At 40.3% G+C, this 70,504-nt stretch overlaps 6 protein-coding genes across 13 annotated transcripts; 3 read left to right on the forward strand and 3 right to left on the reverse strand.

Annotated features, from left to right (window-relative positions):
- Positions 1-1,342: 1,342 nt before the first annotated feature.
- Positions 1,343-5,785, reverse strand: LOC307019633 (zinc finger MYM-type protein 1-like). 4 transcript variants are annotated; one of them, XM_079650631.1, is made up of 5 exons: positions 5,445-5,784; positions 4,819-4,902; positions 4,619-4,720; positions 4,407-4,493; positions 1,343-4,086 (listed from the first exon to the last, which is right to left on the reverse strand). In XM_079650631.1, the coding sequence occupies exon 5, from the start codon at positions 3,481-3,483 to the stop codon at positions 1,879-1,881; it is 1,605 nt and encodes a 534-aa protein (XP_079506757.1). In that variant the 5' UTR covers positions 3,484-4,086; positions 4,407-4,493; positions 4,619-4,720; positions 4,819-4,902; positions 5,445-5,784; the 3' UTR covers positions 1,343-1,878. The 4 variants fall into 4 exon arrangements, with proteins under 4 accessions (XP_079506757.1, XP_079506756.1, XP_079506755.1 ...); XM_079650630.1 differs by having other exon boundaries at positions 1,343-4,132; positions 4,819-5,784; XM_079650629.1 differs by having other exon boundaries at positions 4,819-5,783.
- Positions 5,786-23,072: 17,287 nt separating this feature from the next.
- LOC307018323 (uncharacterized protein) lies at positions 23,073-26,550 on the forward strand. Of its 3 annotated transcripts, none has more exons than XM_079648521.1 (7): positions 23,073-23,196; positions 23,762-23,862; positions 25,157-25,185; positions 25,280-25,355; positions 25,458-25,592; positions 25,671-25,771; positions 25,887-26,550. In XM_079648521.1, the coding sequence occupies exons 2-7, from the start codon at positions 23,769-23,771 to the stop codon at positions 26,253-26,255; spliced, it is 804 nt and encodes a 267-aa protein (XP_079504647.1). In that variant the 5' UTR covers positions 23,073-23,196; positions 23,762-23,768; the 3' UTR covers positions 26,256-26,550. The 3 variants fall into 3 exon arrangements, with proteins under 3 accessions (XP_079504647.1, XP_079504646.1, XP_079504648.1); XM_079648520.1 differs by having other exon boundaries at positions 23,073-23,192; XM_079648522.1 differs by lacking the exon at positions 23,073-23,196 and having other exon boundaries at positions 23,764-23,862; positions 25,111-25,185.
- A 213-nt stretch (positions 26,551-26,763) lies between these two features.
- On the reverse strand, positions 26,764-29,993 carry sf3a2 (splicing factor 3a, subunit 2). The gene is made up of 8 exons (XM_079648519.1): positions 29,851-29,993; positions 28,805-29,094; positions 28,641-28,687; positions 28,409-28,518; positions 28,239-28,288; positions 27,485-27,625; positions 27,338-27,406; positions 26,764-27,242 (listed from the first exon to the last, which is right to left on the reverse strand). Exons 2-8 carry the CDS (start codon positions 29,000-29,002, stop codon positions 26,982-26,984), a joined length of 876 nt encoding a protein of 291 aa, XP_079504645.1. The 5' UTR covers positions 29,003-29,094; positions 29,851-29,993; the 3' UTR covers positions 26,764-26,981.
- An 847-nt stretch (positions 29,994-30,840) lies between these two features.
- Positions 30,841-34,904, forward strand: plekhj1 (pleckstrin homology domain containing, family J member 1). The gene is made up of 6 exons (XM_079648523.1): positions 30,841-31,233; positions 31,413-31,480; positions 31,566-31,632; positions 32,307-32,397; positions 32,894-32,957; positions 33,718-34,904. The coding sequence occupies exons 1-6, from the start codon at positions 31,140-31,142 to the stop codon at positions 33,808-33,810; spliced, it is 477 nt and encodes a 158-aa protein (XP_079504649.1). The 5' UTR covers positions 30,841-31,139; the 3' UTR covers positions 33,811-34,904.
- A 463-nt stretch (positions 34,905-35,367) lies between these two features.
- On the forward strand, positions 35,368-49,213 carry LOC307018956 (fizzy-related protein homolog). The gene is made up of 14 exons (XM_079649509.1): positions 35,368-35,559; positions 36,557-36,630; positions 37,925-38,053; positions 38,241-38,304; positions 40,336-40,466; positions 40,549-40,634; positions 40,725-40,908; positions 41,474-41,539; positions 44,498-44,600; positions 44,718-44,902; positions 45,012-45,245; positions 47,077-47,181; positions 47,565-47,657; positions 47,748-49,213. The coding sequence occupies exons 2-14, from the start codon at positions 36,562-36,564 to the stop codon at positions 47,787-47,789; spliced, it is 1,491 nt and encodes a 496-aa protein (XP_079505635.1). The 5' UTR covers positions 35,368-35,559; positions 36,557-36,561; the 3' UTR covers positions 47,790-49,213.
- Positions 49,214-58,991: 9,778 nt separating this feature from the next.
- Positions 58,992-63,790, reverse strand: LOC307020620 (spindlin-1-like). 3 transcript variants are annotated; one of them, XM_079652111.1, is made up of 5 exons: positions 63,674-63,790; positions 63,019-63,060; positions 61,801-62,060; positions 60,772-61,005; positions 58,992-60,037 (listed from the first exon to the last, which is right to left on the reverse strand). In XM_079652111.1, the coding sequence occupies exons 2-5, from the start codon at positions 63,036-63,038 to the stop codon at positions 59,832-59,834; spliced, it is 720 nt and encodes a 239-aa protein (XP_079508237.1). In that variant the 5' UTR covers positions 63,039-63,060; positions 63,674-63,790; the 3' UTR covers positions 58,992-59,831. The 3 variants fall into 3 exon arrangements, with proteins under 3 accessions (XP_079508237.1, XP_079508238.1, XP_079508239.1); XM_079652112.1 differs by having other exon boundaries at positions 63,335-63,748; XM_079652113.1 differs by having other exon boundaries at positions 63,612-63,734.
- Between the last annotated feature and the right edge of the window lie 6,714 nt (positions 63,791-70,504).

Below are 70,504 nucleotides of genomic sequence, written 5' to 3' on the forward strand. Positions count from 1 at the left end.
GGACTTGTTTTTGGATTACATATATTTCTTGTTTTCTATAAGGTTAATACACAAATAAATATATCACAGTGTCGGTGAAAAATAAATCCTACAATTTCACCTTTTGGGATTTTTGTAAGAATTCCCAAACGCTCATATGTAGTCTCTCCCTCCCTGCTGCAAAGAAACTATGGATGTTTTCAGCCATCGTTTGCAGAGAAGTTGCATTAGTAAGGGATCTCTTCACTGCCAATACACACAGGAGGAATGACTACAGTAATAACTTGTTCAATGCTCAATTGTATGTGAGGATTGCAATACGATATGCTAAGCTCTTTTGTTTATTTTGGGAAGGGTGTACCAATTTTTGTTGATAGTATCTCTTGTGTAAATACTTTAAAGAATTGGAATTGAAATCCTTTTGCTAGAGTCTGTTGTTGCAGTTTGCAGTGTTGACATGCTACTGACAAAAGGTCCATAACAAGTTCTGCAACAACTCTTTTGTTTTTGTAGTTCTTGTAGCCTACATCAGTAATTTGTGTAGCCTACTACAGTAATGTAACCAGGAAGTTGATTGTAATGGGTTTGAAACCACCAATTTAGCCTTTTAAATGTTATTTAAAGGTACAGTGTGTAGTAGTGATGGGAATTACGGCTCTTTTAAGGGAGCCGGATCTTATGGCTCCGTTCCTTTCCGAGAGCCGTTCAAAAGAGCCGGTTCAAAAGGGGGCGGGGTTACTAACTGACACATTTGCATTGAGGAAATCAAGTTTCCTCACTTTTGAGGGCTTAATGCGATTTCTCCTCTCTGAGAAGATTTCTCCAGTCTTGGAGAATATTCTCTCTGACTGACGTTCCCACAATGCAAAGCCTTTCCGCCATGAGCTTGGTGAGCCTGGAGTATAGGCATTGAACCAACGATAAAAACAACGGCTCTCACCAAGAGGACTCGGTTCCCTTCGTTCGTATCAAAGAGCCGTTCAAAAGAATCGGATTGTTCGCGAACGTAACATCACTAGTGTGGAGTTAGTGGCATCTATAGCAGTAAGTCTGCAGATTGAAACCATCCGAATACCCCTCTGCTTGCCCTTCTCTCTCTTAGCGTGTTGGACAATCTACGGTGCAACATGGAGGACACTGTGAAGAGGACCTGCTTTCTGTCGATAAAAATAGTCACATTTTCAGCTAAGGAAAACAAGGATTCTTAGTTTCAGGTGATTAAACACTAATGAAACATTATTTATGAATATTATCTTCAATTTCTGCTAATGAATTCCCCTAAATTCTCCACACGGGGCCTTTAAACTCTGACAAAGGTGTCGGGGGTCCTGTTAGTCGCTCCTTGAGTATCAGCAGCAGGGGCGGACCTAGCACATTTGGTGCCCTAGGCGAGCTTCACCACTGCGCCCCCCCCAAAAAAAATATCAAAACATCTTAACAGTTATACAGTAAAGTACTGCAGCTTTATTTATTACAAGCAAGAACAAGAGCTAAGAATAAATGTAAAGTGCACACTAAAGAATTAAAACAAATAAACAACTTAGCTAACAAACAATAATAATATCAATAACAAACAATAAAAGAATGTGCAAATTTGCTTTCAAAGAAAATTAAGAAGAAATGTAAAGTGCACACTAAAGAATTAAAACAAACAACTTAGCTAACAAACAATAATAATAATAACAATAACAAACAATAAAATAACGTGCACATTTGCTTTAAAAGAAAATTATGTATTGTAAAATATGTTACACATGTCAAATAATCAAAATATAATATGCTAAATAAACAAACAAATACATAAAAATTACAAATTCACTTTGTCTCAAGAACTATTTACATTCCACTCCCTATCATCACACAAGGTTGGCCTACATATTAGCTCCTACTGGTTTCCATTTACAGTGCAATCCTTCTGGCCTTCCTCGCTGCAAAGTCATCAATCACATCATCATATGAAATCTGACCACCAACCTCATGGTTAATACTGATTACAGCCAGACCACTGAGGCGTTCTTGAGCCATGGTGGACCTCAGGTATGTTTTCAAGAGTTTTAATTTGGAAAAACTCCTCTCGGCTGAAGCTACTGTTACTGGTAGCGTTGCACTGATCCGCAGAGCAATACACAATTTGGGATATATTTCGGTGAGCTGCTTTGTATGTATGAATTTCAACAACTCAAGAGTTGTCATGCTCTTTGATGGCAAGTCAGGTACATTTTCCAACTCCTGAGCCAGCTCCTTCCCATCCAAATCAGATTGCCCTCCATGGCTTAAGGTGTGTGCAAGTGCCTCTGCTTGCTTCATCAGCTCTTGGTGTGGCAGGTCTGGGAAGTTGTACAGAATGCCAAACTTGTCTTGCACATGTTCAAGAGTGGTAAACCTCTCCTTTTGTGCTGACACTGCAGCATCTACCACCACGTTAAAGAACGTTACCTCCAGATTTTGCAAGGCATTCCTCAATGGCTCATCAGGAGACTCATATGAGAAGTGCCTCTTTGTTGACTTCAGCCGCTTTTGCACAAGGACTGCATCCACATTCATGTCTTCACACATGTCCTTGGCTGATGTTTGTGAAGCCACAAAGCCTGTGGCTCTGTAGGATTTGAGAGCTTTTTCAGTCTTTTTCAGTAGACTTACTGCTACATCCACTTGCATTGTTTGGGACTGCAGGACTTTGCTCACCTGCTGAATTTGACTTAACATGTCATACCAGACCACTGTGCACAGTGAAAAGCGGAATGACCCCACTTCTTCTGCCAGAGACTGGGCTTCAATCCTGATGATTGGGTCTTTGGCCTGGTTTCTCACCTCAAGCAGTGCCTCTCTCACAGCTGCGGCTTCATATCGCAGAGGCTCCACAGCTTTCACTCTGCTCTCCCATCTGGTTTCTGACCACATTTTGAGTGAAAGGTTGACGTGTTTCTTGAGGATGGCCCATCTCTGTGTAGAGGCAGAAAACAGGCAGTATAGCTTCTGCACAATGCCAAAAAATGATATGGCATCTTTGGAGCTTTTGGCAGCATCAGCAATGACCAAATTGAGTGTATGTGCCCCACAAGGCACAAACAAAGCTCTTGGGTTCAACTGCAGTAGCCTGGCCTGTACTCCCTTGTTCTTCCCTCTCATATTTGCGCCGTTGTCATATGACTGTCCTCTGCAGTCATCAAAGGCAATCTGCAACTCCTCCAGCCTCTTCAAAATCAGGGCGGACAAACTTTCACCAGTGGACTCCTCTGCTACTAGGAATCCCATGAAGTGCTCTTTAATCTGGGGGTCTTCTTCCAGTGTCACAATTCTGATGACTACTGACAGCTGTTCAGTGTGGCTAACATCCGGGGTGCAATCTAAAATGAGGGAAAAGTACTTGCATTTCTTTATTTCTTGCACTATTGTTGATAGAATCTTTCCACTGATGCATTCAATCAACTCATTCTGAATGGTTTTGCCCAAGTAGCTGTGGTGGGATGTTTGACTTTTAATCTTGTGGATGTGGTCTTTCATCACTGGGTCAAACTGCGCCAAAAGCTCAACCTCTTTCAAAAAGTTTCCATTTGAAGGAGAGTATTTCTGTCTTTCCTCTCAATGCCATATTTCGCCCTGCCAGAGACTGTACAATAGCAACCAGTCGTGTCAGCACTGCTCTCCACCGACTCTTCTCTGCCTCAAGGAGGGCCTGCTCTTGTTTGTCTATTGTTGTACCTTGTTTTAATCGAACTGCCAATTCTTTCCATGACGCCAAATTGTTCAGGTGTTCCGGACTATTTTCATGGCTGGTCAAAGCAGCACTTGCATTTTTCCAATCCGACAGTCCTGCATTTGTTAAATTAATTTGTTTTGGAGATAAAAGTTGACAACAAAAACAAAAAAGACTGTTCTTCTTTTTTGAATATGTCACCCAACTTCTTTTGATCCTTTCTCCATTTACTAAGGTCCTGCTGAAGTACTGGTGGTGGCAACTTCTCCCATCATCTCTCCTTGGGAAAATGAAATCAGGTGTTATCTGATATGGTCCTCTCCGAACAAACTCTGTCCTCATTGTGTCTGTGAGATGTGAAGGGCAGTCAGCAGGATCGGTTGGTAGTGGATCGTCTGTCTTTGCTGCATCTGGAGGGCATGTGAAGCACATTTTCTCACCTCATATTCACAATATCTTCACACACACACACACACACACACACACACACACACACACACACACACACACACACACACACACACACACACACACACACACACACACACACACACACACACACACACACACACACACACACACACACACACACACACACACACACACAACCCCAATTCCAAAAAGGTTGGGACAGTGTGTAAAATGTAAATAAAAACAGAAAGCAATTATTTGAAAGCATGAGGACAATTAGGTTTATAGCTAAACATCTTTACATTCATAAGGCACACACCTGAGAAGAGTGTATGGGTGGAATCTGTGGTGCAATCAGGATGAGATGCAGCAGGCTGTTCTGACGTTCCTTGCAGTGGTTCTGGGCCTATACATATATAGAGAACACACAAGAGCAAATATATTGGCTGGATTAGAAATGGCACGACAGTCATTTTTACATTCAATTATTTATCATCACATCAGGAACATCTATTGACATATTGTACTCACCAGAACAAACAGACACAGTGGTCAGTGGCAGGGTGGAATCAGTGGTCATCTCATCAGGATGAGCAGCTTGCTGTTCTGACGTTCCTTCATGTGGTTCTAGGTCTATAAATATAGAAAGAACACACAAGAGCAAATATATTGACTGGATTTCACATTCAATTATTTATCATCAGGAACATCTATTGACACATTGCACTCACCTGAGGAAGCCGGCACAGCTGAGGTGCATGGCGGTTCCTTGTCAACTGATGCAGCAGATGGTCCCAGATATTTTAAAAGTGAATCTAAAATGATATAACAAAATGTGTATTATCAACATTGAATCATTTCCATTTGTTAAATGTAGCTATTATTTAGTTAGTAAGCATTAGGACAGCCTGACAGGTCTGATTCAACTAATCAAGAGCTATGCCTATCTTATTAGAACAGTTGAATCAGGTGTGTTAGTTCTGGGTTGGAACGAAAACATTCAACAGGACTGGAGTTGAGAACCACTGAGCTAGTTAGCTAACGTTAGCGCACATTATGACAGGGTTGAATTTGGCAAATGTTTGACTCGGATAGTCAATGTGCTTTCTAAGGTAAACTTAACGTTAGCTAACGTTACCAACTAACTAACATTCCACCACACTGGCTAGCTCGCTACACCAAAACTAACATTGTTTTTATTACTAATATTTCTATTTCATGACACAAAGAAAATAGCCTTATGACAGTTTCGACTGAATGGCAATAACAAACGCTGGCTAGCTAACGTTGGCTTGGCTAACTAGCAAGATTACATGATCCATTCGCTAATGTTGACAATACAATCAAAATTGCATACCTTTCACCTTGGCACGTTTCTCTTCTTCTTCTTTTCTTCTGTTTTTATACTGCGCCCCAGATGGCTTTTGCCTCTTCATAGTTCTCTAACGTTAGTCTTTCTTTCCTCAACGCTCAATTTGATAAACACTTGACCGATACCCATCAATGCACAGCGCTCTAGCATGTTCTGACTGTGAACACCTAAAGCCGAGGCTCTCCGACCGACCGTTTTAGATTTTTGGCTCATTTTCCCTTATGTTAGAATTTTTTTTTTATGTAAGAATAATGGTTGCAGATATAGAGGGGGGGCGCCAAAACTGCGCCAAGCAAAAAAAAAAAAAAAAAAAAAAAATTTTTTTTTTTGTTGCAATATTTGGCGCCCCCCTCTGGGTGGCGCTCTAGGCAACCGCCTATATTGCCTGTAGGAAGCTCCGCCCCTGATCAGCAGACACATCCTTATCTTCCATTTACTTCCAACTTATGTCATCTCTGCATCCCCTTTAATCATGGGGACAATTTCTGGCAGTCTTAGAAATCTTTCACTGAGTATAGGCCTATCATAAGACATAAAAAACTATGTATTGCTTTGAACTTTTGGGTCCACTTTGAAAATAATGTTCCTCATGTGTCAAGTGAGAGTCAGAGCAAATTAGTGTGTGGGAGAGAGATGCACAAAGATGGAGATAGAGAAAGTGCCTTTGCCAGCATGTTATCTTTTTCTGCTTTGATCTCTCTTGCTATCATCCACATTTGCCTGCGGTCAAGTGTGCAGCTGTCATTGCTCCCCAGAAGGAGACATACAGGGGTTCCTGTTGAGTGAGGGCTGTGATGGGTCCTCAAGTCTCCGCTGTGTCACTGCACACCACACAGCTTATGTAAGAAGAAGGCGACGGAGGAGGAAGCGAGATAGAGCTGCGGAAAACAATGAGCAGAGAAAATAAAAAGAAGGGGAAGGGAAAAAAATGTCAGGCAGGCAGTGAAAGAAATAGAGGGAGATAGAGAAAGAGAGGAGAGCTGTCATCATAAAGAGTCTGACTCATTCCTACTGTTCTGGATATAGCTCTGAGCTGAGAGGCATGTACTACATCTCGAGAACAATTACATTTCTTCAAACCCGGATTAAACTCATAATATGTGAGAAAACGGGTCAGTCTCTACAAAACTACACAGAGAATGAACTCAATTTTCACTTTAACTGCCAAATTATGTTAAGTTGTATAAGTCCTGAGGAAAAAAATTTAAACATACATTCTTGAGTCCAGATATGACATTTTGTAACATTTCTTCATAAAAAGTGCAAGTTATAATGTAAACTAAGGCACGCTACATGTGAAGATTATAAAATAGAAGTGTTATTTTAAACATGTCTCAGTTTAATCCCCTTCATGTATAATGCCTTGTCCTTCTTTGTTGTTAAACTAATGACTGTACGTTTTTGTGGAAACCATAGGTGGAAACAAGTATTAGACCAACTGAAAAAATGGACCACAATATTGTAACTAGCCAAGATTTGGGGGTGAAATGCTGCCCCCTATTGGTTTGGAGAATGCGGTAAGGCATAACTTGCAGAACACATGCAACAGTAAGATATTTAGGTTTTTACAGAATTCAGGGCGGTTTTCTATATGAATACCTCAAAGCTCCAACATTGGTCGGATAAATGATTCCTTTTCACTCTCCCATTGTGTAGTTATCCGCAGAGGCAGTTAAGGGCCTCTACTTGGCAGGTTCTCCCTCTGTAAGTGCCTGCAGAAACGACTGGCTGTGAAAGCTGCAGTCAAATAGCTGTAATTATCTACAATCAGTTGACAACCAGGGGCCGGCTGAAAGGCTGCTCGCACACAAACACGTCGGAGGGAGAGAGGCATTGAGGGGGCGCAGAGGGTAAAATATCTCTTGAAAAGAAAAGAAAATGGTAGCAATGTTGGTTTCAAAATCAGACGACAAGGCTGTGAAAAACAAGTTATAATTGAGATCACAAATGAAGCTCTAGCAGATGTGAATACTAATCAGGGTAGAAGACGACAACAGGACTGAATGTTGTGTCAAAAGCTTTCTGTCTCCTACAAAACCCCATGTTTATATTAGAAAACACCATCTGTATCAGAAGTGGTTGTTGAAAGGAATAACACAACATATTACACAACATACTTTTCACATTGACTTAAATACGTCTTTACCAACAGTAATGCAATCCTCGTTTTGTAAAACATATAATTAAAGGTCCCCTATTATACTGTTTTTCATCAATATATTATAGGTCTCAGATATATACAAAATATGTCTCTGAAGTGTTTGGCTTGAAATACCAAGCAGATCATTGAAGTATCCCATAATCCCCTCTGTTTCAGCCCTGTTTCAGAAGTGCTGATTCTCTGTCTGTTACTTTAGATCAGTGGTTCTCAAACTTTTTCTGTCAGGCCCCCCCTTTGGAGAAAAAAAAGGTCGGGCCCCCCCAACACAAGTCAGGCTCAGTGGCGGCGCCTGAGATTTATTTTGGGGGTGCTTTGGGGTAGCTTGACGTTTCATAGAGGGTGCTCAAACATTTAGGGTTTCCCATTAATGTACCGGTCGCTACAGTGGAATTTTCTACTGCAACAATCCCAACGCATATACACAGTGTACCTGCGACTGTTACAATGAAGGCTCGATAATCAGCTCACGGCATATACCGTAGGTGTAAGCAGGGTTAAAGTGCTATTTTCATAGGTGGCGTGTGGACCTTACATAGGGGGGTCCGGGGGCAAGCTCCCCCGGGAAGATTTTTGAATATTGAAGTTAAAAGCATCAATCTGGTGCACTTTGAGAGCAAAATCAAGAGATCTATGGATACATCTCTCAACACCCATTTGAAACAGAACTGTAAACAGATTTACTTTTTCTTTATGGATATTTTACAAATCACTTTTTTAAACTTTATTCTTTTTTTAATGTCATATTATTTCATACCTATTTTAAATTTATTTTCTTACTTTTTTATAACTAAAATGATCATATAAACGTGTGCCTCGGAAATAATTGTTTACATTAATGGTGACCAAAACGTTTGAGACCCACTGAGATAACACTGAGAGTCCTTTAGCTCACTGAGTCTCTCAGTCTGACAGGAGAGGACTCTCCTCCACCTTGTTGTTGAAAAAACTCCTTATATCCGTTAGCGTAGCTCGCTAGCACCAGAAGCTAACAACAACGATCTCCGGTACCGGTGCGCTCTCTCTCTATCTCGCTCGCGCACGCACACAAAATGGCTCGTTCCACACACACACACACAGAGCCGAGCTTCAATGAAACACAGAGACCCAGACGTAATAGTACTGTACTGTATCATATTATTTTCGAATCAATAATTTTTCAAAATATGATTTTTTTTTAATAACCATTTTTCCTCCTTGTCTCTCGCCCCCCCCCCCCCTGTGATGCCTCTGCGCCCTCCACTTTGAGAACCACTGCTTTAGATGCAGTGTTGGGTGTAACGCATTACAAAACAGAGTTACAGTAATGTATTACTTTTTGCTGTAACAAAGTAATGTAACGCATTACAATTCTCAGTAACGCAGTTACAACACATTTTAACCCGGAATTAAATGGTGTTTTGTTTTGTAAAAATTCACTAACATCGCGAGACATTCCGACACCAGAGAAAAATTGTGCGGGTAGATTAGTAAACCTGGTTTTTAACCTTCAGGCTCATCAAGAACCCTGATCAGCCTGTCGGTGTTCTTTTCCCCATAATGACCGCCTCGCTGCACATTATCCCGCTTATTACACGCCACGGCTACTAAACAAACTACAGAGCCCATTCCGTGTTCCAGAAAAACAGAATCATATAAGTACATCAGGTTTCATAGAGCTAAAAATTTCAAGTGCTACTCAACTGGCTTTAGATAAGCCAGCCCTTTATTAGTTTATAAGTGCTTTGTTAGTAATTATATCGCTCGAAGTGGAGTAGAAAGAGATGAGTTTTCAGTCTGCGCCGGAAGATGTGCAAGCTGCTGTCCGGTTGCAACCCAGTCTCACAAAAAAATGTGTAATAACTACGTTGGTCCACAACTTGGGACGTAGTATTTCTACAAAAACGCCTCTGAAATTGTAAGATCCCTACGTTTTTTTTCACCATTGATTTCCAATGGCTGGCGTCTATAAAGGTTTCTCAATACTCTAATTTCCCCTCCTCGACTCCTATCCTTAACTCCTATCCTCGATACTTAGTCCCGCCCACAGTAGATGCGAGCGGAGGACTGAGGAGGGGAACCGAGGAGAGAGGAGGGGAAGCAGTAGGCGGTTAGAGAAATGAGAACTCCTCTCCTCTGAGCGGTCATTTTAAAGAGACGTCCATTAATGATGACAGGAGGTACAGCAGCCCTCTGTCTAATGGACAGATGTGTTCATGACGACTTTTATATTTACTTTTAATTAATTAACAGTATGATATAATGAGACAATAACAGGCTACAGATGCGGACATATACACACACATATATTTATATAAATATATACAATTTCAGAATCAAACAAGTATGAGAGCACTCTCATAATAACGTAACACAATCAGAGACTGGATATATCCCCCCCCCCCCCCCCTCCCTCCTGGTCGCTGAAATGGGGAATTGAAATTACGGGCCAAAAGTTGTATTTACAAGTATTAAAAGTAAGCATAGGACACAAACCAACTAAGACCCGTCTGTCCGCCGCATCTACGCATTGTACAACACACACACCTACACACTGTACCACACACACCTACAGCTCCTAAAGCATAATCAGGGTACAGCCGTTGTGTATTTTATTATGTGAAGCACTAAATGGTCTTGGAAAAATATCGACTCTTTGTTTGTAGATATCTACTTAACTACAGCATACAAATACAGAGTAATGTGGGCCTGTTATACTGAGTGATATATATTTTACACACTGCTCTGCTTTCTGCACGGACCTCACAGCTGTTCTCACTGTAAACATCGCGTCGCCGTTCAAGCGGTTACTAAAATAATATCCAGGGGATGCATGCAGAACTGTCATTGGCTGAGATAAGTCCGGACGTGCGTAACGCTTCCACCGTTCCCGGAAATGCATCCGTGGAGGAGCCGTGGAGGACCCATCAGTGTCTCCTCGGTTAGAGCTCCTCCAGAGAGCCTCCTCGATGCTCGGTCCTCGATGTGCATTTAGAGAAATGAGATGTCCTTCAACATGGCGCGCTGAAATCCATTTCCGGGTCACAACCGGAGGACCGAGGAGTCGAGGAGGGGAAATTAGAGTATTGAGAAACCTCTTATGTCACGTGATCTTCAAATTTCTCCCTGCAGAAAAAAAAAACATGCCCGACATTCGTTTTATTCTCGGTGGAAAATGCCTATTTTAAAGAGCCTGTGACAGCCTCCCAACAACTGTTGTGCAATGAAATATTGGGCTACTAGTCATCTCGAACCGTCAGTTAACAAGTTAAAAAAAAAAATCAACTTAAAAAAAACGTAGGGATCTTACAATTTCAGAGGCGTTTTTGTAGAAATACAACGTCCCAAGTTGTGGACCAACGTAGTTATTAGACGTTTTTTTGTGAGACTGGGTTGGCTGTCCTGATTTCAATGGGGAGCTCATTCCACCATTTTGGAGCCAGGATAGCAAACCCACGTGTTTTTGCTGATGGGAACTTGGGTCCCCCTCGCAATGTGGGTGCAGCGAGCTGTTTGGCTGATGCAGAGCGGAGTGCACATGCTGGGGTGTACAGTTTAACCATGTCCTGGATGTAGGAAGGGCCAAATCCATTCGCAGCATGGTACGCCAGTACACTGGTCTTGAAGTGGATTCTAGCAGTTACCGGAAGCCAGTGAAGGGAACGGAGGAGCGGGCGAGCTGCTGCATTCTGGATGAGCTGCAGAGGTCGGATGGCACATGCAGGTAGACCAGCCAGGAGGGAGTTGCAGTAGTCTAGGCGTGAGATGACGAGAGCCTGGGCCAGAACCTGCGTCGCTTTCTGCGTCAGGTGGGGACGTATCCTCCTGATGTTGTAAAGCAGGGGTGGGGAACCTCCGGCCCCCGGGCCGTATACGGCCCGCGAGACCATTTGCTACGGCCCTCGAGGTAATTTATAAACACACGCAAAAAAGAAAAAAATTAAAGAAATCTAGACCGCAAAAACATTTAACAGGCGAGTGCCTGTTTTTCCTGGCCAAGGTCAGGGTCCTTGAACACAACACGAGCCTAACGTGTCATCGCGTGGTATATGTCTCGTCTGACAGGGGAGAACGTCACTTCGGCACTTCCAAAAATTGTAGTACCCATAAGGAGCAGTACACATGCCGCAGTTTCTGCGTGGCTGTGTCTTTAGTTGTAAACCCAGTGGCGATCTGTTCATCTGTCATACTGATCATACAGTCAATAACTTTGTTGTTATTAGCATCTGGTTAGCTAGCTATGCTAACGAATATAAGAAGATTTTTCTCCAACCAGTGAGGTAAAGGCACATCTTTATTTGATCATTATAGTTCTAAAAAACAAGAGAATAAAGTAAACAGGTATAAAATACTATATGACAGTAAATAAAAGTTGTTATTAATAAACAAGAATACAGTTTGAAAGGGGAGTGATTTGTAAAATATCCATAAAGAAAAATACATCTGCTTCCAGTTCTGTTTCATATGGATGTTGAGAGATGTATCCATAGATCTCCTAATGTTGCTCTCAAAGTGCACCAGATTGATGCTTTTAACTTCAACATTTAAAAAAAAAACTTCCCGGGGAGGTGAGGACCCCCCTAGAGGAGGTTAGGTCCCCCCCCCCCCCCACTAGTAAATCACGTCAACATGGATAGGAAACGAAATACATTTGCACATATCTTGTGTCCAATATACTTTCTGTTTTGGTGGTCATGCCACAACCGTGCACGGGAATTCATGCACGAGTCATGGTAAAATATCTGGATTAAGAGTTTGCTTTTTCTTTGCACGGCATGAAAGAAAGGCGAAATGAATGGGCTGTGATTTTAGTATTTTTAAGCAGAGGTCAATAATTTGTACGGCCCTCGGAGGATGTTTAAAAAATTGAAATGGCCCTTGAGAGGACTTGGGTTGTAGCAGCGGGTTGTAGCAGCGATGTTTGCAGTGAAGGACAGTTTGTTATCTAGGATCACACCCAGATTCCTTGCAGTCTGAGTGGGGGAAACAACAGAGGTGCCGATGTTGATTGTTAGGTCAAGAGTGGGACAATCTTTTCCCGGAAGGAAAAGCAGTTCAGTCTTGTCAAGGTTGAGCTTGAGGTGGTGAGCAGACATCCACTGAGAGATGTCCGCTAGACAAGCAGGGATGCGTGCGACGACCTGGGTCTCTGAGCGGGGAAAGGACAGAATTAATTGGGTGTCGTCAGCGTAGCAGTGGTATGAAAAACCATGCGGGCTAATGACAGATCCGAGCGAGTTTGTGTAGAAGGAGAATAGGAGGGGACCAAGAACAGAGCCCTGAGGGACCTCTGTAGTTAATTGACATGGGTTGGACTCGGACCCTCTCCAAGTTACCCTGTAGGTACGGTCTTTGAGGTATGAGGTGAGGAGGGAAAGTGCAAAGCGTAACGTGTCACATGTTACAATCAGAATAGAGTAATACAAGTTGTTAGTAGCCTTAATGGCCTACACAGTTGTTATGCTATACACATTGCCCTTCACTGGATGTATAATGAGCTGCAATAAACTACTTTTTAGCATTTAAAATACCTAGCCATTCTTTTGCAGTTATTTTGGTAAAGTAACTCAAAAGTAATATAAAAGTAGTGTAACTCGTTACATTTCAGAGACAGTAATATTGTAATGTAACCTATTACTTAAAAAAGACAGTATTAAGTCATATGTATTACATTTTGGAAGTAACTTGCCCAACACTGTTTAGATGAAAACAAGGCGCTAATATTCGGTTAAAAATAACACAATGGTGCTCTAGGAGGAGATTCAGGGGATAAGGTGGGGGGTGTTACCTTGGTTGGTTATTGGCTAATGTTTACACAAGCCAAAAAAACGTTATGACATCATAAAGTGGCCAAAATCTGATCAGCTCATTTTCAGACAGGTTTTCATATAAATGGATCAGGACAAAAAGTGAGTGAATCTTTTTCCCTGAAACTTTCAGAATGTCTTTACTCAGAGGGGGCACATGTTTATGGATAAAAGACAGGAAAAAGTGGATTTTGCATAATAGGGAAAATTGAAGTCACTGCCATGTGTGTATGATACATTGTCGTGCTTTCTCCTCTGCCACCTCGCCTATAAAGCCTTGATAGATAATATTCCTGATGCACAGGTTGAACACCACCACTAATGGCTGAGACGGGCGAAGAGAAACTAAATGTGGGCATGTAGGCTCCTTGATCAGGCAGAGAAGAGGCTGATGGATGAGTAAGAGGAGGGTTTGGGATGATTTCGAGCAGCATGTCATCCCTCTTAAGAGCCATCATATAAGAGCAAAGTAGAGGCAACTTTTGAATGAAGGAGCTTTAATTCTGCACAGAGATAATTAACTTTTGTTGGATGTCTAACTAAAAGTGTTTGTCTACTGAATGTCAGAGAGAACAACAAAGCAGTAAACAATAAACAGAGAGGCTTGGGATAATCAGCCCTTTATGTTTTTTCATATTCAATACACACATCAAACCTCTGTGCGCATGTAACTGACAGTAGTATTGATGTTAGTGGAGAGGGAATCAGAGTGCAAATTGCTTCTTTGTACATCAAATAGTCTCCCAAAACAGAAATACGTCCTCCTCTCTTTTTTCTGTAGTCTCTCTCTATCTTCCTGTCTCACTCTGGGCGCAAATTAAAGCTTTATCTGAAAGTGATTAGCAGTTTCACAAGTTCAGAATGATTTTAAGACACTGGAATGGGTTATTGATTATACAAGACTGTGCGCGTAAAACTAACAAGCAAAAACATGCATCAGGCTAAAAAAGTGCACATTGTGCGGCCTCACGTGGTTATCACTGAGCAGCAGCAATATATCACACTCTTCCTCTGCGCATGGGGTTTCACATTACCCTTCTCCCACAGGCACACAAGCTTCTGCCGGAGCATTAGGGCCGTGACAGAAGCTGTGAAGCATTGGCCTGGAACCACGGCTCTGAAGCACGCTGAAAGGCTGAACTGCCTCAGATGAATAGATGGTAATTAATACACATAGCACCCAGGAGACCGCAGTACAATCTCGGGGCAAATTACCCTATCAATAAAAAGACCCACAGACACAATGAGAGACAGAGAGGAAGGGAGGGAGAGGGGGATACAATTGTACAAATTAGGGCCGAGCAACTCAGGTGTTTGACTGTGAAAGTGAGGTGGTTAAATCTGTAATAAAGAGACACTCAGTCATGCAGCCCCAGAAAAACAAACATAATAGTAGTGTTAACCCAGGTTTTAAAGGTGAACATTGGGGGGACAAGTTATGAAGGAGAAGACAAAAGCAGATGGAGGAAAGGATAATATGTGGCGGGCTAAAAGTATAATACCTTGGCATCAGTCTCCCTGCAGCAGAAAAGTTGAGCTTAATGTTCACAATCAAACATTATCAATAGGATTTCCCTTGCGCTTTAAGAAATCCAATATCTCTTGCCAATTACTCTTTTCTCCTCTTTGCTTCTCCTCTTCCCTCGATCTCCTATGCGCTGTTCCCATAATGACGAAACAAGACTTCAAGATATTTGGAGAAAAAGATCAATGGGGGGAAATGCATTGCCTGCACATGATGAAAATCTTTCGCCTAATAAGATCATCCTATCCCCTCTGCAAGAGTCATCCACCAAGCAATGTCCCAGCCTTCCTCTGGGTCAGTGTCTCACTCCTTTTTCTCAGACAGATCTCCTCCGACGTTACACCTCTGCTTCCCCCTGCAGCGATGGGGAAATGAGGGACAGTTTATCACATTGTTTGGACATCTGAACATTTATCTGCCTGAGGGCACGGTCGGGATTACAGCAGAGCGCTCCCCCAGTGAACCCAGCAGGACCCGCACTCAAGAGCCGGTCAGTTACATGTTGTGGTCTCTGAAAGATCAAAGGCTGAACGAAGCCGCCTGAAGGGATGCAGAGAAACACACGAGTCCCACAGTGACTCCGAGAGAACATGAAAGCTTTGGTATTAGATTTAAAGTGAAAGGCGAGGAGAACCGAGACATAAGACTGAATCCTTGTGGATCCTGTGTCATTCCTCTTCAAATACAGGTTTTACATTGTCAGCACATCTGAGAGGGAGGATGTTTAACACAGGCAGATATCTGAGCTGGAAGGCGTGCAGGTCGTGCTGTGAGGATGTCTGGTAGACGAGGGGGGCGCAAGATCAGTCCCACTGACTTACTGTCATGGTGGCAGCTGCTTGTTTAGGCCATACAATGTTGCAGGAAGACTTGAACCAGATGAATTGATTTTACTAAATGCATTTGAATCCGGAAGGATTTCATTATTGGCAGACTTCTTTAAGATGTATCTTTCTTTTAATTGAGAATGAAATATGAGATCCATTTATGCTTGATTATTTTTACATTTGTTGTCTCCTGTGTGTTTTTTGTCTCTAACTATGTATTGTTTTGTTTATGCTGCTGCCTGTTGTGAAAAGAGAGTGTCTTTATCCTAATGGACTCTCTTGGCTAGTTGAATAAAATAAATATAAATGTATGAAATGGTATTTTATATTGTATCACGTTCCATCTAAGGACAAGGAGAGGCAATTAAAAAGCCAGAATAAAAAGGAGAAATAAAAAATATACAAGGGATATTCTACACATAAATTATAAAGTCTTTGGAAAGTGTCCTGCTGGGTCAGCAACATCTTCGGTGTGTGTAGGGTATCACAGCACTCACACACAATAATTTATCATTACTAAACCTAACCAATGTACTATGCTGCAACACTGTAATGTAAATAAACTGTATTCCATATCCCTCGTTTGAACATACAACCTATGCTTGTGCTCCGTCTGAATCATCTGAATTACAAGTGCTGACGCTGCACCAAAGAGGGTTGTTAAATAGAGCACAGCACTCCAGTACGAGCTGAGTGGCACAGATTGGTTGTTTCATTAAAGATTTCTGGAAAGATCCAGCTAGGATAAATCATTTTCTACTTCTGTTGTGCAGTTCTGCATTGTTCGTTTAACCACCTTGCTAATCCACTTCTAGTTCCTTTTTACCTTATCAACACTGTTTATGAGACAATAAAATATGAAACATCCAGAGCTGTTTTCAAGTCAAATCTTTGTCAAGCGTCTTATTTACATTACATTACATTACATTACATTACATTACATTACATTAGACTTATTTAAAATGATTGAGGACAAGTCTTGCAAGTCAAGATATAAGTCGCTGAATACTCACCATTAACATGACACAGCTTTTAATAATGTCCTTCAAAGCTGCATTAAAGGGGACCTATCACCACTTTTTGATGTCTTTTATAGATACATATGTGTCCCCGGTGTGTCAGGGAACTCACACAGCATCAGAAAATGAAACCTTCTCTCCTTTCCTCCGTACCCAAATCTCTAAAAACCGTGGTACAACGGAGCTGATCCAGATTTGCGTCCGATATGACGTCATATTACATAAACATAACTAACACATTTGACGAGACACATCATATCGGCAATGCAGACCCACAGCACTATCACAAACGTTGCTATCAGAAACAATGCCCGACTGTTTTGGACGTAATATGGTCGTTGTTTAAATTAGCATCGCTAACACTCAGAGTTAACCTGTACTGGAGAGAGCATGTGTGTGAAGAAGCAGGAAATAAAAAGGAACTCACCTTGTGGTATAACCGGCAAGAGAGAAAGCCCTTTGAGCTCCATACTGTTTCAGAAATGATCCTTGATAATCCATGATATGGCGTTTCATCATGGCAGTATCTGTCGGTAGAATCTCCCGCATGAGCAGGCATAAGCTCCGCCCCTCTTTTTGATCAATTCCCAAAATCAGCACTTTTGAAACAGGAAGTGAAATAGAGGGATATGAGGCATGGCTAGAATGGGTGATCTGTTTGGTATTTTGAGCAAAACACTTCATAGACATGCTTTTTTAATATATTTTTTATATATCTGAGACCCATTGCCTACAAATAACATGATAGGTGACCTTTAATTTTAACTTTTGAAAAACTACATATCAAATGTTTTATTAAGCTGCTGTTTTCAAGGTCAGGATGGAACTTGCGTCAATTGAAAGCTAACATGAATTGGAAGTGTTTAAGAAATATGAATAAAATCAGCTACACTTTTATGCTATACATCCAGCCGCATGACAAAAGAGAAAAGCTCTATCCACTGATGAAAACCTTTTCTTAAAGGTTGTATCTTCCTGGTCGAATGCACTTATTGTAAGTCGCTTTGGATAAAAGCGTCAGCTAAATGCAATGTAATGTAATGTAATGAGATAAGAGCTAAATCTTTCATGGTGTTGAACTCAGCTGTGCGCATGAAAAGCAGCAGAAATAAATTGGCAATAGTAAGCTTAAGATAAAAGGTCATATCCTCCATACTTCCTCCCTTCTGACTGTCCAGTTCTATTTTTTATTTTGTTGCATTTGGTTTGAAGCATCCTGAAACCTTAAGGCTGACTCAGAGTCATTGCTCTGGACACATCATCAACTATCAGGGTTTTACAAAGACAGTTTCTTTGAAATAACTGCAAAGCATAATAATAATAATAATAATAATAATAATTATAATATGTATTCCCAATAAGTCTTTCAAGCCTGTGAAAATGAAAAGGACTACAACGTTTTGTTGTTTCATGCCCATACTCCTCAGTGTACGAGGGCATGGAGCGGCTCCCACTGGATGCAGGGCGGTCAGTGTGCCCTCTGAGCAAAGTCCTCTGTATAAAAGAACAAAAATGGGACACAAAGCTTCACCCAGTTCTCTCTAGTGATTGAATTTGGAACGTAGATGTCCGCCAGCCATGTTTGCTCACCTTATTGGGCACGATTTGTCCACATGGGGTTTGTGTTGCCCTTGAAACTTTGTTTAAGACTTTGACCCAAACTTGGCAGAGTTTCACTCTTTTCTTTTTAACTGGAAACGTGCTGAGAATAAAATAGAAGGATTACTTACTTTAAGAAGGAAATCTGTCAATCTGACAGCTCGATTTAATTTGATTCATCCGAATAAAATACATTTTTCAATTACAACTGTTCCCTCTGATGATGCAATCTAGTGATGAAGCTGTATCAATGGGACTTCAGTTTCAGCACTGACAAATCAGTGGGGTGAGAGTGTGCATTTGCTCATTAAGTCTGCAGAAAAGCTCATTATAAGGAAGAATAACACTAAGTGAACACATGAGGCCATTATATTATTCATAGTGTTTCATGTACAGGAATACAAGGACACATCATAGAGCCTACACATGCAGTACATTCATTTTGTGTCTCAATCCAACACAACAAGCAGGCACAAATATGCCAATGGATAGTGAAGTAAATTCTCCTGCCTTTTTTTGGTTTTGTGGGAGGCGGGGCTTAGCCTCCACCTACCAGGCCACAGCTGATCCCACTTAAGGTCTGTAATCAGCCCTGCTCAGTCTCTCCCATGTCTGTAGCAGCAAGCTGATCTCCATGTGCTCTCTTCTCGAGTTGAATATGATGCATAAGTTATAATTTATGTTTATTTGGTGATTATGTTTATTGATAGCTTATCTGGCTAAAGCAATATTTTATTTGTTTGTTACAGAGTATTGTAGCTCTTCCTGATTTATTGTGTTTATATCCTAGCCTCATCATCATCATAACCATCATCACCACCACCATCATCTACATCAACTCTCAACTGCATGTGAAGAGAATAAATGGTTAAACTGCTATCACCGTGGGTCCTCCTCATACTTTGACTAGTATGCCAATGCAGAGGCACTTCAGGCAACTCTCCCTAAAATTATAAGTCTAGTTTTTACATGTAAACATGGACACTAAAGAAGAGAACCTGCCCAAACGAGTCAAGTTCCGACTGTCCGTGGGGACAGACATGCTCTTCGGGCGTCCTCTTCTAGTCTTTAGTGATGCGTCCAACAATGATCTTTGCCATAGGGTTAAAAACGAGGTATCCCGCTGCCCCATGAGGAACAAATTTGGGGTCACAGCAGGGATGGACTCTGGAGGCAGGCCAAGGCGGTGGAACTCTGGAGGACGGACAGGAAGACGGCGGGACCCCTCTGGAGGACGGCCTGGAGGACGGTGAGGCCGCTTCGAAGGACGGCAGGATATTAGAAGTGTGTGTGTATCCTACCCCCTGACTGGATCTTCTGTTCCTTTTTAGTTTTCCTTTTCCAATCCGTGGTTTAATGATCAGGAGGAAAGCTAGTTAACGTTAGCTGGACCCACCCGTCCGTTGCTGCACCCACCCTCTGGAACTCACTATCCCAATCCATTAGAGATTCTTGCTCCCTCAAAACATCGCTCAAAACCATAGACTGTATCAAAACCCACCTGTTCAACACTGCATTCAACCACTGACCACCCAAGTCTCATGTATTATTATTATTATTATTATTATTATTATTATGATTAGCTGTTAGCTGTTAGCTCCCTGCAGGACCCAGGTTCCATTGAGTTACATTGTGATGCGTTCATGCGCTAGTTAAAAAAGTTTGCCCAATGCTCTTTAGGTAAAAAAGAGAATTGGACAAAAAAGGAAATTGTAAAGTTGTCATGATGTGTTACATGTAGTCATGTAAAATGCAATTTTTGGAATGAATTAAAAGAATATCTGAAAAATATAAAATAGATACTAAAGGATGAATTATTATTATTATTATTTCCAAAAATAGCCCTAACCATTTAATAATCTAATTTATACACACTACGAGATGGAATACTTTATTGTGTAATCTACCTATAAGATGCATATATTTTTAACAAAGTGTATTTTGTAATGTTGGTTGGCATTGTGTATGGTAATTAATACAAATGTATCCATTAATTAAGCCTTTGTGTGATGTTGCCCCCCGCCGGCGACGCAACATCTTGCAAGAAACAGCGTCTCAGGGCTTCTTAACATTTAACAACCTATTAATGTGTCATACCCACTTAACGGGAAGAAACTCAGCTAACAGACGATATTAACAATTTTTACCTAAACGAAACACAGGTCTAACACCAAGCGTCTAAATCAGCACTTAGCGAAAATGGGCTAATGAGCTAACGACTACTTAAGCACATAACTGGCAAAAGCGATCTTTTCTACTTCATGCTATCTGCAAAAACGACATATCATATGAAACCTGAGATTCCAAATATGCCATATGTATAAGACCAAAACTCACTGAACTAGCAGCCAGGAAAGGGCAAGAAAACAACTTCTGCTTTCAAATCCATAACTATAAATACGTCTTTCCTTTGCTGTTTTGTGATCAAAAGTTTTGTTCAAGGCCATAAAAACGCTGCTGAAGGTTAATCCAATGTCTTTGTGTCACTTTGAAATGATTACTGATAATCCATCATTACATTTAGTGTAATAAACGTGGTATAATGTTTAGCCGCCAGGGCGCCTGCTTTACGGCATGCTGTGTCGGAGTCATTCTAACTGACCAATGGTAATGTTTACATGGATTTATGAACTGCCCCTCGATTCTATTGGCTCTAGATGTTACAAACAGGTGTCAATCACCCAATTTGACCAATGGGTTCCAGAGATGCAGCCCTGCGTAATAAATGCGTAATGCACAGGTCTGACTGGCAGCTCGCGCACAATTACGCATGTGTCCAAAAAGGGGATAGAGGACGTCAGGCTGAACTTTCCAAACAGGTCAAAAACAGTTGTGTTTGGATGGAATGAATACCTATAGTGATATTTCAATGAAATAAAATGAGTTTTACAGTGTGGTACCTGAGAAAGGTCAAATGGTACTGATGGTAACCAAATGTACCCAAAGGTGAGTACGCCTGGCCCTACCTGTGCCAAAAATATTAGCACTAATTTAGCATCTATCTTGACAAAGGGTACTTATGATATTGTGGTTTGGATCCCTAAAGGTTTTGGGCTCCTATCCCATCATTCAAGGGTGGTTTTCACTATAAATAATGTGGTTTCTTTAGGCGGAGGTTAGAATTTACATTTTTTTTACTATGCTCCATCTGAATGTACTCTGCAACATCTAAATTGATTCTGACACTTCTACAGCCAACTCACAGGTGTATCATTGCTTTGATAAAAAAACATTATTCAAATGCCCCTTTTAGAAGCGAAGATTCATTCATTCTGGGCATGTCCTTTTCGAGCCTGAGGCCTGAAGAGCTTAACAGGTTAAGAGTACGGCACACCAGTGCTATAAATAAACTGCTAATTTGCTAACATAAGCTTGTCTGAACCAAATATCATTGAAATCTCACACATGTGTGTCCAAAGGGTTCGGACACCCATTTTGGGTTCGGACACCCATTTTGATCAAATGAACAACTTCCGAAAGAGATTGGTCGAGTCAGTTCTGAGACATTAGCTCTGGGTACCATTTGAGACCCTGACCTTCTCTTGGTGAGTCCACCCATGGCAAAAGGTTGGAGAGCTTATGTCCCCTTCAAAGGGATTACTGACGATGGGTATAGCAATGTGTGACTAGCTGGAATTGGGCAAAGTCCCAGCAAAAGCATGAGTCATCAACATCACCACAAGTCTGTTTACCAACACTTCCTCTCTCCTACTGAAAGGTGGCCTGCAACCACCTCACCCCGATATAAACCAATCATCTTTACATCTGTTTACATGGCTGGTTGTCACACACACACACACACACACACACACACACACACACACACACACACACACACACACACACACACACACACACACACACACACACACACACACACACACACACACACACACACACACACTCTCACACACACACACACACACACACACACACACACACACACACACACGGTTGAAATAAAGATGCACTCAGGCAACATTAGGATTATAATTTGATTGACAAAATTGTAATATGTGTCTTAAGTGTTTGATGTAGAGGACGCGGCTGATGGTCAGTTAGTACAAAGGCAGTCAGGCCTTCTGCTAATCTGCATGACGGCCAGTCAGCCTGACAGACTACAGACTTCATTTATGGAGCAAAGCAGGCTGAAGCTCCATTTTACAAGTACAGTGGCGCTCTCTGCTGGTAAGATATAAAAGAGTGTCCATATATTATGTCCACATTTTCAGACAAGAAAGTGGGAATACATTTTTAAATAAAAGCTTTATCTTTCACAATTATTGGGTTTTTCTTGTTTCACTTTGGGACTTTTTTATATTATATTTATATTGCCTTTGTATGAATGTCCTGTCCGTCTCTGTGTATTAAATTGCTGTTTTGGTTTTAAACTCGTTTCTCTCAAGAATGAGACGCTGTGTCTCAGTGAGATTACTTGTCTATATAAAGGTCCCAACTAATTTGTAGAGACATTGCCCTGTTGCTCCTGTCTGTTGAATCAGTACCAAATAGGCTTACAGTTTTGTAAGATTGTTCCCAAATGTCTCGTTTTTTTTCTAAGAATTGGGCTAGGTGTGGCCCTATTCTTACCCTCTGAGATTTCTCTTTGGGCAGCTGACTCGCACATGTTTATGTCAACCCTCCCTCGATCAACGCCTCTGACTGACACTCAATTCTTTTTTTGTTTTTTCCTTCCCAGACACCTGTGCTCAGCTGTCAGACCGCTCAGAGTGTGACTCTGCTGCCATTTCTGCAGAGGAACAACAAGCTCTGTGACAAAGGCTCCCTGAAGCTGCCCGGAGGGACCCCAAATGTCGAGGCAGGTAGGTCCTTATTTCATTCAGGTTCAAAGGTTGGGCTTCATCACGAGAGAGACTAGCCAGGGGGAAAATGGTAACATCGGCCCTTTTCTCTTTGTGTATTTCTATGCACTGTGTATCCATCTGTCTCTCCAGTGGCTTTGCTTCATCTATTTATAGGGCTGCTAGGACATTAGCTCAATGTCCATGTAGAAATGTCATGTAAGACATAAGAGCTTCACAGCATTCATTTATAAATGTGAAGGTCAAGAAACGGCTTACATTTTTTCATAAACTAAGGAAGTTGACCTTTTAGCTGTGTCATTTTGTGCAGCCAATGTGAAATGCTAATGAGACTGTGGATATAACTTTTACAAAGTGAAGAATAACAGCTGTAACAACATTTTGACCCATTGAATCACACTGTTGTGGGATGGTAACAATGTACCAACAATCCATATATTGAAGTGGCAGCCAAGTTCAAACGAAAAGCTCTGTGTATTAATATGTACATTTGTATATCTGCTGAATAATTAGAAAACAAATCACTTTTGAGCCACCGTCATCTTCTGCCCTCTCGTTCCCTCAGGCGAGGGATGGAAGAAAGCTATGAGACATTTGAAGAGGAGTTAGGGCCATCAACAGCAGATCCTCCTCCACAGAAGCCTGTTCGACAGATCCGCAGACCAGGTGGCCACACACACTCACACACACACACACGCACACACGCATGCACGCACGCACGCACGCACGCACGCACGCACGCACGCACGCACGCACACACACACACACACACACACACACACACACACACACACACACACACACACACACACACACACACACACACACACCATATCTGTAATGCCTGCACATAAAAGCCTTCATCCATTGTGCATATATTGTTCGACTCTATAAATACTTAGGAGCAGCAGAACAGGGAGCCTCTGAAATATGACTCCTGGTCACAGGCTACACAGTGATAATGCAGCCATGCTAAATGGATGTTTGGTGTAATCAGATTCAATCTCTCCAAACACACACACAAAGTCCTCCTTGTGAGGAAGAGCTCTTACATGTCTGAAAGGATGGGAGAATGTGTTTTTATTTGGCAGCACTTTGGTCCAGGCGGAAATAATTATTTAGTCTTTTGAGGTCCCCAGGGCAAGAATCCTAATGATTTTATGTAGGGCCAATTTAATTTGCCCCATGCTTTAATTTTCCAATACGTAGGTTGATGATACAATATCTGCAAAACTTCTCTATATTTCATCAGCTTCACTTTCTTTGTTTTTAGTGCTAATTTGATAAATAATTAAACCTTTAACCAAGACGTTGGTCAAACAAAGTAAAACACTCTTTATAGTGACAATAATAATTTAGACTCCTGTCAAATAAATACTTAAAACTGCACTCCTTAAAAGTATTATATACGTCGATGAACCAATAAATATGCATTCACATGGCAAGCGAAATATCAGCATCAATAAATAAGTTATAACTATACAAATAAATACAAAAATGCCAAACGAAAAACAAAAGGCAAACACATTATCATTGTACACATACAGTGTGCCAAGTAACAGTGATCAGCAAACCTGCATAGTTTAAATTAACACGGTCCCTATAAATAGATAATACAAGTCCTAAGTGGTAATTACAGTCAAACATGCACATATTTAGCTGCTTAGGATCAGCCTAATACAACATAACATAACATTATTTTAATATAGTCATTGTGAGTGTTGGTAGGTTGATTTACACACACCTCGCATCCCTTAGTTTTATTAACCTGTCATGTCCGTCTGTAATCAAATATAACGTTGGCAGAGTAGAGTTGCATTTGATGTAAATAATACATTAGTGAAATCAAACACGTCAGCCAAGCAGAATATATGTACATACAACAGCTTGAGTTAATGCTTGTTTATTGTTCAGGATTTATGATATCCCCCATCAGTAAATCTTCATCTGTCTGTTGCAGAAATGTACGCTTCGAGGAAAATCAGAGAGGTGAGATAGAAAACAACCAACATGGATCATTTTTGACTGTGTTCACATCCCTATACATATTTTCTTCTAAGCTATACATGTTGTTTTTTGACAGGAAATGGCTCCATTTCCACAACAACCAAGATCAGAACCCAAGATTTTACCAAGGGAACCCAGCATCCCCAGAACAAGTGAGTCATTTCCATCGAACTCCTTAACCTCCATCAGATTTCAGTGTTTTCTTTTCTCGATTTCAATAACATCACCCAATCCTTTTCCTTCATTTCCTTCAGCATCTTTGCACAAACCCTTGTCCGTCCAAAACTTGACACATATTGAAGCCCCCTGGGAGAATGTCACCCTCAACCGCTGTCTATTTGTGGTCATTTCCATCCTGGTGCTCACCTCTGGCTTTCATAGGCTTCATGGCAAGTAAACTGGAAGTAGCACCATAGTTACAACATGACATGACTGCTGTGACTGAGTGGTCTCTTTTGAAAAAACAGAAACTCTACGTGGTAAGAGGACAGCAGAGGAGGAAGAGGAAGAAGTTGGTGTGATAGTGAGACGTTCAGGCTCATTACGACATAGAGGACAGCCACCCGAGGTAAAGACAGGATTCACCTGTGACAAGTTTATCATCCAACCTCAAAATAAACACCTTTCTTGTCTGTCTTGTCTTGCTGTATTGTGTCAACCACTTGCGTTTCCCTACCCCCTAGCCCGAGACAACTCTTTGGGAAGCCATGTTTTGGTGGCTGCCAGACCTAGACGATGAAGAGGATGAGGAGGAAGATGAAGACGATGATGGACTTGTCAAAAAAGGAAAGTCAAAGAAAGGAGCATCAAGAGGTCTTAGAAACAAGCCACTGCCAGACAAAAAACTCATGAAGCCAAAAGAAGGGAAATTAAAGGACAGGAGAGCTAAGAAAGCCAGGGTCGAAGAAATAAAAGATATGAAGACAATTGATGAAAAGGAGGAACCTGAAAAAACAGCAGATGAGGAAGATGAGGAGGAAGAAAATGAGGAGGTAAAGCATGAGAAGACTAAAAAGCTGCAGGAAAAGAAGAAAAAGACTCAAAAAGGATGAGTTCATTTTCTACTGTTCCAATTTCCTCTTTTAAATATGCTTATACTTACTCATAAGTATTGCTTCCAGATAAATGACTTCAATGTCAATATGGTAGATTTCGGCTGCTTTGCTAGACAGATGTGATTTTGTGTAGTGACATTTTTGTTTTATTCAAATTTCTGACTGCTTTATTTAAACCTGTGATCGTTTTGAGGCCTTTAGAGGTGAAAAATCTACATCTTTATTAAATTGCTTATCAATCGTACCAGCTCAGTTTACTGTCAATACAATTAAAATAAAAGTTTACCCACAAGGCTTGTTATTTCATCAAGAGCTGCTTCAAAAATATTTGTTCCCCGTAAAGTCAAGCTTCTTTCCTTATCAGCCTCTTCATGCCTTAATATGTCTGCACTGCTTCTATTTTCATGTGCTATAATCCATTCGCACAATCCCGGGACAGGTCAATAAACCTTAGTGTGTTAGTGTGTGCGTTATGTCTTTGGAAAAACACAGAATCCAATGCAAATGTTTTTTCACCAAAGAATTTAATTACAAAAAACAGAATGTTAAAAGATGAGCTATTCTCAATCATAGCTCCACATCCAGAAAGTAAGCATTTATACAAAACAGTGGGGTCAATACGGGCTGCCCTACACATTTACATAAATCAAACAAATGTATAAAAATCGACTAGATGTAGACTTTCAACGTCATTGAAAGCAATCACGATCTGCTGGTAGGGAATCAATTATTAGACATGAGGCTCTCAGGAGGAGGCGGCCTCATTGGCATGGGGGGCATGGGCATCTGATGGGGCATATGGGGGTTACCGGGGGCACCAGGTGGGAGAGGGGGCATCCCTCCTGGCGGGGGAGGGGGCATATTATCGTTTGGCTGGCGATGTCCACTCATGAGAGGAGGAGGACGCTTCACACCAACAGGAGGCGGGGGTCCGCTGGACTGGGAAATAGCTTTCTCCATTTTGAAATGGAACTGTAGGAAGAACTGGGAGGAAAAATAACACAGACAGGTTAAACACATATTTTCTCATTCCTGAAATAAAACATAGTGGTAAAAAATGTTAAACAGCTTCTAAGTACCTGTTTAGTTTCTCTGTTCCAGTGGGTCCAGAAGCGGTTTTCTGCTTTATCAATTTCTCTACTCGGGACCTGAAAGAGCAAAGATGGTGATGTTGTGTCTAAGAAAAAAAGACTACAGAGGAAAATTAAAGTGCAGTTAAAGCTCACCTTAAATGCAATGGTCTCGTACGGTTCAGCAGCCAGAAGCAGGTACTGCCAACGGCGATCAGGGGGCTCGATGCGCTGCTCGTAAGCAGACATAAAACGATGCCTGGGTCCGATTCCTTCAGCGATCTCTGGGTAGTCAATCTGATGAACAGAGGAGTAAAAAACAGATAACTTACAGACTTGTTTTTGAAAGTAAATAATTAGCCAGTGAAAAAAACGTGTTTAAACACAGGGCGATGTTTTAATTTGGTCAACAGGACCAAATTTGTCTGCTCGTCTGTTTTTAGGTTTGAACCAGACTGTGTACGATAACAGGCCAAATACATCCACAATATCTGTCCCACTGTACCAGAGAGTTCTTTCAGATTGAGAAAATGTTTGTTTAAAAGAAGTACAGTATGTAGCCAGCCTTGGGAGAGAGAATCAAAAACCTAGAAAATATCTATTTACAGCTATTTCATCAGAAGTAGGATGTAAGCCAATGCATTTCCTGTAACTTTCTTATAAGCCAACTTTTGTTTTTCCAGTACAAGTCATTTTGATGTGAGGCTGCAGCAGTAGGAAGTGTTTGGTTTGCATTAAGGACCTGATACAGCAATGTTTCCAGGTAAGTAGCCACAGACTAGACTTGGTAAAAGAGGAAATAAATAAATTTTGCAATATCAGTGGGCCATAGGCTAATTCACCAATGTGTAACCGCATTAGGTGAGAAATAATAACTCGTTTTTTTTTATTCCATCAAAAAGACACTAACCTGGAAAAGTAGGGACTGCTGTCCAGTCTCCGAGTCCCTCTGTTTGGTTACTATAAAGAAAAGAAAGACATTGATTGGATAATAAAATGTAATACATTTGCAGGTAAACCCTGGTAAGTACAAGACAAAAATAATCACTGCACTGTCTCATAACAACTCAACTCGCTTACCTTTGTATCCCGGTCGACCAATTTTGACAAACTTCTTGACCTCAACTTTCACTTTGGCAGGAGCTGGCTGGGCAGGAGCTTCTTTTGCCTCTTTGGCTGCTCTCCGGGCCCTGAAACAAAGAAAATATATTATTTTTTAACTGTAGAAAAATGATGTGGGTTGTTGCGTGAATTGTTGCGGTACAATTAATTGGTCACCAAGAACGCTAAACAAATGGCGTGTTGCACTTACAAGTTGGTCTGATGTTTCTTTCCTTGTGTGTGAGCCAAGTAGCTGCCCTGTAAAGTAGAGAAGAGCGATTTGTCAAACAGGATACTCCGATAACAGGAAATGTATTATTAAGTTAGGGTAACTTCTAGCACCATACAGGAAAGTATCATTGTCTGCCTCCTCACCTCATTGTTATGAAGAGTCAAGCAAAGTTTGCACTCGTATGACCCTAAATGATTTTTCATAAAGTAGGGGTCTTTATTGATGTCAATAGTCTCCAGGGCCAGCTGGCGTAACCGCTCTCGTCTGTCCCGGTTACTTTCAGAGGAGGAGGCCACCCCACCGCTCCCCGTCTTCCCTCCAGCTCGATGCTGGAAATCCATCTTTGCAAGGTGATGGGCTCAATCACTCAGAAACCCACAGGCGTTGCCCAGCTGACACTGGACAGGCACTCAGAGAAGATGTTGCTGATTATCTGAAGAAAGATAAAGCAAACAATGTCAGTGAAACTATAAATATAGAATAGTGTTAACTGTTATTACCGTACCATGTGTTACTGGATTGTGGTGTAAAACAGTGCCATGTATGGAGTTATCACTTAGGAGTAAGCAATACAAGATTACTGACTTGGCTCTATGATATATACTGTATTAAGTGCATTGCTCTAGTCTAGATACTAGTTCAGGTCTCCTTTGCATGTAAACGGTTTGAGGAGTACTGCAGTAAGTTCCCCCACAATTTCAAAAGGAATGTTGAAAACAAACACTTCCGGAACCAAGACTTTCTAGAACTAGTTTGGCACACATTTCATGTAGTTAAAAAACAATACAATGACTGGCTGCGCTACTTTATGCTAACTTCCCTTGTAAGTGATCGGTCTTACTAATGGGCAACAACACACTTATTTAGACAAATATTCGTTATTGACCAGATAAAATACATAGCAGAAAAGAGGAGAATTTTTTTTATCAAGCTAGAAAACAAATGACAAAAACTACGAACTGTAGTTAGCTGCAGTTTGTTAGAATATGGTAGCGCTCGCACGACAATGCTAAGCTAACAGCTATTCATTGAGAGATTTCAACACATTTCAACATATGATCGAAGACCCCCCCACCTAAAAAGGAGCTATCTCTGTATATGTATTTATACATTGATAATTTATATGTAAAACTAAAGAATACACATGTAAAGGATAGTGTAAACAGTTTACTTTGTTCAAAACACTCACCGACAGCACAACGTAAGGATCATGCCCCTGTAAATCAGCATTGCGCATGCTCAGGTGGTTTCCCTCTTCAGCGGTTGGAAAAAAACTTCAGGTGCATTACTGCCCCCTGTTGTTCTGGAGTATTCCTACATGTGGCACATTTCAGAATCATCTTTATATCTGCAAAGTAACTATAGCTGGCAAATAAAACGTGTTGAAGTAAAACTTAAATGTGCTTTTTCTCTGAAATGTATTGGATTGGCACACTATGAAAATACTCAAATACAAGTACCTAAAACTTGTTATTGAGTGAGTGTACTGGTGATACTGGTGTAAATGTACTGAAGAAATCTTTCACCAGAGAAAAGTACATCCCATACTACCATGTCACCAGTGGTGTAAAGTAACTAAGTACACTTAATTGAGTATTGTACTCAAGTACAATTTTTAGGGACTCCTATTTTACTTGAGCAACTCAATTATTTGCTACTTTGTACTTCTACCCCACTTCAATTTAAATGTAAAAAGTTTACTTTTACTAAGCTTCATTTATACCTTTAGTTACTTTGCAGATTTAGATTAATGGTGTTAAATATACTCAACATTTAGAAAATACTTGAGTCACACCTGCAGTAAATCACAAGCTACCTTGCACTATAAAGTAATTAACATTAGCTGCACATTTACCAGCTTTGACACATTAATACATAAATAATTACAATCAAACTATATAATATGATTCTGTAAATTGTCCGATCTGCAAATGACTAGGCCCTACTTTTACTTTTGGTAGGCTACTTTAAGTATATTTGTTGATGCTTCTGTATTTGTACTTGAGTATTATTTTGAATGCAGGACTTTCACTTACTATACTCGTTAAAGTATTCCTACTATCTGAAAATTCTACTTAACTTAATTAAAGTTATGAGTACTTCTTAGTTCTTCCACATCTGCATGTCACTACAAGTTGTAACTTACATGGCTTGTAAACGCACTGTTTACCTAGTTGGTTCCTCACCGACTTCCGTACTATTAACAGTGAGGCGTTTCTGGCTGCCACCGAGTGTCCGGTGTGAAACATGGAGGAGAAGTCTGACTCTTGACCACAGCAATGACAAAACACACACATTCTCATTTCGAGGACAGAAGATTGCGAGGCAGTGACATTTAACGGACGCCTCAGACAACGCTGCCTCGACTTATTTGGTATTTTTTATCTCGCTCCCTTGCTGGGCTGTCGGTGGGCATGGCTCGGTCGTAGCTAAAGTCTCCTCTTCTTTAACCCGTGTTTTACTGCGTCAGTGGTCGTGATGCGTTTCAACGAGAAGGAGCTGGTGTCTCTGAGCCGACAGCCCTCAGAGATGGCAGCCGAGCTGGGGATGCGAGGACCCAAGAAAGGAGACGGTAACACGGTTTATTACACACCGATTCAGCTCCTTTCAAACCTACTTCCGTTTTATTTAATCTGCACAGCAGGCTGTTCATGTTAGCATAATGGCCTGAAAACATTAAGATCAGCAACCACCAGGGATATGTTTTGGTCGTGTCATTCATCAGCTGTCAATCCTTTTTTTGTAATACAGTTGTAAAGAAGAGGCTGGTGAAACTCGTCGTAAACTTCCTCTTCTACTTTCGGACTGATGAGGAAGAGGTCAGTAGCACACTTCATTCAACATGCATCACATGTCTTACCTGCTCTACCTAGTGACTAAAGTGAAACCATTATTTGTTGTCAGCCAATTGGAGCTTTGCTGCTGGAGCAGTGTCGGGTGGAAAGGGAGGACAGCCAGAGCTTCTCTATTGGTGAGTTTCCCCTTCTACATTCACATGATTCGCCTTTCCTTTCACTTTCTCGCTTTGTTGACTTTCAAATCCAGTCTAATACCTAGGTTTTAGAAATGGATAAACACTATTCTTCAAAGCACATAAGCATGTTGTTGCAAAAAAGATTTTACTAAGATTTTACTTTAGAAATAAGTATTTTTTTCATTTTTTAGTGTTTTTGACCTGTCATCGATTATGGCCAGGTGTTGTACATTTGTGCCTGACTGCTCATCGTCATAATTAATGTGTAAAATGCGGCTCTACATTTAATTACAAAATGTGGATCTCTTACTCGTTTTTATATTCAAAAGTGAATTGGCCTGATTCTTAATATATCAGTTTTTATGTAAAATGTCCAAACTGTCTTGCTGCAAAACATTAGGCCAGGTCTCTATTGTTTAAGATATATTTGATCTCAGTCGCACAAACCTGGTGTAATAAAGTCTAAATTAAAATTAAAAAGTCGGTGGAAATGAGCAGGCCGGTTTTTTATTCCGTATTAACACTGCTTTGTAGATGTCAATGATCAGGAATAAAGACATGTATCAACCATAGACTGTATCAACGTCCATTCCTTAAGACTTAATACTTTGTTGCAGTTTGAGTATTTGTATTATCTATTCTTGACTCCTTTTATGTGTTTCTCTTTGTAGCATTTCTGGATGAAGCAGAGAGAAAATATCTTTTTGAGTGTGACTCAGAAGAACAGTGTGGAGAGTGGGTCGACTCCATCGTGAAGGCCAGGTGGGTCTGACGCCTTCTCCTCTTATTACAGACAGAACAGACCACAACACCATGAAATACACATGTTGGTCGGCCTGGCAGCGCCTGACAGAAAATGTATATACTACATTTTTGATTGAAGTAAAATATGAATATGTTTTTGGGGGGTTTAAGGCATCATCTTAGGCTCTGATGACTTGTCAATTGTCAGCGTTTTGAATTTAGATTTTTTTTTTAAAGACAGAATCATGTTTTAAGGAAAAAAATATGAAATCCAAATGATGATGATAACTACAACCCTATGGTGACATGAATTAACATTGTAGCTACAGTTTTCTCTACATCTGAAAATGGAAAAATGTTCAGCTTGGCAAACCGCAATGTGCAGTGTGATGCTATTTGAATGCCTTTAGTCATACACACACACTTGGGTTGAATGTGTTTTACTAGGAATAGGATCATGCTCCCTAACAGGGGAAGATTTTGCCTAATACATTTGCCATCTCATCTCTTACAGTTACGAGTTCATGAGGAAGAACCTGATATTCTATCGAACTGAAATCCACAGGCTAACTGGCAAGGTAAGAGCCGTCTCAGCAGCATCTTGAAGCGTTAAATGCCACACAGATGGCACTTATATCCAACAGTGTCGTACTAGAAAGGATTTAAGTATGAAGTATATTTGCGCAATACTTGCCTCGTTAAACGAGAATCATTTAAATCCCGGCTGCATTTAAAATGTGAAAAATGTGTGTGTGAAAATGTTTTACAAATGAGCTTTTGCTGATTTCTTTTTTTTTTTATGGTCAAATTAATTAAAATGTACATCTCTGTATTTATTGTTACATTTTGTCTGAAAAAGTTAGAAGAGCAATGTTAAAGCCTGATGATTCCTTACACCAAAGATAATAACCCCAGTCACCTTCAAACAGTGAGGTGTACTGTACATACGGCTCGTTGATTAACCATTAAGATATTTGTATCGTGACTGAAAGTCGGATCAGGGCATCGGAAAAATGTAATACTTTAGAAAAAAACTAAAAAGCAATATGACTTTTTAGAAACAAGTTATGTGTCAATCAGGATGATCTGGAGACATTGAAAATAGTTTATAGCAAAGTTTGTCCTAAAAACATGGTAGTTTTGCTTCGCAAATGTAGTTTGTTGGTGCAGTTAAGACTGAGCCACTAAATAAAGTCAACTGAACTACACTGTATCCTGTTGGAGGCTTACACTAACAATTACAAGAAATCTCTAAACGATTATTTTTACTGTCTTACTCTTAACCTTTATATATAATATACAGTCTATGGACTTAACTCGCATTCTCCTTTCTCACAGGATCCCTTGGAGCAGTACGGTATATCAGATGAAACTCGCTTCCAGGTCAACAATGGACTGCAACTCACGCCTAGAGATACCTGTTCCCTGTAAACCATCAACCTGTCCATATGTACTTTATTTTAAATTTCAGTCTGCCCTTCCATTCCAACTTGTACTACTCACTGGCATGAAGAACATGGTATTACCATAAGCTCAGATGCTTTTTAGATCTTCACTGCAATGAATGTTTTAAGTAGTGGCCTAGACTTACAGCAACGTCCTTATGTGCAGATGTTATAGCAGAATATCTGAGGCCATTTAAAGTAATGAAGTTATAATACTGATTATTTCTTTTATATCAATCATTACAGGTAGCGGGGCTGCAGAAAACTTGACACTGTCTTATCTACGGTTTATGGGATTTTACATGCATATTTTTTGTATCATTTTTAGAATTTTCCTTGGTTTATTTGTTAGCTATAAAAAAAAACATATTTTATACTGTGTTTTCTACTAGACATACTTTCAGATAATGTGATTTTGAGTGTCTAATTTTACATGTGCTGTACATTTCTTTCAGGAGTGTTCCGATGAGCACCGCTGGGATTTAAAATAACTGAACCAGACTTTTAGAATAATGTTAATCAACCTAATATACGCTGTTTGAAGAAGCTTATGATTATAAGATCCTGAGTAATTTCAGCTGCAAGGGCCTTCGATCTGCTGAGTTGAGCCAACCATTTGACTACCATTTTTAGACTACCAGTAATTAGTTTAAAAAACTATACTTTTGCACATATTACTTTACTGGGTGTTGAGGGTTGTTTTATTATAAGAATTTCAAAAAGTTACTTGAACCTACTGTACTTATTCTTTGAAACTTTGAATCAGATTCCTTTAGATATGCTGTTGGGCCAGACTGCGTGATTTTTCAACATCACAACAACTTTGTCATTGGAGCTACATCAAAGTTTCAGCTAATGATGAGGTGACGTTTGTCTCTCGTCCAAATGTAACTATCTTACAAATTGTATAAAAAATTGTCAGAAGTATACCCTTAAAGAGGATAATGTCATTGAATGTGTCTTTATTTTAAACCTTTGCACATTGAATGTGTTATGTCTATTTGTACTTCCTTATCAATTCTTTTTGTTTCACTTGCACCTCTCTTTTTTTTTTAAACTAATAAATCCATTTGAAATATACTATGAATCAATACAGTGTGTCACTGTTAACTAGAAACAATTTGTCAACACCAAAATGTAATAAAAGTGTATTTAATCATGGTCAATCTAACAATAGTATTCAGCAGGTGTCCATAAAGTGAAAATTACAAGTCTCCTTCAAGAAGACACACATATACAGTACCAACACTGTTTCAAATGTAATGAAAAGCACAGGCTTTATCATGAATGTATCACTGCTGGTTTGACAAGACCTGCATATTGTTAAATCAATAAATAGTTAACATGTAGGCCTATTGCTTGAACTTAAAAAGCAATGGATAAAAAGACAATGGATTATGCAAATATATGTTTAGAGCCATGAAGAAATGACTGATAAGGAGCTTTATTATAAATGCGTCTTCTGTTTTTTATTGTTTCTCTTCTGCTGAAGATGTGGTAATGTGACACGTTTCCTTAGCAACGCAAATGTGTGATTCAAAAAATAGCTACGTCACATCTTTTCCCGTGATGCTTAGCGAGGCCAAATTGAACGCTCGGCAAAAGAAAACAATTGTATTTTGCAAGCTCTGTTTTAAAGAGTTAAACACATAAAAACAACACATTTCAACTGGATTTAACACTGCTAAGAAAAACAACTCAACCGCGGGTAACGGGAAGCGTTCATCGGGGCTCGGTAGGTTACAAAAGTGGACTGTGAACGAACAATGTTGCTAATGCATTAGCCGGACAGCTAGCTTAGCGTTTTAACGTTACTTCAGCCAGCTGGGCTAGCATTAGCATAAGTCTGTATGTTTGATCGTTTCATTTACATTGTTTAAATAATTTTAGGGTCATGATTACAGATCAGCGTTAACTGCCGTGACTGTGTTTTTTGCGACTCGAAACCAGGAATCAAATACTTCAGTGTTGAAGGTTTTACAGCTAACTAATGGTATATGTTGCTAACGTTAGTGTTCACAAAGATAATGTAAGTGTTATGAGCAGAGGACTGAACCCACCCGCAGCTGTTCACATGCACTGTTACTATAATAAGTCTTTCGCTAGTTTAAGAATATTCTAGAATAGATTTTATTAATCGTGTCGATGTATGTTCCATGCCATATCATTATCTCAAGGAATACTCACTCTAGGCTGTTACATGTGTTTTTACAGTATAATCAAGTAAAATGTAATGTCAACTGAATAATTGTTGTTGTTTTTACATATAACCCAATGTAATACTTGACAACAAAGCAGGGACTTCTTTGATTTGTGTGAAACATTTAGCCACATTATTGAAGGACATGGTTCCTCAGAAAAACCTTCCCTGGTCGATTAGTAAATGTATATGAAACTTTCATTGTGTCATGTAAAAACATATAAAGTTACACTACAGTATTGCAATGTATCTACTTATCATCACCATGTTCAATTGAAAATTGCAATAAGAGTGTTTCACGATTTTCTAAAATGCCATAGACTATAAACGAGTCAAAAACGAAATATCTAAAATGGCTCAACAGTCATTTGTGAGTTAAAGAGGCTTATCTGTCAGTGCCAGAAGAACTGAGAAGTAGTAAGGAAGTTACGAGCGACAGTAACTGACCTTTCATCTGACATGTGCATTCAGGAAACTGTTGTATGACTTGTATGTATAAATGTATTGCTGATCAGTCTTATCCTCTTCTCAGGCATCATGGACCAGGACTATGAGTGCAGGCTGCTCAGGCAGATCAACATTCAGAATGAGAACGCAAGCCCCATAGTAAGTTAATAATACACACTTGTACATAAGGAGCTGTGTTTCCTCTTGAAAAATGTAAGACAAAGCATCTAATTTAGCCAAGGCTTAGAGTCTTGACTAGTATCACTAGTGTGATTAGATCAGTATCTTTACTATAGCATGATGGTAGCCCCGCCCAGTGAGGGTTTTTAACCAGCAAAAGACTTTAAGGTCCCATTTCATGGCCATTTCCACTGATCATAATTCCATTGTTGAGGTCTACTAGAATAGATTTATATTGTGCAAGTTTCCAAAATCACTTTGGTTTCTCATACAGCATCTCTGTAAACTACGTCTATTCACTGAATTTCACTCTGCCTTTAACGGCTCGTTGTAGCTCCAATAGCTCCAGCCCCCACCCTCCCTGTGAGCACAGTGTGCTCTGATTGGTTAGGACGTTGTGAATCGCGCTGAGCTCCATGGAGGTGTGGTTTCCTTGTTTAGCGATACACAGCAAAACACAGCCAAACTCATCCTGAGCACACACAAAGTCACAGCCGAAGTAAAAACAATAAGTGTGGCTTGATATTGAGTAAGAAAAAGGTTGATAAACGCTGTGAGAATGGGTCTGCAGAGAGAATTTCGCCGCGATCCCAACTGTCTGTTATCAGCCTGCAGCCAGGGAGGAGAGATCAGCAGAGCTGCATGCACTGAGTGTGTGTGTGAGGAAGTCCGTGGATTGGTCAATTTGGACCAATCAGGGGGGGCTTAACGTAACGGCTCTGCGGACGTAACGTAACGGCTCCACGGATTGGTCCGTTTGGTTCCGGGTAACGCATGACATCATGCGGTACCCGGAAGAATCAATGGACAGTGACGTATCTCCAACAAGGCGTTTTGGGGAGGTATTTTCTGTGTTGGAGTTTTACTCGCTACAGGGTGTACTTTGAGGGTTTTGACTCTGCAGATCGTTTACATGCATAAAAACCTTCATAACACACAAGGGGACGGGTAATAACCGGAAAAACATGACACGGGACCTTTAAGATGGGGGCGGAGAGGTTGTTACCCTCCATGTGTCGGAAGAATAAACTGTTTAACAGCCCAGTCTCTTTCTTTTGACGATGTCACGAGTGTTGAGTGAAAACAAGACCTCCCCGGCCAAATGACTGGGTTTTGTGAATGATGCCTCCTGTTGTTAACACCTCAGACAAATGCCCCATCTGCCAGCGCGATGATCTGCCTGCTTTGTTGCAAAGTGTTCCCATTACAGTCAAAGGCCTGTGTTGTTTGGCCTCCAGTCAGAAAATGCTTTCTCCTCTCCCATCTTGTGTAGAAAGCAGTAGGAGCAGTGCGAGCTCTGACACCCACCAGCTCCCCCCTGTCCTCCCCCAGCAAGCATGGCGATCGCTTCATTCCCTCCCGGGCTGGAGCCAACTGGAGTGTCAACTTCCACCGCATCAATGTGAGTCTACTGACATACAACCAGAACTCACTGTCTTTTCTACCAAAAGAACAGTGGCTCTTAACAGAACACACAACAAAGAACAAGTGTTGATTGTAGCTTTTAAGAAAACACATTTTCTGTAACGTTTTACTATTGATTTTCTTGGCTTTGAGTGATTGTTTATCTATTCCAATTTCTGATGTAGGAAATTGAAAAGTCGCACAATCAAAACAGAAAAACCAAAGATGGCACAACAGACAGCAACAAAGGTAATCACTCCACCTTTATATCCAGAAACAAGCCATGGGACATATTTATATAATAACAGATTATGTTGCACTTGCAGTATTTTATTTGCAATTATTTACTACTTTTGATAATAGTTCCTCATCATGAAATATTCTGCTTTTCTTTGTTCACAGTTTACATAGACTTAACAACTGACCCAAACTAGTAGTATTCGTAGTAGTATTTTTTTTTTTTAAATGAGTAGATGCTGCTGAGACCTTGCCAGTTAGGATAGAATATCAGGTTCTTCCTCATGAACTCGTAACTGCAAGAGATGAGATAATTATTAGGCAATATCCTCCCCTGTTAGGAAGCATTATAATCTTCCTAGTTAAAAACATGTATAAAGTTTTATATTTTATGTATGCACCACGACATCAAGTCAAATTCCTCGTACGTGTGAACCTACCTGGCAATAAACCCGTTTCTGAATCATAATAATAATGCAATAGATTTAAAGTACAATATAAGGTTTGTTGACTGTTTTACAAAACAAGTTTCACCTTTTTATGGTGTATTTTTGTGTGTATTGTTTCACTGCCGCAGCCACTTAATACAAATGATAAGGGCCTTAAACTAACATTTATTGTTTTGTACAACATTCCAAAACCCAAGCATATTCAATTTACTATAATAGTATAAGAAGAATTAGAAATCCTATACAAATATTGATTTTGTTTTTGCCATTGTTATTTACAAATATTACTCAAGCCCAGAGTTCCCGTTAGAATATTTTTTCGCCGGTCAACATGTCCGTTAAAGTTGAAATCTTCCGGACAACATTTGAAAAGTGCCGGTCAAAGGTCTTCTTTGTTATTTATTGAGCTTTAAAACAAATTGATATGATTCGATATTAAACAAACTAATTATAGTAGATTAACTACATTTTTCAAAAGTGTACAGTAACTTACAATAACACAGGAATAATAAACGGAGCGCTCTCTCCTCCTGACAGCCCGTCAGTATCATGCAGCTCGCGGATCAGTAATGAGTAACCCGACAGTAAAACTAAACATATCTATAACTAGTTACGGTAGTTTGAGAGGTAATTAAAATAGCTACGTGTGATATTCTAACCTGAAGTTTCTGTTTTGTTCTGCTCACCGCTGCATGTGATCATGCAGAGCTGCGTGTCGACTCGTCAGCAGCAGCTGATCTCTCTCTCCCGTCAGATTAGACTTCACTCGCGTTTATGTCCATATCGATCAGATCCAGCTAGTTCTAGCTAATGATAGGACTACCTGTTTATTAAAAGACACCTAAACAATAAGCGTCGCTATGCAACCGGGTGAGGCTGCAAAGTATAGCGCTATGCATTTGTTTACATGCCCACCGGAACCCCGAGGCATTACCAACAGATCAACGCACAATCAACCCATACAGGACATCTCTTTCTCCACATTACGTGTTAGACATTAGAATTGACTATTATTGTCTGTCACATACTCTTTTCTCTGTCACATAAGTGGCGCAACTGATGCGGTATTGCGCTAAGGGGAAATTATTTTGTCCGGACACTTTGACCGGAGAGATTTAGATTTGCCCGTCTTCAGCATATTTGACCGGTCATAGTCCGGTAATTACCGGCTAATGGGAACTCTGCTCTAACTACTACTTGATCATCAAAATTGCTACAGATTAATTATCTGTCAATTGTTCTGTGCTCTGAAAAAATCTGCATTTCAGTATAGTTTGTTCTGCAAAGAAAAAATGTGATACCGCTTTTCACAAACAGTGTACATCTGGTGTGAGTCGGACCCTTTTTCAGCCTATTCCTTCAGGTATCTCTGCCTGCTCCAGTCAAAGTTGATAATTTGACCTTCTCTTGTTTACTAAACCTCGACAGGCTCATGGAAACTGGAGATAAGGGAAACAAAGCTTTGTGAAGAATTGTCCCTGATCTATAGAGATGTGAGAGCGTGCTTTAAAATTGCAGAGGGAGCACAGTGTTTGAACTTAATCATTCCGACAGCCAGGTTTGATTTCCCCTCTGTCTCCTCCTCTGCCTTCAGCGGACGGTCTGGCTTACTCGGCTCTGCTGAAGAACGAGCTGCTAGGAGCGGGCATCGAGAAAGTCCAGGACCCCCAGTCAGAAGACCGCCGTCTGCAGCCATCTACACCTGCCAAGAGAAGCCTTTTTAGTGTAAACATAGTTATAATCGCTCTAACCTATAATTCTGTTAAAGTTTTTCCTGCATCAGTAATCATCCGTCTGTTTTTTTTAGTATTCTGTAAGTGCTAAGAGGACTCTGCCAGAAGAGGATGGAAACACAGTCTCTCCATATTCTCTATCACCTGTCAGTAGCAACAGGTAATGTCACTTTTCCATGTCCTTCCACAAGTGTAATTTTCAAAAATCTTCGAATGTAGCCTCATATAACTTACGTGATTGTGTTTGCAGCCAGAAACTGCTGCGTTCGCCAAGGAAGCCTACGCGAAAAATATCAAAAATTCCTTTCAAAGTCCTGGATGCTCCAGAGCTTCAGGACGACTTCTACCTCAACCTAGTGGACTGGTCCTCTCTGAATGTGCTCAGTGTTGGGCTGGGAACCTGTGTGTACCTGTGGAGTGCCTGCACCAGCCAGGTGTGTGTGATCTGATTACTCGATGCTTTGAGCAAAGCAATGGCGAATATCATGGAAATGTCTTTACTCTTTTTCTGTGTAGCTACTGGTTTCCTGGTCCATGAGTTTATCCTCCAGGGTTTTGCTTTTTGACTCTAGCGTGTGTACCTTAGCTTGAAATCTAGCTACGTCGTCCTCGGCGTTTGCTAGCCGTAACTGCCTGCGAGACTCACTCAGCACAGCCCCTTATCTCCTTCCTCATTGCATAATTGCATCAAATCTTGAAGAAAACTGTTTTCATGGAGCTCAAAGCAAAGTAGACAGTATTGCCCCCCTCATACACACTAGCTATCTGTATTCCACCTTGCATGCGGTAGTCTGTCAGTCTCGGTTGCTTAGACACTTTGCTCTTCTCTTTGCTCAATTGACCGGTTTTCGTCATCCCAACATCCACATACGCTACCGTTTTATGTTGCACATTATTTGTAACTTGTTGTTTATCGCAGGTTTACTTAGTCTTATGATGTATCCGAACTGCGTCTTGGCATAATGTTAATCTATATTTCTTTCCTCCCTGTCTTTTTAGGTGACACGTCTATGTGACCTTTCTGTGGAAGGAGATTCTGTAACATCAGTGGGCTGGTCGGAAAGGGTGAGTTTCTCCATCATCTACATAAACAAAACCTACATCTGTAATAATTAGGGATGCACCGAAAATTATTGGCCGAAAATGGTTTAAAAGGCCCTTTCGGCTTTCTAGCACCGAAATGTCAGAGAACAGGGTTACGTTGGTAACCTAACGTGTTGTTGTGATGACGTAATCAAAACGCGGGGACAAGCGCGGCGCGCGACCATGCTCACGGCTGGCTCACAGCCAACATGTCTGCCGCTTGGAGATATTTAAAATTTTCAGAGAAAGAGGCGCGGATTGCGATTTGTAAAACGTGTTCAGCTGACATTTCTCGAGGGGGTGTAACTGCAAAGACTTTCACCACTTCGGGATTACTCCACCACTTGAAATCAAAACACCCGGACAAATATGCGGAGTAAGATCAAATCACAAGCACTGACAGCGAGAGACTGTTCAGCGCTGCCTCTCATGTGCTTGATGAGAAGAGGAACAGACTTATTGCTGATAAAGCAGAGAAGCTACTGTTCATTAAAAAGAACCTCCCACTTTTCCTTAATAAGTAGACAAGGCTGGTTTATCATAAGCTTATCTAGTTCTACATGTCTACTCTATACCCACTTTCCTGAACAATTTTCATTGTGAGTTATAATTCACCATCTCAGGTTATCATTAGGGGGAAATGACAGCAGCACAGTGTTCAATATATTGTACTTTCGGTATCTAAATTATACAATGTTGTTTACATTGCTAACAGCCAGGCCTTCAACAACAACAAATGCACCTATAAGTGCATGCATACAAATGTGCAAACTGGATAAATCCACATGAATGTAACTATTTACAAATGAAATTACAATTGAATTTCAAGAATCTGTAAATAAGGCTGTCTGTCCTCATAAGCAAAGTACCGTAATTTTTGGACTATAAGCCGCGCCTTTTTTCCCATTTTTCGACCCTGCGGCTTATATAACGGTGCGGCTAATATATGGATTTTACAGGTTACAGTCCACCACCTTTAACTCTATGGGCTCTATGGCCGGTCCGCGCCCCCCACCTTTAAGCGGCGGGCTCCAGCAGGAAAAGCTGGAGGCCGGAAAAGAGTGAGACAGGTAGCGCGCAAAAGTAAAAGTGGAACCGAGAGTGGTACGAGAGACAGAACGAGAGCAAGACAGACAGACATTATGAGAGCGAGACAGTTTGTCCCCGTACCACTGGTTGAAAACCACTGCTGTAGATCACGGCCCGTACGTGCGCTGAGAGCGCACCGTTTAAGTTTGAAAGTTGAAAGTCTGAAACGCTATGTGATACAGTACAGTTTACACAGCACAGTACATGTTCTGTAGCTACTATTGCACTAAATGCTAACACTTGAATACGTTATGCAAATATGCAACTTGTTTGTTGAAATGTTAATAAATGGGAGCTTCCTCAAACAGCCATCTCTTTCCCGACAATCCCGTCTGTGCACGAACCTTACATATGGTAATTAAACATTAAAACACCTGCGGCTTATAGTCCAGTGCGGCTTATATATGTACACATCATTCAATTTAGCTGCTGCGGCTTATATGCAGGTGCGCCTTATAGTCCGAAAATTACTGTAGTAAACATTGTATAAAGATACATAAAGTGAAAACTGGATACAAAATCCACAACCAATTACAAATGAAATTACAATTTCAAGAATCTGCAAATAAGGTGGTCTGTCCTCAGTCTTTATTTACACTATTTTGTTGTGGGCCTACTGGCCTAGATGTTTATGCAGTTTTAAAGCACCTTGGCTTTGTTCTGAATGCACTTTGTTGTAGTTATCCTACAGAGAAAAGAAAATGCACTTGACTTGGAATTAATGTACTGTATGCATTCCAAAGTGCTGAATAAATGTTTTATGGACCCATAGTGATTATTATTTAAGTTTTGCCATAATCATGTATTTTTCCATAATCAGGCAGCTGAACAACATTGGTAAAAAATGTATACATTATATATATATATATATATATATATATATATATATATATATATATTTCTATTTCTATTTCTATTAATCCTTTTCGGCATTCGGTTTTCGGCCAACTTTTTCCCATTTTCAGTATCGGTTTCGGCCAAGAATTTCCCATTCGGTGCACCCCTAGTAATAATAGTAGAAACTGCTCACCGAAACTCAATTTGAATGTTCACTGGCCAATCACAGAGTTAGGTTAGGGTTTTTAGACCTGCACTTTGTTTGCTTTGTTCCCACTGAGTCATTTTTATAACTTTTGTATATTTTGCCCTTCAGTTCTGTTTTGTTGACACAGCAAAATTCAAGGGCAGTGCAAAAGGTGTACACAAATGCCATGCGCGAGCTAGCTGTTCTCTCGTTGGTCCGAAATGTTACTGGGAAGATTTGCCTCCAACTTTCTCCTCTCTTTTATTATTTCCACTTTTATCATGGAGCACAGGCAGCATGTAACGCTAGTTATTTTCATTCCAGCGAACAACATATCCAGCTTCAGTGAGCATTTGTACTGTGACTACTGAACAATGTCCTAAAGCATCTTATTAGTAGACGTGATGCCTCAGAGCTTAGCTCTGACACCACAAAACACTTGTTCTTCTGATAGAAAGGGCATCGGTTAATCTCAATTAGATCCTCTTTACTGGGCGAGTTGTTTCTAATGGAAGGGTCGATTGGGTTTTGACTACTGAAAAACCACTCCACAGTTTAGGTGGAAGCAAGCTGAGACTGCCATCCCACTTGAGTGCAATGGCTATGTTCACACATGTCCAGACAAATTGAATTAGAAGGTGAAACGCTTTCTTATACCCTCAGATCTAGCTGACAGAGTTCCATCATGAAAAAGGGATGTTATTAGACAGTTCAGTGAAGATGCAAATTGTCTTTTGGTGTGCCTGTTTTTTGTAAGTGTGTCGCACTCCTTTGATATATATGTGTGTGTGTGTGTGTGATATTCAAAGTCTGCTCTCTATTTTTAGGGCAACCTGGTGGCGGTGGGGACTCATAAAGGCTATGTACAGATCTGGGATGCGGCAGCAGGGAAGAAGCTCTCCGTACTAGAAGGACACACAGCCAGAGTGGGTGAGTTGACAAGCTGGAGTGATGTAGGAGGAAAGTGCTTTAAAATATAACAACCTTTGTACTTCTCACACAGTTTTGGTGAATCATCTTCCCTTCAATTCATACTTTGTTTGTCAGGTGCGTTGGCATGGAATGCAGATCAGCTGTCGTCAGGGAGCCGAGACCGGGTAATCCTGCAGCGGGATATCAGAGCCCCCCCTCTCCAGTCAGAGCGCCGTCTCCAAGGACACAGACAGGAAGTGTGCGGGCTCAAGTGGAGCACAGACCACCAGCTGCTAGCCTCGGGGGGAAATGACAACAAGGTATGTAGACGGAGAACCTCACCTGTTTGTGATCCACACATCAGTATCAGGTGACTCTTTTTCATCAAACATCTAATCTCCTCGCTTCATTTTGTCCGGCTCGCTGTAGTTACTCGTGTGGAACCACTCCAGTGTCCTCCCGGTGCAGCAGTACACGGAGCACTTGGCTGCAGTGAAGGCCATCGCCTGGTCCCCCCACCAGCACGGCCTGCTGGCCTCCGGGGGGGGCACCGCCGACCGCTGCATCCGCTTCTGGAACACTCTGACCGGCCAGCCCTTACAGTGCACCGACACCGGCTCGCAGGTCTGCAACCTGGCCTGGTCCAAGCACACCAACGAGCTGGTGAGTCACCTGGCACTGTGTTAGATAGGCAGGCAGATAGATACTGTAGCGCTGTACCACATGTTATTTATTAGAATTGTATGTCTCTTGTCGAATTATCATAATGCCATGACCCCTAAACAAATACGTCATGATGCATACACGTATTTTGTAATTTGACTTATAAACATAATAAAGCAAATATGCAGATATATTATAGATGAAGCTTTGAAGATTTGGTTTAGCTAGGGTTGCATATCGTTGAGTTTTTTACGATAGCGATACCGCTGAACGATACCGATACTCAACCGATACATATTGTGACTTTAATGTTGCATAAGGGAAAATGTTATCATCCCGCAATTAATCCCATGAAGCGCTTTATGATATAGTTAACATGTCAAATATTAAATTCAATTGTGGGACTTGGACCTTTTAGTACTGAACAAACAATGAAAAACACGTTATCTATGAAGAAAAAGATTCTGCGATATCATTTATAACAACCATCAGGCATGAATAGTACATCTTGTCAATGGAAAAAGAAAATAGCACCAGTATAATCAATATTCAACCTGAGATTCGACTGACCAGAGAACACATAAAGGATCATAAGATCTCGGCATTGCACATAAAACAAATTGCATCATTCAAATCAACATTTGCCTGATGAAAGAAAACAAATCCCATCACAGTTCAGTTTTGTGCATTCATCTTCAAGAAGAGAAGCATATCTGCTCTCTGGATCCAAACGGGCCCTTTCACAGCGTAGGATATCGACTGCTGAACTGAACACTCTCGCTTGGCACGCTGCTTCCCTGAACACAAAAGTACTTGGTTGCCGTACGAGACAGCATTGGTTGGAGGTTGGATGTGTTGCCACCTTTCCCAGAAATAAACTTCTTGTAGTGGTTACAGACCCCACCATTCAGACTGGCAGTGGTTTCAGACCCCACCATTCAGACTGGCAGTGGTTTCAGACCCCACCATTCAGACTGGCAGTGGTTTCAGACCCCACCATTCAGACTGGCAGTGGTTTCAGACCCCACCATTCAGACTAGCAGTGGTTACAGACCCCACCATTCAGACTGGCAGTGGTTTCAGACCCCACCATTCAGACTGGCAGTGGTTTCAGACCCCACCATTCAGACTGGCAGTGGTTTCAGACCCCACCATTCAGACTGGCAGTGGTTACAGACCCCACCATTCAGACTGGCAGTGGTTACAGACCCCAACATTCAGACTGGCAGTGGTTACAGACCCCACCATTCAGACTGGCAGTGGTTTCAGACCCCACCATTCAGACTGGCAGTGGTTTCAGACCCCACCATTCAGACTGGCAGTGGTTACAGACCCCAACATTCAGACTGGCAGTGGTTACAGACCCCACCATTCAGACTGGCAGTGGTTTCAGACCCCACCATTCAGACTGGCAGTGGTTACAGACCCCAACATTCAGACTGGCAGTGGTTACAGACCCCACCATTCAGACTGGCAGTCATATACAGCCACACTTTAGATTTTCTAAAGTGACTCGTTTGCGGAGTTTCACGGCGAAATTGACATCGTAATTCCGACGGTTTGGGCGCGAGTTTAAGGATATTACGCCTCACTTTTATAAAAAAAATGTTTTAAAGTATCGGAAACCGGATCTGATTTCGGTACGGTATACCGTAGCCGCCAGTAACCGGTATTTCGGTAATACCGGGAACCGGTGTGCACCCCTAGGTTTAGCCCTACACTCCTGTAACTGAACCAAACCAAGGTTTCTCTTGGTAAGTATTGTATTTGTGAAACCCCTTCCGAAAGGATCTGAGGTGAATATGTATTAAAGCATGTTTCTTCCCTGCAGGTCAGCACACATGGTTATTCCCAGAACCAGATCCTGGTGTGGAAGTATCCCTCTCTAACTCAAGTGGCCAAACTAACTGGACATTCCTACAGAGTACTCTACCTGGTTAGTATATTTACTGTGTGCATTTATAATTTTTTTTTGAGTACATTGTCCTATGTTCTGTCCAACTGAAACCAAAAACAAGGGTACAATTAAATAATAAATAAATAAAAGATAGACAGGAGGGGACCAAAATATGTGTACTACCGAAAGCTATTAATACAAAGAGACATTTTCTAATGAAGTATTGTGATTCCCCTTTGTTTACAAGTGCAAATCTAGTAGAAGAATGAACAATGACCATAACATGCCTGGATGTTTTTGCTAATGTGAAAGGATTCCCACAAGAAGGGAGCTAAACACAAAACAAACACCACTGATTACCATGATTTCTTATTGTTTTATGATGCTGTCTCTTCAGTGTGTAATAATAAGTTCATGTGTAGGCCATGTCTCCTGACGGGGAGGCCATAGTGACGGGAGCTGGAGACGAAACACTTCGCTTCTGGAACGTCTTTAGCAAGATGAGATCCACTAAGGTACTTCTTTAAACATCCTCCCATCTCTATTTGAGTCTTTTCCCATTGGTCTTTGTCTCACCTCCTTCCTCTATCTCCTCCCTCTTTTAGGAATCTGTGTCGGTGCTGAACCTCTTCACCAGGATCCGGTAGTATGCAAAAACGGAGAAGGGATTTTATGTTTGCATGTAAACGGGCCCCTTCTTTGAGCATTCTCCTCGGTGGTCTACAGGCGGCCCCCCCTCGACTGCCCTTTGTTAATTATCCAGGTTGTAGCTGGGAGGAAAAGATGGAGAGATGCACAGCGTGAGCGTGGAGGGCAGAGGAGACGCGTTCGTACAGTGTTCCACTTCCTCCTTAATGATAAAGCCACTTCCTCCTCCATCAGACCAGTGATCCCTGGTGACGAGGGGGACTTCGGGGGGGTTTCTCTCCCATTATGTTTGTTTACAGACTGACGTTGTGCTTACCTGCCAAATATTGAGTTTGTCCTTTTAATTTGAGTTTGTCCTTTTGACTGTCTTATTTATTTTATTCTCTATTTTTATTTTAAAGTTTTAAATATTACCCTGCTAGTTTGTTTGTTTGTTTCTAGGCTGGCAGATTTCCTTTTCTTTGTGTAACTGCAGTTTTTTGTTCTGATCTTTGCAGTATGTTTGGCTTTCTTCATGTTTGCAGAAAAATCCAAGCTTGTCTTTTTTTTATTTTACTGCGGCAATAATGTTTAATGTAGACGGTAACCGATTACAAATTCCTGGAAAACTTAATGGTCAACAAGGATTGAACGACTGGGTCTGATCTTCTTTTTAAAAATCTTACACTAAGTTAATTTAGTCTAATTATACTTATTATACAGTATTGGCTCATTGTTTCTCTCGTGAGAAATCTCAAAGTGGTCTAAGGTGCATCTTAGAAAAAATTACTATTTGGTAACACTGTAAATAAGACCAGTTGCCTATACAGCTAATTCACATGACAATTTGAGGATTTTAATTTGACTTGTGTGGAAGTGTTTTACCCATATTGTTTTTTAGGGTCTTAAATGGAAAATCAGGCAAGGGAAGTTAAATGAAAACACATCGGCTCATCAGTGTAGTTTATAAAACAAAGCACACAGCTTAACATTTGGGACTGCTGCTACTTTGCACTGTGTCTAAAATATTCAAGCTTTGGGCAATTCTCTTTTGCTACTTGAGACCATTTCTGTGTCGAGCAATTCAACGTTCTTTTGTTTTTTTATCTGAAAAAATAGATTTCATATCATTGCAACATTTTCTCCCAATTTTAAATTGTATTTTTTTCTCCGTTTGAATGTTTGAGTCAACAAGTGTGCCACATTTAAACAAATGCTATTTATTTGTGTTGTGAAAAAGGTTATTGTACAGAAATGGCATGTTTGTTTACTAATGTTACCCGGGGGAAGTTGATGGGCAGTTTAACTGCTAGGAAATTCGTTTTTATGCCACTTCAAAATCAAGACAATGCTGCCAACTTGAATTACAGAAAGAATGTTAAAAAATAAATATTTCTGTACTGAGAGATAATCAACAATTAAAAGATCATATCTTATATCTTAATTGCTGTTGTTGTTGTTGTTGTTTTTTTCTCCAATACCATGAGGGAAGACTAAGTTCTTAGTCTTAGTTAGGGCAGTCTTCTGAAGCTAAAGAAGCGGTTCCATTGTTATCACACTTTGTAGCCCAGGCGTGTTCCAGATCAATGAATTGATTCTACCAACAAGTGTTAGTTGTGCAGCAAGGCCCGGATAATGCTTATTTGAGCCAAAGAGCTCCAAAGCACATGAATGAGCTAAACTGGTTGACTTCATTACCATGCATGCTAGTTATTTGAATTATTTTCTGTTAATTGCAACAACTCAATTAAACTCACTAGAACTGATGGTCTTTATGCAGCGAAATGTAGTCCTTAACATATTTACTGTTTATTACTAGTAAAATATTTAACAACAACTTCAGTGCCTAGCCTTTTCATAAAGAAAAATAAATAAATTTGTGACATGTTTTTTAATCGACATCTTTATTAGAACAAATGGACTCTGGGCTGAATTACACAGAGAAATCACAGGCAGTACTCGCAGACTAAAGTCAATAAAAATGTCTAAAATGGTGTTGGCCTTTTTTGGCATTGTTGACAAACAGAAAAAGGATTATTTGAATGATGCCACATTTCAGCATTAAAAAAAGCATTCTTCTATGAGGCGATGAGATCTGGAGATTTCAAAAGCCATACCGCAGTTCACCATTACCAGATTGCGCAGATTAATCTGCCTTCAATTATTGCGGTTTTCCTTCATTGTATCTCCTTTAAGATTGCTTCTCAGGTATCTACATTGTCCAAGTGAACACCAGAGGGAGCCATCCTTGGAGCAGACGCTGCTCTGCTGCTACCACACCCAAACAACCAACCTAAACCACCTTTAAGGTGATGATCAGGTCTAAAATCCTGACAGTAATGTTGACTCTTTTTAACAAGCTATGAGGAATATATCCGGTTTCATTCTTAGACTAAATTATACACACAGATGTAACAAGTTTTTAGAACGAGTGCTTTAAAATTAAAAAAACACCCTGTGGCCTAGTTCCCTAAAAGTCTGCATTTTGTTTTGTCATATCCAGCCCACACAAACATGGTTTTCACCCAGAGCATGAAAACGAATGAATGTTCACTGCCTCCCAAAGCTCCTACACCTCTGCTTGTGCCCGGGGTCCATCCAAACCCACTTTACACACATTTAGGCAGCACAAGGATTTCTTTCAGTGTAAAAAACAGCTGAAGGGTGTAAGAGACGGGGGATCTTAAATGATTCGGCTCCTGTGGTTTTGCTATAATTTAAATTTTTGATAGAAATCAGAAAATATTACAGAACACTGGCTAACTACTAACAAGCTGGACTGAAAACACAACTGGTAATTCAGTGACTTCAAAGAAGGAAGGTTTTTTTTTGTAAAATATTTTTGTATGAAAATCAGGTGCTGCAGGTGACTCAGCTTCTTTCGTCAACATCAGAGAGCCGGAGCCTTTGTCCCCGTAGACTCCATTATAATGTTGTCTAAATAACGTGCATAGTCCATCATAGTGATCAGATAAATCCTCTGAATGGAAGACATTCAACACAGTCTTCCAGCTCATCTATGGCTCTCGGTGGGCAGATGTTAACATTAAGCCCTGAAAGCAGAGGGGAGGACAGAGAGGGGGATTGCTAATATGCATAATCCTACCTCCTGATGTTTCCATCAAGAGGCACAGAGTGCGATGTTCATTATACAACTAAAGCCCGACAACACAGAGAGCAGATCTTCCCCCAGGTTCCTCCCTAAGCCAGACTCTTGAGTTGTATTGATAACCGGCCTACAGAGGTATCAAAGGAACAAGGGCTTTTGTGAGAACTAAAGGCTGCAGCCACCCAGGCTTCTTTTTGGTAATTTTGTCAGAGCACAGAGAGGGTCACGTGTCTTATTCACAAACACACTAGTCTCTCACTAAAGCAGCAGCTTTGCATTCATAAACTGGGGGATCGATAGGATGTTCTTCCACAGCCTGTCGAGCTGTCAAAAAGCAGGTGTCAGAGAAGATGCTTCGATGTAAATAGGTGGGAAAGAGCACAACAGAACAACATGAAGGTTCAGTTGAGCCTGATTGTCTTGAGGCTTTTGAAGATGTTGGTAAAATGTCACACAGGTCCCTAAAGGCAGCAGGAAACATCCCTGTCAAGGTGTCCTTGTTATTTCAAATGAAATTGAAAATGATAGTTAGACCGTCCTCAAATTGAGCCCTGCTGTGATGACTGGTTTATACAAAATAAGTGGTTTCCAGTTTTAGCAAATAAAATGCTCTGAAAATATGAAGGGTTTCTTCCTTTTCTCTGCATTTCACTTTAAATTGAACACAATTTCAAAATATCCAGTGGCTTTGGTTACTTGTGAAGATAATTTAAAAATAATTTAGGATATTCTTTAGACAAAGTTAAATAAAAAACAGTTGTTAAATGGAACCGTAAAATTCAGACTAAAATGTTAACATGAGTCTCACATGCAATTATGATCAGGATGTGTTGTATTTTATTCAACTCATTCTGTATCCATTGTGACAGTTCTTTTATTTTCTTGTAACAGTGATATTGTTAGGAATACAATTACCAAACATGTTCAAAATTCATTTTTTATACCGAAACACAAAAGGACCACAAACACGTCTGCTGACTCACAATAATGCTAAGCTTCACACTCATTGCTGTCCTGGAAACAAATCCCATCATATGATACTAATGATACTAAAACCAAACTCTTACATTTATAACAGTTGTACATTTCTTGCAATCCCTTTCTTGCATCATACCAGCCTACAATTAACTGCCAAGAAGGTCACCGAAGTAAGCAGCAGTGTGATTGGACTATTCAGTCATTTAAAGACAATTCACGACAGGAACTGCTTATAATAATAATCATCCCCCAACACTCTCTGTTCTGACCTCTTTGAGAGACACAGTCATTTGGTCTACAACTGACAGATCAGTTTGTGATAGCTGACCCCTTTCCCATTTTCCCCATTCAGCTACAAAAGAAAAAAGGTTATACAAGACTTTTCAGGAGTCCTCTTACCTGCGAAACAACCTTCATATTGCTCCCTTTCTGAAATGTGGACGAGTACCAGAACCAGGACAAGTATGTTGTTATTGTCAATGAGACTATACTGATTTGTGAGGTCCCTGGCAGTGTATCAGTCATTTTCCATAATTTGTTAGCATTATTTAGGTTGAAAAAAATAGAATAGAATTTAAAAAAAATGACATTTAGGAGTACTAATGGTAGTAAGCGTATTAACCTGTGTTACAATTATAAGTGGGTCCTCGATATTATGGTTTCATGTCTACGAAATGTTTGAAAACCCCATTATAGCTTGTGCGGGATCACGTTCCCATGGGAATTGCCTGTGTTGTCTATTTATATTATAACTATTTTATGCATAATGGTTTTCTTATTGACTTTTGTCATTTTAAGTTTTTACCATTATTAGTGTGAGGACTGTGTATGCTCGTTGTGTTTTATGTGAGCTAAAATCAAACAACCAGTGAAATATATCAACAAAACAGGACTTGCAGCTTGACTGAACACATTAGAAAAATGTACAACTGTGTGTAAATGTATATCCGTGCAGGAGGATAAATGAAATTGTATTCAGCCCAGTAGTTTCTTCCAAAGCAATTAATTTGACCATTTACAATTTCCACAGCCCTTATGGTATGTAACATTCTCCTCTTGTTGTTTCCCTCACCAATTAATTTGATGCATAATCTTGATCTGCACAGTTCAGGTTTAATTCAATTACACCTGAGCTCCTCACCACAGGTTCTTGGTGTTATGCACTTTGGGACAAATCAATTCAGTTTTATTCCAGGTTTTCTTTTGGGGGTCTGTGTGTTCAATTACGAATGTGTGTAAATTAAATTACGTGCATTGATTTAACCCAACAGCTATCAACCCAAGAAACCCAGGTGTTCCACCGACATGTATCCTAACACCCAACATGTTTAAATTCATAGGCACCTTTCACCTTCATAAATGTAATTTGGCTGCTGGTTTTTAGCCGCACCCTTAACAAGGTTTTGAGGGGAAGAAGACAAAAATGAATCCACTTCAATTGGCCTCCCCTCGCAGTCGTCACTCCAACTCGTCCCGCCCCCTCCTTGTCTTCTCCGGGCAGCAGACGTATATAAAACACGCTGATCTATCTTCCTCCAGCCTCCCCAGTAACATCATGATGAGCATTACGTGGAGCTCCGGGGGGGGGGGGGGGGGGGGGGGAGGCTCCAGCAGATCGTGGCTCCAGCAGCGAGAGAGACGCAGCCCTGGCTCCTCATCCAGCCCACGCTGCATAGCATTATGCCGGCGTCACCTGTTGTTTCCGTCGGTGAGTCCAGCACTTCCAGCCTTTGTCCTGTCAATATAATACGCTATTTATTTCCTGTGAATGTATGTTTTTCATGTGTTTTCGCTCCACAATATTTGTCTTTTTTTCTGTTGCACTTCAGGATTTTAAAAACAAATGGTGGAGCCAAAAAGAAAAAGTAATAAAATCATCTGCGTCTACGGGAAATGTAAAGACATCCCCTTCCTCCTCTTCCTGCCTGTCTCGCCTGGGGGAGAAAATGTTTACCATGTCGTCATGTTGCCGTGATTTGAGAGAGAGAAAACATATACATAACCTTCTTTACATTAGGGAGCAGGGTCGATGCTCATTATATATAACAGATATCAGAGGTCTTTTGGCTTTACAACCTCCTGAGAGAAAACTTCGCTGCAGCAACAGGTGGCATGTTTTTTTTTTCCCCGGGCCGGAATCGAAGCGAGATGCTGAGGAGGAGATGGACGTGAAGGAAAGTAGGGCGTCATTCAGCACCGACACACTGGACAGCTCCCACATCGAGGGCTGTACTCATGTCTCTATAGCTGGACGGAATATCAGGTTGATTCATCGTATTTATAGCTCGTGTTTGAAATCGTGTTGACATGTCTGGTGAATATTAACACTGCCTAATGGTCAGAATTCAAATAGCCCTGCTGCCTGGAAACTAAATGGACGATTTGTGAGCGGCAAAGGATTAAATATGAGCATGCAAACGCAACACAAATTAAGTAATTTGTTTTTAATCAATACTATAAAAAGGACTCTGGTGGAGATGATTGATTCTCTATCCTGGGGTCTTATCTTGGTGTATAAGTGTTGTCTCTGCTCAGCACTCCTCTTTTTTCTAGTTTACACTCAAGGACCTCCACCCCCCCCCCCCCCTTCCCTCCTTCCTTGCTTCCTTCCCTCCCTCCCTTCCTTCCTCTCACTAAACTGTCCCCATCTTCCCATCCCCCTCTTCCACTGACTCCCAGTCTTGTTGCATAGCTACCAGCTCAGAAAACATATTGGAGATGCAGGACAATCTGTCTGTCTCTTTTTCTCGTTCAGTCCAAATATGGTTAATTGGAAAAGAAACACATCATTTTGTTTCCATTTTGTCAATCTAAATGGGGTGCAATTTAGGGTTTATGTTTATTGCATATGGTGAACAGCGTTTATTCAAAGTGCTGTGATCCTCCTCCTCCTCCTGTCTCCCTTTTTGAGAGGAGCTGAAAGGTTGGCATTACAACAACAAAGGAAGGATGGAATGTCAACAGACTTCAGAGAGATACGGGTTGAGGGGAAAACAGAGATGAGAACCTGTGTGGTGTTTCCATCTCCGGGATCTGAAGTTCAAAACCTGTCACCACACCACTGGTCGGGGGTCGGGTGTTGTGTAACACTTGTGGCACATGCCTACCCTGAAATGCTCTGAAACTCTGAGTTACAAATGCAAATATATCATGTTTAACAGTGAATTAAAGTATTTCGAGTTCCTATGGTGTTACAACTCTCCTTCTTTTATTGCAGATTGAAAGAGGCGGTGGGTGTGGAGCTTCAAAAGGAACTGAGAGGATGTTTTGGCAAAGTGTTGGTGGTGCTGAGTGGAAGACTAGTGATTTTGTTGTGATGCTGATCAATGAACAACAAGTCCCAGTCTGCCTCTCAGCACAAGCAGAGCTCTTCAGTCCATGTCAGCTTCAAATCAGAATGTATTCATGTCTCAATGTTGGTATTGTTACTCAGTTTCCTGTTTATTCAACTTGAAAAAAAAAGAAATGATTGATTCATCCCTGCCTGCATGCCCCTATGTGACTGGACATTAATAAGCACCAACGTTACACAACAAACTGCTATCAAAAGCATTGTTTAAGCAGGGTGCAAATGAAACTGAATCATGTACAATAAAAATTGCTCAAACACCTAGGGGAACAACTTTCATGATGGCATACGCAATATATTTTTAACAGACTAAATAATATCCCAGAATTTAACTTCCTTTCCAATCTTTGATTCAACCTTTTTCCAATTATGCTACCCAAGTGTGCATTTAAATGTTTCATATTTAATCTGCATTGGATGTTATTTATAGATTTTATGTTGATCAAATAAAACTTGCTAATAAACCTTTTTCGTGTGTTCCTGAATATGATCACATCAGCACCAACGTGATAACATTTAATAAACACATATGAGCCACACCGTGAGGAGGAGATCCCAAAAAAATACCCAAAGGAAAAAAGCAATCTGGTCTCTCCTGTTCTTGTGTGTCTACACACTATTCTCCTCTCAATTATTACTCCTCAGATGAGATGGCCTGCTGCCAGAAAGCTTTACCTATAACGCTATATGTGCAACACTTAGGGTTGAAATACAAGTGGACCATGTATAGGAAGGGTCCAAAGCCCTGTGGACCCCAGCAGTAGCCTCAGTCACTGTAATGGACAGTAGCATTGCTGTATAGCTTCAGCTTCTTCAGTGCATGGCCTCATGGCTTCAGCCAGGCCTTTTATGAGCTTTGTATTATATCAAAACAGAACTCAACAATTTAAATCTAAAGCCACTAAGAAGTAAGATATGTCCTGCTCTCTGGTCCAGTGCGGGGGAAAACTGATAATGTAACAAGAGGAGAAATGTAACAAAGATGTGCAATTAAAATGCTTCAAATCAAGACGTTTCATCGTTACATCAGATTATACCAGCTGTGCTTCAATACATACAAAGAAGGAAAGGTGAGCAGAATTATTTCTGAGAAAAGGGGGATTTAAAAGCATTCGATGAAAATGGTGGAAAAGGCTTGAGGCTTCAGATATTTAAAAAAAGGAAAACACACCACATATAATCTATCTGCCTCTCCCTCCCTCAGGATACCTGCATGAGTGACCTGACAAGATCCCATGTTTGTTACGCATGGCAGCAGAATGCTTACAACAGTAAGTCAGCCCCACCTCAAATGCAAAAAGCAACATTTATAATAAAAAGCACTATATTGCTACTTTAAATTTGAATAGATAATGCACTTTAATATTGTCTCAGCTGACCTGATACCAACATGTATTTGAATGATGAATCATCTTTATCTCACTGACAATAAATCATCTCGCTGACAATAAACGTGAACAAATCAATTTATTCTCTATCTTGTGTTAATAAGTGATAATGCTTACAGCCTCCTTCAATCAGAAAAGCGTGCATGCTTTTAATTAAATATGCATCGTGGCTGCACTCATTCACACTGCTCCCTGTAAGTCTCCAGATTGGAGGCATGCTGGTTTTTCATATATAAAAACCAGGGACTGGCTTGTGTTGCTAAGCAACACAAAAGAGTCAAGTGCATTTGTTTATCGGCCAATAAGAATGCAGACAAAGTTTCAAGGTTTCAGATGAAGGTCCTGTAATAATGCAACTCACAGAAAAAATAGAGCGGAGGATTCTCTAACCAAGCCTTCATATACTGTATGTGTGTATAGATATTCTGCATTCAGACGTCTCCTTCACAGAGCTCACACAGCTCTCAGCGGTTTGCTAGAGAAATGAAAAGGTGATTCATTTATATTTGGTTTTCATCCCAGAACATAAACATGTTCATCATTTTCCTCTTGAAAGAGGCTCTATACATGACAAACTACAGAGGGAGTAAGCAGTGAATCTGATCATTGTATAATACACTCTGGCTTTGTTCTGGCCTATTGTTGTTCTCTTAATAAAGATATGAATCAAAGGAACAAAACGTGTCGCTGTCCAGCCTGTTGGGCCCCCAAACACTCCTGCCCCCCACAGGAAGTGGACAGCATCTCACAACCCAGCCACAACCAGCACACATGAAGTGCTTTGAATCCTGAATTAAAAATCAAAGTTTATACAACCTTGTAGGAAGAAATGGTTTCCTCTGTCAAAGACACTTGAGTTCATAATGATTGTGTCTGAAAAATGGCAGCAGTTGCCAAGAGCCCCAGGCAGATGGTTTCACAAAGAAGGGAAAGGCTATAAAAAGAGTCATCGATGTGTAAAAGGAAGTGCACAACAGGTGACACATTGCATCAGACACATTGTGGAGAGCACAGACCTTGTGTAATGCATGTACTCCCTCCTCGTTGTGATTACTATCTGGGCACACAGCCGGCGTGATGGTATGCCAACTGTCCCCCCCGCTGTCTGTACTGGCAGCCGTCAGCAGCACCCATGGCACCTCGGAGGGACTCTGGGGGAGGGAGAGCCGTCAGCATGTGGCTGCATGTGTTGTGAGGAGGAGCAGAATCAGGAAGGACATGTCTGCTGCATCAAAGCACGGCTGACATTTGATGAGCAGACACGGATCAAACCTGTTATCAGACATACGCTCCACCTCATGGCAGATTGTGCTTGGCATTAAATAATTACAAATATCTAAGCAGGGTTATCTCTTACCTCTTTCTGTTGATTATAAATCATGTACAATACTTTAGGACAAATAATTGCTGATTAGAGAAAATAGGGAAAAGCTATTTACAACCACAAATAGAGGCATTTTGTATTACCTGAACTAGCCCACTACAAGAATGGCAACAATTATCGAAATAAATATGTTGAATATCAGAATGAGAGTGAATGGTTTCTGTTTCTCTGATTTCATGGCCTTTTACTTTAGAAAGCAAATGAGGAATCAGAATATATTAGGCTGTAAGACAAAGGCAGTTATCTTATCGTTAGGCTACTTCACTTTTTAAAGCACGACACCCATGAATGATTGTTTTTATTTAAGTTACACTTATTATTTAATATGTAGTTGCCAGTTTTCTTTGAATCATATCTTATTTATTTTGTTGTTGAGCTAGATGAGGAAGACAGGTAACTCATTTTGACTAAGAGTACAATTTTGGAACCTAGTCAAAGCGCCTCTAGTAATTCCTAATTTAGATGTTATTTAATTCTTACTCTTTATTTGTTTTTATTATGTATTTTTCAACATCTGGTCCTAACTTGTATTTGATTATTTTTTTGTTCCTTAATAGTTTTAATTCACACTTGGTATTATGTGTCAATTTTATTTAAATAATGTGTTTCTCCCTTGAGAGGTCAAGGAAAGATGTCTATCAGATAAAGTAATCATATAAAGAGAAGAATAATTTAGGTTACATAGTCATTACAGACATAGGGCACACTGGTATAGTAACTATAATGCTCTTCACATTCCAAATGGGTCAATAGGCCAACATATCAGCAATATGTAAATACAAATAATACTGGAGAGAGATTTGTATTATGAATGAAATGTAGTTTACCATTACATAGGAGAAGCCCTTTAGGATAACCTCAGCCAGTACAATCATCTGATCAAATGTGTTTCCCGTTAAATGGATGTAGTGTTGTAAAACCATGGTGGATGTCCTTCACACACATTAGCTAAATCCACCAAAACACAGACAGCATTCATAACTAATGAGAAAATAATTTCCAAGCAGCTATGTATAATGTTCATAAAAATGTGTATTATATTTACAGAACATAACATATTTAGGGTCACAATGAACAATATGTTGAGGCCTGAATTTACCATATCTCATCATTCATGTTTTTGGCAAATAATAAAGACTTCAGTCCAAAAACCAAAACAATGTCGGTAGCCAATTTGAACTACAGAAATAATGTGTAGCACAACACCTTTGAAACAACTTGACACCAACATTATTTTCATATATTATCCTAATGTAGAAAACTTGCAGTATACATGATGAAACGGAACAGGAATATGATACACAATTTATTTTGAATAATCTGTGTTTTCCAACCATGATGGTGAGACAGTCAAGTCTCATAATGGCCTAAACACTGAAATCATAGTTCACTGTGACTTCTATTTTCCTCAAACTGAGGCCTACCCAGTGACACATAAAGCACAGACGTTTTGCCCAAATGTGACCAGCAGCACAGCCGGATATTCCAGAAGACATAAATAGGACAGGCATATAAAAGTCAAATGAAATAGGAGTAAAACACAGAGGTAAGAAAGCTGAATCATTTTAGTTTACTTGTTCCTTACAAAAAGTATGATTTTGAAGTTTGCACTAGCTGCATTTTATCTGCTGGGCTATACAACCGATCTCAAATCAGTTTTTATTTACATTGAAGAGGACCCATGAGTCATACATTAAGGTCAACATAAATTCTAACTGGAAGAAAAACCCAAAACCAAGGTGTCTGGTGATGTAATAGTAAGAGAAGACTCTGGAGGCTTAAAAAAGATCAAAAACGGAAATCTGTAACACTTCACAGGTAACGGCAGGTCGGTCGGAGACGAGCCAGTCAGTACTAGGTGGTCTTCACCAGATCGTAGACGTGGATGTGGACATCATCGTCATATTTGATGTAGTATACTGTAGGCTTAGCTGGGACCTGGTAGATAACTAAGCCCGTCCTCTTCAGACCGTTATCTGTGACGTATTCCACCTGCTTACCCACAAGGCTCTCTGGCTCCTCACCCGGCTTCCTGTCTGCTGGCAGCAGGTGTTTGTTCTCTGAGGAAGGGTAGCAGACAGACAGATAAGTCAGAGAAAGACAAAATAAGAACAATGCAGAAAGAGTAGGGCTCGATATTGCGAACACTAGTAGGCTGATTAAGCATTGGTATGGAATGAGTATGAAAAAAAAGTGTTCAATAATTTTCTTTCAGGTCGAATTAATGATTGGATAGACTGAATAAAGTCCACCCATAGCCACAGATACTTTTGTCAGTCCATTATGTCACTGATTGCTGTTGAGATGTAATAAGAACGTTGACAAATATAACAACAAATATTTCTGAAATGCATAACCCACCCTGCCTTTAAAGGGTACTGGTATTTGTACCATAATCACATTATTTTTAATGATATACAGCCGTTAGAAGCAGCAAGGGATTCCTTGTATGGTTTTAACGTAGCCAAATTAAAAATGAATCCCCAAAAGACTGCGAGATTAAGATGGTAAATGATCTACAATTTGAGGCTGAACCTTGTACCCAGTTTATTTATTTACCTCTTCTTGTCCTTGTAGATAACATGTGTCTTCATGATAAGACATGAGTAGCCATAACAGAACATTCCCTCATGGTATTGAATCAAGCAGAAACTCTGGACCAAATGTTGATAAAAAACAAGAAGGCGGAATAGAGAGTGTTTTGTAATGCTGACTATGTAAATGAGTCCTGTTCTCTTCCTCCCACCTTTTCAGGAGCATCTGAAATATAAAGCATTAGGCTCTCACACTGTACCTGACTCAGGCAGGACACGTAGATCTCCGTCCTTGTAGTCGTCCCACAGCTGGTACATGTACAGCACCGGGTCCTTCTCGTAGGTGATGTAGTACCAGTGGGTCATGACGGGGGCTCGGGACAGCACCATGCCTCGCCACTCGTTCTTCTCACCACCCTCCTTCTCAAACAGATGCTCCACCGCCCGGCCCACCAGCTCCTCGGCCCCGGGAGGCACATTGATCTTATTGTTCACTGCAGGAGGAAAACCATTTGTTTATTTACTAATGTCACTTATGCTTGTGGAATTTGCACATTGTACTTTTAGTAATAGGATAACTAAACTAATCTTTCAAAAGCTGGCAAAGCGCTAGTAACATTTCGAAAAAGCTACAGACAGACTATAAGTTTAGCTTAATATCAGCTTTATATTGGCTCACTGAAGTATAGAAATATTTTCAATATAATGGAACAAAAATGTTACGCTGATGCATCGGACAAGACAGATTATTTGCACTAAAAAATATCTAGTATCGTCTGGGCTGTGTCTGCACTGTCAACCCGTTACATTCTAAGACAAATGATTGTCTATTTGGCTCTTTTTTTTATAACCCATTCATTCATACTTGGGCGCAAAATAAGTGATATGTTTCATGATGTATACAACAGCAGTAGTTTATTTAGAATAAACAAAAGAAGAGTTAACATTAGCACAATAGTCGTCACACTAGAAGAGAAAAAGTATAAACACACTACCCAAGTTTGCAAATCAATCTTGCAGTTTCAAAGTAATCCTAGAGGTACTGAGAAACACACAGTAAATGACTGGGACCAAAGTAGTAACCAAAATAAAAAAGCAAAAAATACCACTTCTCTTTACTTCACCAGGAATGGAACTAGCAAATTATTTCATTATCGATTATTAAGATTATACCAGTATGTTCTCGATTGGTCAATAAAATGTATAGAAATAAAAATAAAAATATGGGCATATTCTCTTTTTTGACTAATTGAATAACTGTTGCGTGTGATAGACGTCGACACACTCACCAACTTTCTCTGCCAACACCTGCAGGTTGGTCACCCGGTTGTCTTTGAAGAGCTCGATGCCGTACACGCAGTCAAAGCCGTCATATTTGACCATGTAGAGGGAGGTATTCACAGTAAGGCGCTCCAGGACGGTTCCTTTCCACTTGGTCACGTTCCCCTTCTCCCTCCAGGAGTGCTGGATCCTTCGGCCTAGCAGGTTCTCTGGGTCTGGGCTCAGGGTCGCCGACGAACTCTCACTCAGCTCTCCACTGCTACGCTTCCTGTGAACATCGAAGGAATTAGGCTATATTTATATTAACATATAGGTGGAAAATCCTAAGTATTATGAACCTTTGTGGGTACTTTTAAGCTTTGAGTTAGTCAATCAATATTTGTTATTTGAGTGAGGCCGTGTCCAAAAATCCAGGGTGCCAGATGAGTACTATTGTCCTAAACTGGGAAATGTTACATATGCACACACAAGTGTCAGGCTTAGGGGATCGGTGAGTTACAGCAACCAATTTCAGTGATCTTTTTATCATTATCGTTTGAATTAAGTCTCGCTTTAGTGCCTCTAAAGGTGCCATTACTTACACTGACATATGTAGCCCTTGTGCTGAGATGTTATTTGAGTTTGGCCTGTGAACCTGTAATGATGAATTTGCCCAACATCTGCAGGACATAGACTTCACGATGTGTTTGCAAAAATGGTGCAGAGAGCTGAGTAGAAAGGCTTTATCTGAGTATACGTTGTGCTAATGAAGTACGACAGATGTTTGACAGATTTTACAGGCGATAAAAGCATAAGCCAAACCTACATAACATATCATAAACCAAATACATAAGCCTATGCCTGTATGAGTTATAGAGAAATCATAATAAAATCTAATTATGTATTAAAATAACAATGTACTCAATCCTAATTTTATGGAGCTTTTTGGAATGTTTTATCTAAGTTTCTATCCTTTTATATAATTACATCCAAGCTATATTATCAGCACAGACAATTGACCGTTGTTTTGTTGCTGCTGAATACATTCTTCCTGATACAATTTAAAGAATGCTCTAAAGGAGTGTAGCATACTGTTTTTGTATTAGTTTTTTTTCTGGAAGACAATAAATGGACTGCAGTATTATTGTGCCACATTGGGTTTTTCATAATGGAAAAAAACATATCCTTTAATCCTGATGCTGTCACACACATCAGGGTCAGAGGGGAGTCATGCTGTGTGATCCTACCTGGCCCGTTTTTTTGACATGTTTCCATAAATTCACACGACCCTGTGAAACAAAAGACAGTTCCGTTAGTGAATATCAGAGGACTTTTCCACTTAAATCTTAATTAAAAAATGTTTAAGAAATAGTTTTGAGCAGACTTTAGTTACCCTGCGCTCAGTGAACCACATTCAATGCAAATTAGTCAACAGATCCGCTTTACCGGATGTAAACAACATCCCAATGCTAATGCTAACTATCTTAGCTCAATGCTAATAAAGACTACAGGTATACATTTACACAGCAACACATATGGCACATTAATATGTAACTTCCTTACCGGGTCTAGCTAAATGTCAACGTGTCGAGTGTCCTCGGGAATGTGTAGCTACAGTGAGTCTAAAATAGGAAACAGCTAGGTAGCCGACGTTAAGGAAGCCTGCTAGTGTCTGTTTTTAATCTTTGTAATGAGTAGAACTCTGAGAATGTGGTATTTCTACACATAAGCTAGCTGAACAAAAGGAAATGCATCGCCATGTAAACGCTGATTCTGCACACTGGTTATAGCTTCTAGATTAACGGACACATTAAGCACTTATCGTTAGAAATTAACTGACATGTTTAATCCGAACGACCAGATCACAAGGCGCGAGCCGGTGGAATGAAGTGTTTGCCCTACCTGATCAATAATTTCACATGTGTTTGTCTTTGCAGAGCAGATTCCTCCACCTAACTAACGAACGCTAGATACTAGGAAACGACACCGACTACAAGTACCAGAAGGAACTTGCTGCTCGCAAAACACTCTGGGATTTGTAGTCAGTGTTATGTACTTCCTTTTAATTTGGATCACACTCTGGTGCCAAAACTTTACACCACCCATTGTTTTATTTTTTATTTTATTTTTCCAATTTGATATTGAAATTATATGTTATTGTCCTCTCTTTTAAGATTTTTAGGTTTTCGTGAAGCCAAGAAAGCCCAGACACTACATTTCCCAGCATTCACCGCATTCAAGACCACATTTTCCCTTCAATCATCGACTGCTGGACATTTCTACGTAGCCTAAGTAATAATTACAGTCAAAGCAGGCATTTCTAGAATAATTTAAGAGATTGTGAATGATATTAAAGATGACACCCAGAAAGACATATGATATTCATGTATTAATGATTTGTTTTTTTGTTTTTTTACGGCATAGGCTACATGTGTTTCTACCTAGACTGTATATATAAATAGACATAGACTAGCTAGGCTATTTTCTGTAATTCTACAGTTAATCCGTAGCCTACAAGATTTTGAAATGTTGATCGGTAGCTACATTCAAAAAATAACGTTAATTTGTTTTTATTTGTATATTAATACTATTTGAGAAAGTCATAGCTAACTTTACCCAACTATTCCTACATGATAATAAACACCTCAACAAATGATTTATAGGCCTATTTGGAAGTTATACTGAGGGAGAGGTGGACTTGTCTTGTAGCTGAAATGCTAATATCCTCCACAAGATGTCAGACTAAACACAAGATCCCTGCCACAGGCTCTTTCAACAGACCTCAGATGATGGACTGACCAGTGTGTGGAGTGAATGATGCAGTACCCTTGGGGGCCTGTCTGACAGCTTTTTCAGGGTGAAAGCTTTTGGTTTTATCTTGTGCCAACTCACCTGTGTGTGTGTGTGTGTGTGTGTGTGTGTGTGTGTGTGTGTGTGTGTGTGTGTGTGTGTGTGTGTATGACTCACCTGTTTTGTTGGAGTGAATAAAAACACTGCATAAATCTTAACCTCCTTTAATCTTAAAGCAATCAGCACTTAGCGGCCATAAGCGGATTGTTGTGTCACATTTGATTGTAGTTATATTTCTTTAAAAGACATGCTTTGTTTACCTGTCATTTATCTAACCGTGCCTATCATTCATTCATTTGTTCATGTCTCATTCTTACATTTTAGTATAAAATCGTGGTACATGACTCATAACTACAAATTATATCTTGTGATGGTGTTTGCTGTTAATTCATATATTTGAGATCATTATGATTTTGCTGACAGAGTAACGTCTATGAGGACAATGCACTTCCCTCGGGTCTCTGGAAATTTGGATGTTTGTGGCGGAAGTTTTAAAGGCAGAATTAAGTATTTTTAGACTCATCGTATTTAAATTCTAAAACCTTTGACTAAAAAAGGAGATAAATTATGAATTGCCCCAAATATTATTCCTGGCTTTGTGAATGCTTTCCAACAACTTTAAGACCTTCATGTTAAGGATTACAGTTTACATAAACAGAACAGTTAGCAAATTAATAAATATGATAAATCAAAATAATTTGACTTTCTATCAGGTCCTCATTTCGTGATGGGGATGAGAGGGATGGTGGGGGGAGGAAGACCTTGGCTACCCGGTGATCATGATGTACATCTGCCTTAAAAGATGGGTGAACCTCTGCAGAGAAAGACAGGTCAATGTATTTTGTTTCAGGTTAACCTGACCTACCCTTCTTGAACTTATTATCAATCAGCCACTCAGGGTCTTAACTCCATTGCAACAATTCAGAAACACTTAGCTTCAAACTAGATCTATCAATTAGATACTATTACCCAGCAAGATTAATTTGTACTCCTCCATTAGTATGCATGGTGGTCTGGGTGGTTGGTTGCAGTCGTGTTTTTCTGATTACAAATTTCACATTGAAACAGTTTGACCACAGATATGTCAGATTAGTTCAATACAGATAGAATATCTTGGAGGTGTGAGTCAGTGCTCTGTAAAGCTGACAGCCTTCGGGAGAAAGCTAGTGTTGTATTGACACAAAGCTGTCCGGCCTCCAAGGTTGCCTCTTCTTATCCTTGTTGTTGTCACAGCAACAGAAAAGGTCTGGATGTTGGAGAAATGGGCTGGCTTCTTCTCTTTTTGTAGTGGTCACATTTAGTCCCATGATGCTCAACAGCAGGCAATCAGTACATCGGTGGAGATCACTCAGTGTTCTGGGCAAAAGGAAGTATGGAGGGACACTGCAACCCAGCACATTCACAACATGGTTACACTTCTGGCACTTCAATGTGATGAATTATACCTGTCTTCAGTTGCTAGGCCACAGAAAATAAATCCTTATGTCTACTCATCTGTGACTGACATCTTCTGCTGCTTTCAGGTTTCTCCAGCGCTGCCATTTGAGCAGAGGAGCCCACAGCGGCCCACTCCCCTGGGACTCCTTGAGAATAACATCTCCAAAAATAGAGGTCTCCTCCTCTTCTTCCAACTGTTCCGCTCTTACATGTATCTGTCGCTCCATTCACATTACTGGTTCGGACACACTCACACACCATTGACACACACATGATTTGCGTCCTGTTTTCTGAAATATTGTTGATATTTTTTTTGTCAAGTATTGCAAGGAGAATGTATAGAAAGTCAACCCAAGGTTAGTGTGTGTGTGTGTGTGTGTGTGTGTGTGTGTGTGTGTGTGTGTGTATATTGATTAGATATTTCTATTATTAGCAACATACAGTATATGCAGCCTGAACTATGGTAGCTATAAAGGGATGGCATATCATGTCTGTATCATGCATGTCTGGAGATTAATTGAACCTGACTGTGACAAGTGTGTGCGTATGTGTGTGTGTATGTGTGGGACAGATAAGAGCAGTGTTGCTGTTTTCAGCGTCGTTAATGATCAGGGTTTCTTTTTCTGTCTGGATCACAGCTCAACTTCCTCTCTGAAGAAGTACGTGGCAAAATAACACAATCGACAAAACCAAAATAAAGAGCAAAGACATGTATTGCGATTTGGATTATGAAGAATAGTTATTTTAAGTCCCAGATAGAGAACACAACACATGTGTGTACGATAGGCTGCTGGCTATTCCTGTGTTTTCTTTATGGTAAAATGAAAGCTAATTCCCCTTTGGTGCTGAGATTATTTCACATGTTTAATCTTTGAAATTAGTTTCCAAACAGATCTATCTGTCTATCCCTGGAGAAATATGCAGAAGTGTGAAAATATAATTTTTAGACTTTTCACAAAGAGCTTCACACCTGCCTTTGGATTCTGATCGCTCTTTTGCTTAATATTCAGTTAAATAAATGTAAACCCAAGAGTCCACATTCAACACTTCTGGAGAGGGAATGAATCTCCTTTGGTTTCTACGTGTGTAATTTCATCATATGATACATGTAATGATGAAGTGTTGTATCCTCAAGTTGACAGTTTGGGTCTCCCTGAGGTGTTTTGCTTTGATTTAACAAGTCCATAGCTAATGTGTGAACATGCAACCTACAAGATTAATTGGCCCTCGTACCTAAAAGGCAGTGGTTGGTGTTTTCACCTTGAACCGTCTTCTGATTAGACATAATGGGGATTTATCTGGTCCCAATGTCAGCTGGTTATGATCTCGTCAGCAGCTTTGGATTATCTGTAGGGAGTCAATATCTGTTCAACTTTGAATCAAGAGTTTGTCTATCTATGTATCTAGTATAGATTACTTCAACAACACTGTCTTCAATAAAAATGGCTGATGCCGCAAAGTAAAAAATACTGCCACAGAAATGACCACATGATTAAAAACGGTCCTTTCAGTAGGTAGTCTTAGTATCTGCCACCCAGCACTTAACCATAACACTAAATGTTTCAATATAATTACATCCAGTGGGTGTGATAATAAGTAAATCCTCTCATTAATTGGGTCTTAGGATCGTGTAGCTCTTGCTGTCATAGCTAATTGACCCCAAGTATGAGGTGGAGTACATCTGCCTTCATTTATGCACAACTCTAATTAACACCACAGCACCAACCTGAAAGGGACACATTGTGTGTGTGTGTGTGTGTGTGTGTGTGTGTGTGTGTGTGTGTGTGTGTGTGTGTGTGTGTTTATGCCTCTCCTGTTTTGTTGGAGTGAATAAAAACACTGCACAAATACTCTCAGTTCCATTGATGTATAAGTGTGACGGTTGATTCAGGTTGATGCCGCCACTGATTTTATTGTTCACTTTGGGGGCAATGCAAGCCACCAGTGAACATAACCTATATGGCGAATGTGTTAGCAAACAGTTGCTATTTGTAGAAGCAGGAGGTACAGAGCAACTTCTCTCATATATTCGGAGTTGTGCTTCTGGTGACCTGATGCAAGCAAGTCCAATATTACCTCTCCTCTTAAGTGTTTTTTCTTTAGTAATTAACTCCCAAGGGAAATATCTGGCTTGTTTGCTGACAAATGCTATGTTCCCCATGCATTGTTTGCCAGCAAACTTTGTTTGTCGCTGTGCAGGAAAGCTACAGTGGTGTTTTAGAGCTTTTTACCTGGAAACAGCTGCTCGCTAAAATTTATTTAATATTCCACTTACTTGCTGATTATATCCTAAAAGTCTTAAAGGTCTCCTATCATGCAAAATGCACTTTTTTTTACGTCTTTTATACATAAATATGTGTATGAGACATGGCTAGAATGGGTGATCTTTTGGTATTTTGAGCAAAACACTTCATAGACATGTTTTTTTATACATTTGTATATATCTGAGACCTATAATAAATGCCTAAAAATAGCATGATAGGAGATCTTTAAGTAACTGGGATGCATTTAGTGATTTGCTCAAGAACACTTGGACAGGGCTGTGTTGTATTGATGGACAGAGCAGAGATGTAATCTGACGCTGCCTCATTCACCAGGAGGCAGACACCTCAGAGGACGCAAACATCTGTCCTCATACTCTTCACACTCATAGGAATAATTAGAGCTTGATGTTCCTCCGTTGAGATGATAAACAGTGCTGAGTGTATTGATCACAACTCTGTCAATGCATCTAATGTTGATTACAGTTTATTTTCATGACTAACAGGGCTGTGTACTCTTTGTAGTTTCTCTAGCGGGCTACTGGACTTTCTGTGTGCCCACGCTCTCTCCCTTGTTGATCCTTTAATCTCTGCATAAACCCACAGTGACTTCATAGCCCTGAGTCATACTGTATCACATCACACACCTCTCTCCTCTCCTCTCCTCTCCTCTCCTCTCCTCTCCTCTCCTCTCCTCTCCTCTCCTCTCCTCTCCTCTCCTCTCCTCTCCTCTCATCTCATCTCCTCTCCTCTGTCTCGTCTCATCTCCTCTCCTCTGAATTGTCTCCTCTCCTCTCTCCTCTCCTCTCCTTTCCTCTTGTTTCTTTTTTAAGTTCCACATTGTCTGTCTTCCTGTCACTCTTACCTAAACAGCAGGGGGTGCTGCTCTGTCAATCGATTGTTGTTGCTGCTGTGTTTGTTTTGAAGAGAGTTTAATGAGTGAAATAAATTATTTAAATTTGACAAAATGGAACATTCCCAAAAACCTATGGTGAGCTTGAAACCTTGAAGCCTATCTTTTTTTTTAATATAAATGTCACGGCATTCAACTAATGATCTGTTAATCTTAATGAATCCATCAAGGATTATTTCTGAAACAGTATGGAGCTCCAATTATTTTTCTCGTGCGGGTTTATCACAAAGTGAGTTCTTTTTTTTATTTCCTGCTTTTTAAACATGTGCTCTACAGCAGGGGTTCCCAAAGTGGGGGTCGTTACCCCCCGGAGGGTCGCGAGACCCCGAGTGGGGGTCGCGAGATGATTACAAAATTAAAATGGAAAATTAAAAAAAAAAATTATTAAAAAAAATTGATTCATTTTTTTTATATTTTTTTAAAATTATTATTATTATTATTAATAACGTTTGCATAGACATTTTCATGGGCGGACTAGCCATCTGTATAATTTCCCCGCAACGAGGCTCCCCCTTTGACAATCCACTAGCGCAGTGTTTCTCAAACTTTTTCATACCAAGGACCACTTAACCAATAAAAAACACTCATGGACCCCCTAACTCCACAAATATCCAAAAACAATAGGCCTGCTTACCCATTCCAACAGTATATAACAAATTACAGCCTAATAATGACAACTTAACCTTCTCTATATCGCCTCGTTCACACATTAAATCAACAATACAAATACAACTACAGATTGTATAAGCATTTAGTTCAAATGCGATTTAAAATCCTCTCAGGTTTTACACCTTTTATTATGAAATGTAGACTACATTTATTATGTAGTATTATTTTAAACACGAGTTTATGTCCGAGCCAACAGACTCACAGATTGTTGGCTACTGAGAGATATGCAAAATACACCGCATGTAGTACGACACAAACCTCCGCTGTGGATTTTCAAAACAAAATACAATAAAACTATGGTCGCAGGCCCAAGTTTAACTCTCTGAGGCCTGCATGGTCTGTCTACAAAACAAAAATGAAAAAACGTTTATGTAGCCCCAACAACAGCCTCTGATCATCAACAGACTTCATGCAATGCTTCATCAGATGCATATATTAGATAATAATCTCTATCACTCATCTAAATCTACTTTCAGCATGGATAAATGTTCATAAAATACATCCATTGTTTGTTCTATATGCTTCTTGAAATCCTAAAAAACACATCGTTTTTCTAGAACAGATTACAAATCGCCTGAAAATGGTACAAACAAGTGGCAACAT

The sequence above is a fragment of the Notothenia rossii genome (genome assembly GCF_949606895.1).
Source record: "Notothenia rossii genome assembly, chromosome: 9".
NCBI lineage: Eukaryota > Metazoa > Chordata > Actinopteri > Perciformes > Nototheniidae > Notothenia > Notothenia rossii.

Bases quoted from the DNA above. Each gene is read 5' to 3' on its own strand.
- LOC307019633 (XM_079650631.1), bottom strand. From the start codon at position 3,483: ATGAAAGACCACATCCACAAGATTAAAAGTCAAACATCCCACCACAGC.
- LOC307018323 (XM_079648520.1), top strand. The intron at 23,863-25,156 runs GTGGCCACACAC...TGTCTGTTGCAG, and splicing joins TCGACAGATCCGCAGACCAG to AAATGTACGCTTCGAGGAAA. The intron at 25,772-25,886 runs GTAAAGACAGGA...CCTACCCCCTAG, and splicing joins ATAGAGGACAGCCACCCGAG to CCCGAGACAACTCTTTGGGA.
- sf3a2 (XM_079648519.1), bottom strand. From the start codon at position 29,002: ATGGATTTCCAGCATCGAGCTGGAGGGAAGACGGGGAGCGGTGGGGTG. The intron at 27,407-27,484 runs GTGAGCTTTAAC...TTGCTCTTTCAG, and splicing joins ACGAGACCATTGCATTTAAG to GTCCCGAGTAGAGAAATTGA. The intron at 27,243-27,337 runs GTACTTAGAAGC...TTTTCCTCCCAG, and splicing joins GGAACAGAGAAACTAAACAG to TTCTTCCTACAGTTCCATTT.
- plekhj1 (XM_079648523.1), top strand. From the start codon at position 31,140: ATGCGTTTCAACGAGAAGGAGCTGGTGTCTCTGAGCCGACAGCCCTCA. The intron at 31,234-31,412 runs GTAACACGGTTT...TTTGTAATACAG, and splicing joins AGGACCCAAGAAAGGAGACG to TTGTAAAGAAGAGGCTGGTG. The intron at 32,958-33,717 runs GTAAGAGCCGTC...CCTTTCTCACAG, and splicing joins TCCACAGGCTAACTGGCAAG to GATCCCTTGGAGCAGTACGG.
- LOC307018956 (XM_079649509.1), top strand. From the start codon at position 36,562: ATGGACCAGGACTATGAGTGCAGGCTGCTCAGGCAGATCAACATTCAG. The intron at 36,631-37,924 runs GTAAGTTAATAA...CATCTTGTGTAG, and splicing joins ATGAGAACGCAAGCCCCATA to AAAGCAGTAGGAGCAGTGCG. The intron at 38,054-38,240 runs GTGAGTCTACTG...TTTCTGATGTAG, and splicing joins TCAACTTCCACCGCATCAAT to GAAATTGAAAAGTCGCACAA.
- LOC307020620 (XM_079652111.1), bottom strand. From the start codon at position 63,038: ATGTCAAAAAAACGGGCCAG. The intron at 61,006-61,800 runs GTGAGTGTGTCG...TTCCTCCTGCAG, and splicing joins GGTGTTGGCAGAGAAAGTTG to TGAACAATAAGATCAATGTG. The intron at 60,038-60,771 runs GTACAGTGTGAG...ACCCTTCCTCAG, and splicing joins ACGTGTCCTGCCTGAGTCAG to AGAACAAACACCTGCTGCCA.